Genomic DNA, 72,089 nt, shown 5'->3' with positions numbered 1-72,089 from the left:
GGGCCACAAGATGGCTGACCTAAAACAACAAAAATCGATCATTTCACAGTTCTGGAGGTCAGAAGCCCGAAATCAAGATGTCAACAGGACCGTGCTCTCTGAAACACTCTAGGGGAGGGTGTGTTCCACATCTTTCTCTTAGCTTCTGGTGTTGCCAGCCATCCTTGGCATTCTTTGTGCCAATACCATACTGTTATAACTGTTGTAGCTTTATAACGCACCACTGACTTCTGGCCGTGTAAGGCCTCCAGCTGTGTTCCTGCTCAAGATCGTCGCGGCCTTTAGCATTAGAACCACCTTGTTCATTTCCACACACAGACGCAAAACCCCTGCTAGGGTGTTGAATGGACTGTTGACTCTTCAGCTCAGTCTGGAGAGACTATACATACTTAATCTATTATATCGAGCCTTTAAATCCATGAGCATGGACTTTCTGTTTTATTATATAGACTGTCTAATTTCTCTCAATAATGTTTTACAATTTTCTGGGTAGCTTTTTACATCTTTTATTTCGTTCATCCCCAGGTGTTGGATATATTTTGGTGGGGTTGTTACCATGTTTAATATTTAATCTTTTCTTTTTTTATCGCTAATGAATAGAAATACAATGTAATTTTGCATGCTGAATTTGTATCTAGTGACCCTGCTACGTCCACTTACTGACTCTAATGACATAGTAGAGAAATGGTGAGCGTGAACATCACTGTTTTGGTGCTGATACAGGGGAAAAGCTTTAAATATTTTGTTATTAAGTGTTGTGTTCGATGTAGATTCTTCTGCGGATACCTTGGGCAGACTTAAGAAAATCACCTCTGTTCCCAGTTTTCTACGTTTTATCATGACTGGGTATTGAGACTTATTACATGCTTTTATTGTATCTCTTCAGATGATCAAATGATCTTTGTAAATTCTGTTGATTGGATTTTGAAATGTTAAACCCACTCTGTGTTCCTGGAGCGAGCCCAACTTTACTGCGATTTTACTATATATTGCTGAATTTGACTTGCTACCCTTTGTTGAGAACTTTTGCAATTTTGCACATGAGAGTTTTTGGCCTATACTGTCCTTATTTGTAATTTCCTTGCCAAGTTTTGGTAATAAGATTATATTGGCCTCATAAAATCAGTTGGGAAGTGTGCCCTTTTCTTTTTCCTAGTCCCTAGAAGTTGTGTTTAGAATTGTTGTTTCTTCCTTACACATTCAGTGGAACTTGACAGTGAAGCTCTCTGAGATCAGAGTTTTCTTTGTGGAGAGGTTTTAAGTTATGAATTCAGTTTCTTTAAAGATATAAGATTATTTAGATTATGCCAGTTTATAAATTGTGTTTTTCTACGAATGTGTCTTGTTGCCTGCAATTTCAATTGCATTTGCATAAAGTTGTTCAAATATATACTTTTCCTGTTTCTTGATTATCTGTAGGATCTGTAGTAAAACCTCCCTCTTGAGGTCCATTATTGGAATTTGTACCTTCTCTCTTCTTGAGCAGTTGTATTTGTTGTATTACTTTTGTCAGTCGTTTTAGTCTTTAAGGAACAACTTTTGACTTTGATTTGTATTACATGTGCTTTCTATTTCATCAGTTTTTCTCTTCTAGTCATCAGTTTTTCTATTTTCTTGGGTTTAATATGCTTTTTATCCCTATGCTCTTGAGATGGAGACTTACATCGCTGGTTTTAGCCTTTTTCTCTCTTAATACATGTATTTAAAGCTACAATTCCCCTGCAAGTATTCCTTTAGTAGTAGTGTAAAGTTTGGATATGCGATGTTTTCACAATCATCTGTTAGATGTTTTATAATTTCCATTCTTATTCCTTCTTTGACCCGTTAGTTATTAGTGTTGCCTAATTTCGAAGTGTTTGTAGATACTTTGTATCTTGTAAATTGATTTCTAGTGTAGTTTCTCTGAATGCAGAGAATGTATTCTGCATGCCTTCAGATTGTTGGAATTTATTGAAACTTTATAAGCTAGTATATAGCATGTGGGTTAACTTTATAATGCTCCATGTGAACTTGAAATATGTATTCTGCAGTATTTTTTTAATCAGGTCGTTTGTTCAAATTTTCTGTATTTTACCTGACATTCTGTCTGCCTGTTTTATCAGTTACTGAAAGAAATGTATTTAAATCTCCCATTTGATTGTGGATTTATTTTTCTTTTCTTGATTTCTGTGGTATATCAGCATTTTTAATTTTTTCATTTTTTTCTCCTTGACCAATTGTTATGTATTTTCTTACTCTTTAGTGTTTTCTTTTAGTGACAAAAGTGTACTTCCTTGACTTATATAAGTGTATAGAGAAATTGGCACCGTTATTTTCTTCACAAGGTTCCTCCCCTTTTTGTGTTACTTTTATGTTTTTGTTTTTGTTTTTTGTTTTTTTTTTTTGTGGTACGCAGGCCTCTCACTGTTGTGGCCTCTCCCGTTGCGGAGCACAGGCTCCGGACGCACAGGCTCAGCGGCCATGGCTCACGGGCCCAGCAGCTCCGCGGCATGTGGGATCTTCCCGGACCGGGGCACGAACCCGTGTCCCCTGCATCGGCAGGCGGACTCTCAACCACTGCGCCACCAGGGAAGCCCAATGACAGATTATTTTAATACTCATCTCACCTTTGTTTTTTGGTTAAGGAATAGTTTCCCAAGGTGCTCAGCTGGGTTGACAATTACTGTCTTTGAGCATTTAAAGGATATTTGTTGGGAAAGGCGGTCTTGTGAACGCATTTTTCTAGCCCCCATTCAGCTACATAAGAATGGACCTTGGGTTTGAAACACTTCCTTACCAGGCGATAGAGCCCACACAGCACATGCTGGACTTACCACCTTGGATGGGAATACTTTTCTGTTTCATGCTCAATGGGGGCTCTTTTGGCTTTGCTTAAAGTATGTCTGTCATATGGCACCTGACCAACCCCACTGTTTATCTGTCCTCCCCAGGGAGGGGACAGGGCTCCTTCCACTGTGGCATGAGAGGTATACACGTAGGCACATTGCCCTGTGTCACCTGCTGGGAGAGACCTGCTAGCCGTAGGGGGTCGATGCCCACTATTGAAGCTGACCTTGCTCTGTCCTCTGTGTAAGAAAAGTGCTGTTTCATCCAGTGCTTGTGTTAGTTTCTCCTTGGAGTCTCTGATACGAAGCAGCAGTGGGCAGAAGTGCTTGGAGTCTTCTCTTGGGATTGGCATTTGGTGCTCTGTTCCCTTGGGATTGATAACTGGACCACGTAACACGCACCACAGTAGTCTGCTCCAAAGTCGTCCATTGTCTTCTGACTTCTATCTTTTCTGTTAAAGTCATTTGTAAGTCTTATTGAATCCGTAGAAGGAAAGATTATCTCTTCCCTCTGTTGTTGGTTTGTAGCAGTTCGGCCACGATAGGCCAAGGTATGACTTTGTTTGTTATAATTCTACTTGGCCATGATAGTGTTTCTTGAATCTGTGGCTTGAGATATCTCTTTAGTTCGAAAATTTTTCTTTTACTAACTTTCTCAATAAAATTTCAGCTCCATTTTTTCTTTCTTTCTGGGATTTCAACTACATATGTGCAGTTTCTACCGTGACCCAAGTGTCTCTCAGACTCTTCTCTGCACTTTTTCTTGTTGTGTTTCATTGTGGAAGCACAGCTGTGTCCTTTCTTCAGTGGTGTTTAACCTTTTGTTAAACCCACTGAATGGGTTATTAACTTCAGGTGTTGACTTTCTTAATTCTAGATTTCACATCTGATTCTTTCTCACAGATTTCAGTTTTCAACTGAAATTCTCCATCTTTTGTGTATTTTACCGAACATACTCATGTTATTTTAGAAGTAATAGCTGGTAATTCCAATATCATAGGTGAATCTGTTTCTATTGTCTTTTTTCCTCTTCTTTCTATTATCTTTTTTCCCTCTTGGTTTTTGGTCCTATGTCCTTGTATGCCTGATACTTTTTGACTGATTGCTGGACATGGTGTATGAAAAATCATATAGGATCTTAGCCCTTTTCCTCAGCCAATTAGCGCCTTAGCTTCTCAGCCCTGTGATGCTTTGAAAGTAGCAAATGCCTTGTGTCTCTCCACTCTCTCTGATCTTGCCTCATTTCCTGGCTACCTTGGTAGTGCTTAGATTCCTTTAAACAGAATGCTTATTTTTTTAAACCTAACTATTCTAGTTTTGTTAGCAGTGGAAGATACAAGCTAACTTTTCATAGCCAGAAGCATAAAATATTTCTAAAAGTTTTCATCCTTGAGTTATCAAACCCTTTTGTTCCGACTGTTTTAGGCTCCCAGAACCACGAGTGCAATTAACCCATGTCCTTGTGTTAGAAGACTCCGGAGTTACATGTGACAGACAAGAGCTCACTTACTCTTCTTTCTTATTCAGTGCACTGGTCATCTTTCAGGGGGTGAGAGAAATAATTTTTAAAAAGACTCCTGCTGGAAGATTCTCTCAGCATTGAATTCTTAAAGGGATGTGTTTCAGTCTTCCACAACAGTAGAAGTCACATTTACCGGATTTCTCTGTAGCAAAATTAGAGATGTGGCTCTGGTGGTTTCTATTAGTGGAGACAAGTGACGGCTTTCTCAATATTCCATGAAGTGAGACATAACAGGTTGAGGGAGAAGCGCTATCACACAGATTTATGTAGAACTGTGAGAACAGAGAACGTGTTTGAAACTGGGCCTTGCACTCTGTCATGTCCTGTTTGGGTTTGATTTTTTTGGAACTGAAGTATAGTTGATTTAGATGTTATGTTAGTTTCAGGTGTACAGCAAAGTGATACAGTTATATATTCTTTTTCATATTCTTAATATTCTTTTCCATCATAGGTTATTACAAGATATTGAGTATAGTTCCCTGTGCTCTACAGTAAGCCCTTGCTGTTTATCTACTTTATATATAATGACGTGTTATCTATTAACCCCAAACTCCTCTAATTTATCACTCCCCCCCTTTCCCCTTTGGTAACTGTAAGATTGTTTTCTAGAAGTCTGTGAGTCTGTTTCTGTTTTGTAAATAAGTTCATTTTTGTATCGTTTTTTAGATTCCACACCATCAGTGATATCATCTTTGTCTTTCTCTGACTTACTTCACTTAGTATGACAATCTCTAGGTCCGTCCATGTTGCGGCAAAGGGCATTATTTCATTCTTTTTTTACGGCTGAGTAATAGTCCATCATATATATGAAAATATATATATATACACACACACATACCACGTCGTCTTTATCCATTCATCTGCCGATGGACATTTAGGTTGCTTCCATGTCTTGGGTATTGTGAATAGTGCTGCCATGAACATTGGGATCCGTGTATCTTTTCGAATTAGAGTTTTGTCCGGATATATGCCCAGGCGTGGGATTGCAGCATCATGTGGCAGCTCTATTTTTAGTTTTTTGAGGAACCTCCATACTTTTCCCCATAGTGGCTGCACCAATTTACATTCCCACCAGCAGTGTAGGAGCGTTCCTTTTTTCAAGTTTGAGTTTGATTTTGAGTTTGGTTTGTTTGCGGGTCTGTATTGGATTCCACGTCCTTTACATGTGTCTGTGCATGAAAATGGATTCTCTTTGTATAGGATCGTAATCATTAGTTGACAAGTTTAGAAGTTAAAGATAACGTTTCTGGTGACAGTTCAGAGCTAGGTCTATGCACGCCTTCCCATCCTGGTGTCTGAAAGGAGCCTGCCGTTTTTATGCAGAAAGAGGATGAAGATTGCATTTCCCTAAACAGTGATTGACTTTAGATTTTTAGTTCAAAATTGTAAGAGCATTGCTTCCCACAGTATTTTCGTAGGCGCTCTCGGTATGGTTAACATGCTTAATATATTTAATAGCAAGGCTTTGGGGTGTGGGGTAACAAGGAAGGGAAGGGTTCCTGGCTGAAACAACAAGGTTAAACAACCAAGTTCAGTTACCGGGTTACTTCTCAGATGTGTGTGTGTCTTTATAGTATACACTGTGGTTCTCCAAGATAAGAGTGAATATAAAAAGGCAGAATTTCTCAAGTAAATCCGAACACTGCCTACCCCTAATTTTCTTCTTAGTTCAAAGGAAATTCACACTTAAAAAAAAACAAAACCACAGGTTTGCTGCTGCTTGGGAGAAGCGGGGGGTGGTGGACACGTGTTGGACAAGACAGCCTCAGATGAGATGAGAAATTCCTTTTCTTTCCACTCATGGTATTTTCACTCTTGTCATGTTAAGAAATACTTGTTTGTGTGGGTCTTTTTGTTTGTTTTGGTACTGACATCAAGCCTTTGGAGGGAAAGTTTCTATAGAAACTAATCAACCAGCCAGGCAGAATGCTCACAGCTCATGTGTTCCCTTGGGAGTTAAGTGTAGGTGATGGAAAGAAGGCAGCATTGGCCGTGACGCCCGTGGAGCAGTCCCTTTGCCTGAGAGTAGACACCCACTGATTTCGAATTCACCTGTTAGCTTGGTTTCCCAGTGGTGACTGGTGTGTGGGGCTTGGAATGATCCTGAGAAAAACCCCAAGTCCAGACAAACCTCTCCTCTGAGGATAAATTCCAAGGACAAATCATACCAGATCATGTCTGTTCCCTTATTCAAGAGCAGCCATAAGAGGAAAAAGAAGTTACAGTGAGTCAGCCTGGGGGCAACGGAGATAGTGATTATTTACTTATGTAATCAATCAGTGTCTTTTAAAACACTATTTGAAGTCTTCTCTTATGAGATCACAACATCTATGAGTTACTAAATGTTTATCACGGTTGTGTGTGTGTGTGTGTGTGTGTGTGTGTGTGTGTAGGCTGGGGGGTGGGGAGTTTAACCCCCTATTTAACTCCCTAGGGTCTTGCACAGAATAACAGCTCCTTGTGGCTGTCTGAGGTGATGGGGAAGGTCAGAGGGCATCAGGCGTCCAATCTGGCATCGATGACGTAGCCACCTATTTAAGATATATTGGAATAAAGGGGAAAAACTTGGAGTATTGGGGCGAGAAATCTCAGACAATAACAGACAGCAAATCCCATCGCACCAAAGCTCACCAGAGCCCCAGGGCCAGCCGTCCTGTCATTCTGAGCAGAGCTACTCCAGTGAACTTGGGTGGCAGTGGAGGCGGGGGGGCAGGGGGCAGGCTGTTATTTTCCTTGACTTTTCCAGAGAAATTTCATAAATAGTTTGCATGGTGTGTCAATCTGTGCATCTGGGAAGCATTCCGCGTTCTTGGCACTGCTCTCTGTGACGTTCATCCGTCACCTCTTGCCGAAGGAGAAGGGCTTGAGTCTCTCTATTTAGAGTATTGGATATTTCGGAGTTGTGATTGGGATCTCTCTTCACGCCGAGATTATTTTTGTCCACAAATAACCAAAGCCAGGTTCCCTACGGGAGGTGGCGGGGTGGTGACTGGAGCGCTTACGTAGAACCAGTTGCTCTCGTGCAGATCTCATCCCCACGTTAGTAAAGGGGCAGGGGGTCTGGATGTTGGAAATTATTCCGGAGGAGTTTGGCCTGATGGTTTTGATCGTGTATAGGGCAATGCTGGGAATGCAAGCACACTTTCTCTGGGATACAGAGCATAAAACTATGGTTCCTTTGACGATGTTTTGGCTTGACTTTTGGAAAGGGAGATGACAGATTAGGCCTTGAGGTAAGTTACAGTAAGTTTTTAATCCTAGCACTAAACCTGGTTTCTATCCGACCTCAAGTGGTGGTGTGATCTTTGGCAAGACTTTAACCTGCTTTACGATAGAGTTGCTTTTTTCTTTCCTGACAAGCCCAGTTAGGAGAGGACCAACTGCAAAAGTTTTGAAGATAAACCTTGAAAAGTAAAAGACTCCAAGATACTGAGTTTCTGCTTTTTCCTCTTCCATCTGCTGCTTTCCATCACCATCATCGTAACGATCATCGTCATCACCACCACTTCCTAAACTGTCTTATTGACACTTGTGTTAATTCTTATACCTTTGCTCTGTCATTCATGCGATACGCCACTACCGTCAATCTTTCTGAAACAAATAATTCGATTATCGTATCATTCTAATGAAAAATTTTTAATTGGATGATCAGTATCTTTGCAGCCCTGTGTCCGAGGTCTTTTCAAAAGGGGTCCAATTCCTCCGTGGCTTCAGCACACTGTGCTGCTGAGACACTGAACTCTCGTACGTCCTCAGGAATTCCTTACATCTGTACCGTTGTTCTCAGGGCCCCCCCCCCCGCCACTTCACAGAAATACTTTTCCTTGCTCTCCTTACATATAAATGCTACTCAGCCTTCACAATGCAGCCGAGATGCTACTCGCCTCACCCAGAAGCATCATCTTTCTCTTCTCTCTTCCTCCAGCACTTAATCTGTTCCTTCATCATGTCACATCACATTTTTCTTAGAGTATAGTTGAAAATATGTATTCCGTCTTCTTTACTGAGTTAGAGCCTCCCTGAGAACCAGGGTCACAGGCTGCGTCTAGTCCAGTGCGGTGTCAAGTGCTGCTTTACGTCTTAACTTTATTCCAGTCATTTATCAGAGATCATTTTGTGAATTCTCAGTGTTTCACTTTACTAATTTGTAAAGGACATTATGTGGCTCTGCATTGTCCTTATAAAAATATTCCGATGGGGTAAATTTTTCTGCACGTAGAGGGTGGGGATGGGATAGGCCTGGTACAGGAGGCACCATTTGAGTCCCCTTGATACGGAGCGATAGGAAACCATCCCATTGCCATGCCAACAGCCCCCATCCCTCTCCCGCCAGTCTTTGCCCCTGTCCTGGGTTCTCCAACATGCTGCCAGTCTTTTTTATCTCATTAACCCCTCTCCATTAGGAAGGTAGCATAGGCCAAATAATCAGCCCAAATAGGCTGGACAGTGAGGAAAAGTCACAGAAGAGCTTAAATGATTTGTGTGGAGTTGCATAGCTTGATGCTGGTAAGTCAGGGAAGGATCTAAAAATGTCTTCATTCTCATTCCATAAATTTCTGCTAGACCAGATGGTGATTTCCAAACTGTAGTCATTCATGATCTACTTCCACAATTTTTAAAAAAACTCTGTGTATACTCATGCTTTGGTTTATTGAGTATTTTTGTTTAAAAATATTTTTGTTTTAAACTTAAAAATGTTGATTTCCAAGGAAACTTTAATTTATTGCCATAAATGGAAGGCTAGTGTTACCGCTTGCCATAAATAGGTCACCTTAAAAAGAAGTATCATGGCTATAAAACTATGTTATTAAATTCTGAGCCATGAAACAGCAAGGGCCGATAAGGAGCAGAAACGATGGGGAATGAGGAACCCCGAGTAAGTGAAAACCATGATGAATTGCGAGAACATGGTGAGGTAGTTGGTATATAACATTGGGCGTGGAAGAAGCAGAATTTGATAGGAACTGAGTCACCTCAGTGGCAGGGCATATCCGGTGTGTGACCAGTCACTAAATCTCTCTGGGTCTGGAAGCCCCTTCCAAAGCCCAGTTGACCTTTAAATTGCCATGAAGTCTGACATGAGTGCTATCTGGATTCCAGAGAAATTTTTGTTTGTATCCTTACACTTGCTAGGCTATTGCTTCAGGCAATTTTAATGAGTCTCTATTCTTTGAAAGTAAATGAACCTAAGAGAATTGTAAAGATGTTTATTCCTCCTAGATTAATTGCTAGAGTTAACACAATTCTAGTTAAAACAGGAAGGATTTATTATTTTTTTTAACCTGACAAAGTGGTTTTAAAGTTTGACAGGGGTAATAAAAGGCAAGCCTGACCATGGAAATCCAGCAAAAAAAGAATGATGGGGCATATACATTGCCAAACTTTAAAATGGTTTTATGGGGATACAATAAAAATAGTATGAAACTGGTACAAGAATGGACCGACTGGAAGCAGAGTGAGACCAGAGTTGAGAATACGGTAATGGTGGCATTTTACATCTGTAGGAAGAGATGTCAGAACACTTACCAAGCCACTACAGAAAAAACCAAATTAGTCTACCCCTCAAACCACATACCAGACCAGCTCCAGACTGATGAAAGTATTAATGTAAAATGAAAGCACAGAAGACTTGCAAAATTCAAGAGAATCTGATCTAGGGGTGGTGGAATTGCCTGCCTTCTTCATGGGCATCAGACCTGGACCATCCTCCACTTACCTGGGTCTCCCTGTGTCTTCGCATCATCTTCCCTCTGTGCGTGTCTGTTTCCAAAAACCAAATTTCCCCTTATAAAGGACAGCAGTCCTATTGGATTAGGGCCCACCCTCATGACCTTACTTTAGCTCAATGACCTCTGTAGAGACCCCCATGTCCATAAGGTCACATTCGGGGGCCCTGGGAGTGAGAGGGACAGAATTCAGCTCGTGACAGGGCTCAGTGTGGGTTCTCCCTCTGTGATGGGTTCGACCCTGCAGTCATCTTCCCCTCAATCTGAGTTCCTTCTCACATGTGTAGAATCATCAGCAAAAGGTTTCACATTTCATATGGATGGGTTCTCTAGTTGTTTTTCCTCCTGAGGTTCCAGCTTTTCTAAAACTCTCTCCTTCATCCAACTGCTTTTCTGCTGGTAAAGCTGAGCCTTCTCGTTGCCCAGCTTCCCCTTACTCTGAGGGCCGTGGAAAGAGCCAGAATCCTTTCCCCTTGCATTCAGCTCGTAGGATAATATCAGTGACTATAAAAGTGACAGCTTATCTTTGTGCCGTATCTGATAGTTGATGCAATTCCTTCATTTGCATAATCTTATTGTCCAAATAGATAAGGCAGACCTTTTACAAGCAGATCTTTACAAAGGAACTGAGAGAAGGGGAAGAGCTGTGACACCTTGGATCAAACTCGTGATGGGCTGGAGGGCAGATTTCTTCTGTGGGACGACAGAGGCGCAGCCTCAGAGATGCTCGGCTGGCACAGGCGGCCGGACCTGCCCTGGGACCCCCATCGACCCTCCCAGGAGAGCGGCACCCTCAAGGGTGCTTTGCAGTCTGCTTTATACAGGTTCTTGGCAAGCCCTCCCAGGGACGGTGGATGCAAGACGCAGGCTGTGTGTCCCCAGCCCATCACTGCCCCTGACCATGTGCTGACCTGCAGACCTCCCCGCACCAGAGCTCATCCAAGCCTTGAGGAGCTCAGCAGATGAAACGATGGCAAGATGCAGGGGTTTTTTTGTAAATTGATGTTAGTTTAGTATTTTTAAATAAATTTATTTTTATTTTTAAATTTATTTTTGGCTGTGTTGGGGCTTCGTTGCTGCGCACGGGCTTTCTCTAGTTGCGGCGAGCGGGGGCTACTCTTCGTTGTGGTGCACCAGCTTCCCATTGCGGTGGCTTCTCTTGCGGAGCGTGGGCTCTAGGTGCGCAGGCTTCAGTAGTTGTGGCCCGTGGGCTCAGTAGTTGTGGCTTGTGGGCTTCAGTAGTTGTGACACGTGGGCTCAGTAGTTGTGGCTTGCGGGCTCTAGAGCGCAGGCTCAGTAGTTGTGGCGCACGGGCTCTAGAGTGCAGGCTCAGTAGTTGTGGCATGTGGGCTCAGTAGTGGCTCGCGGGCTCTAGGCATGCAGACTTCAGTAGTTGTGGCATGTGGGCTCAGTAGTTGTGGCTTGCAGGCTCAGTAGTGGTGCACGGGCTTAGTTGCTCTGTGGCATGTGGGATCTTCCCAGACCAGGGCTTGAGCCCGTGTGCCCTGCATTGGCAGGTGGATTCTTAACTGCTGCACCACGAGGGAAACCCAGGTTCGTTCTTTAGGGAACACATTTGACTGGAAATGAAGGGCCAGGGAGGGAAAGATGTTATCTATCTTCCCAGCAGCTTCAGAGTGCCACATGAGCTCTCTGAGGCCAAACAGTCATGACGGTGATGGGGATGTGATTGCGAGACGGGAATGGATGTTCCGGGCCTTCCATCCACATGAGGAGGTATGGTAGCACACGGCCTGACAAAAGAGAAGATTATGTAAACTCAGTCAGTCCACAGGGGCCCGGAAGGCGTGTGTGTTGCCAAGACCCTCTGTCTCACCTCAGGCCCATTCATCATCACAGGAGCCAGTCTCACCCTCAGTGCTTCCGGGTTGCTGGCTTGGCTGACTTCTGGCTGGGGTCACACAGTGAGCACCCTTCCCCCCACCCCGCCGGGAGATGAAGGGCGGGGGTAGGAGGGACAGGCTGGGTATGTGTCCCCTCTCACTGTTTCTGAAGGTTTCTCCAGCAGCCCCTGCATCTCCTCCGTGGCCCCAGTTGCCATCTGACAAGCCCCCGTGCTTCCAGCTTCTGTGGGTGACCCCGGCTCCTGGGCCCCCATCAGTCTGCCCACCCCGCCGCGTGACCCTCAGCTTGTGGCAGCAGGAATTTCTCGCTTTTGCTGATTCTGGAGTTACCATCCCCTCCGCTCATCTGTCACCTGGGAAACCGGTTTCCTGCCTGAAAGCCCCTCTGTGTTAAACGTGCAAGTGGGGTTTTGTTTCCTGGGTAGATCCCGATGGATAAACCTTCCTGATAAGAAAGAGCCACAGCTTTCAGCCGTGGTTTTGGGAGATACCTTGGCGATGCTCCTCTGCCCAAAGCCCAGTGCCCTTCAGGGAGCCACAGGCCTGCAGCTGCTGTAAGCCTTTCCTTGGATCGAAGGGTTGGAAAATTGGGCTCTGTGATCTGTTGGACACATGTTTACATGGAGGGCCGGCACAGTCCTACAGATTTCACGGCTCCAAGACGTTAACTGACTTCCAAGTTTTATATGTTGGAATGTTTAAAAAATAAATTTGGCTCAAAGATGAAAGGGCTGGAAATAATTTCCATGTCCTCATTTGTGTGCTTCAGATATTACTAGTGACATCTGTAAATAGTTTAAACCTTTCTTCACCTTCTATATGTCAAGATAAAAAAAAAAGGACGTTTTAGATAAGAGCTAGGGAGGTGGGTGGAGCCTCTTTCTGGATTGGGGACTGATGACGCTCTGATGATAGTCAGTGATGGTCACTGGACATGTTTCCAAAGCGCATAACAGAGTCTCGTGTGAATGTTTGTTCGGTGGTCATAGGATTTTTTCACAACAAAGCCGTCCTGTGCTTTGTCCGCCCTTCCCTGCTGCCTCCAGTCCTGTGATTTACACCCACTCTCCCTCCCTCCCTCTCTGGGGGTACTTCTCTGCTCCTGTTATGTCTTGTGGAAGCATTTTTAACCTCTTTTGGATAATAGGTCCCTTTGAAAAATCTCATAAAATTGTGGACCCTCTGGAGGGGGACCTACACTAACTATATGCAACTTTTTAGCAGGTTAATACTTCTGAAGCCCCTACGTGGATCACAGTTGGAGACCCTGCTATGTATGCTGGACCTCTTGGACCAGAGCTGCTTCTTAGCCCCTAACCTTAACTGAATTGCTTTTTCTTTGAGGCACACACCACTCCCCATAGAGTCCTCCTTTATGGGAACCCTGAGTTGAATTGAGTTCCATTTCAATCCATTCCTAATTTATTTCCATTGTGGTCAGAAAACATAATACTTATAAGATTTCAGTCTTTTCAAATGTATTGAGGTTTGTTTTATGGTCTATCCTGGGAGATGTTCCATGTGCCCTGGAGAATATTATATATACTGCTGCTGATGTGTGGGGTGTTTCATAGATGTCTGTCAGGTCTAGTTCATTTATAGTGTTCAGTTTGTTTATATCCTTCTTGATCTCTTGTCTAGTTCTGTCCATTATTGTAAAGGGAATATTGACATCTCCAACTATTGTTGAGTTGTATATTTCTCCCTACAGTTCTGTCAGTTTTTGCTTCATGTATTTTTAGGTTCTGTTGTGCAATGCATATATGCTTATAATTGTTGTATTTTACAAATGGATTCACTCTTTTATCATTACAAAATATCCCTCTTTAGTAACATTTTAAAATTTTAAACTCTATTTTGTCTTATATCAGTATAGCCATTCTGGCTCTCCTAGAGTTGTTATTTTCTAATGTAACTTTCTAACTTCCTTAATGCATTTTTAACTATATATTTTGAGTTATTTTCTTAATGGTTACTCTAGGGTTCACAAGATACATCTTAAGTCATCAGAATCTACTTCAGATTTACACTAACTTAATTTCAGTGAGATACAGAAACTTGGTTACTGTGTTTCTCCGTTTCCTCTCCCCTCCTTTTTACTGTCATTATTGATCATGTCTGTGTTACAAACCGAGCAATATATCATTACAGTTGTTACTTTATAAAATTTTATGTCTTTTAAAGAAATGGAGAGGAAAAAAAGAGCAAGAATGCATTTATAGAGTTTGTTACATTAACTTTACTTACAGTTTCTGGTTCTCTTCATTTTTCTTGTGAATTCCAGTTACTCATTCTATTCCATTCCATTCGATTTATTCCCTTCCTGGGGCAGGAAAAAGAACACAACAAAACTATCTTCTTTTTACTGTTGTGGCCTCTCCTGTTGCGGAGCACAGGCTCCGGACGCGCAGGCTCAGCGGCCATGGCTCACGGGCCCAGCCGCTCCGTGGCATGTGGGATCTTCCCGGACCGGGGCACGAACCCGTGTCCCCTGCATCGGCAGACAGACTCTCAACCACTGCGCCACCAGGGAAGCCCTGTGCCCTGTTTCCTGGTAACTTCTGATAATATGTTGGTCATCGTTCCAGCTGTAGAACTTGTAGGTGTAGGGAAAAAAAAAAAAATGTAGGCACCGTACATGCCTTTTCTGATCGGAACCTCTTCCCCAGAGTTGAAGCCCACTGAGCCTGTTCTTTCTTCTCATGGGAATTACTGCCCTCCTCCCCCAATTTTACCTGATGGCCTTAGTTGAGCCTGTGTGGATTAGCATGCTTTCTTTCCATGGGAAGCCTATGTATAATGCTCTTCCTGCTGGTGCATTGAATTTCTTTCTCTTAATATTTTTCATTTCTACTTTACTAATCCCTAAACTTGAGCCTCTGTAGCTCACTTGCAGCAGCCTCTATAATGGATTATTTGCTGGGTTTTGATGGCCCAGGACTCATCCACTGTAGTTTCATTTGGGAAACTCTCAAGCCAACATACTGTGCAGTGGAGTTGACTCCATCTCAGCTGTAGGGGTGGACATCCCATGTAAACATAACCACACAGAATATCACTGTCCCCTGTCCACAGTGGTTGGTCCAGAGATGGGTACAAGCAAAACAGAGAAAATGAGATGCAGTGAGACCTGTGGTGGGACTGGCAGGAGAGTCCCAGCTCTTTAGAATGGATGCTCTCGTGACTCCTCATGTGGAATCTGCAAAGCCAAGGGGGAGAGAACGATTGAGTCTTAAGTCATTGCTTGAGACTCTTGGTCAACCCACACCTGAAGCTACAGGAGCACCAGGGCATGTCTGTTACAAGATCAGTGAATTCCTTTTTCTGTTCTTTTTGTTTTGAGTAGTTTGAATTGGATTTCTGACTTTTGCCACCAAAAGAATCGTAACTGTTAGGTCTCCCTTCTTCACAACTGGACATTTTAGGATATAACAAAAGCAAGATATCTAGATGAATGAAAAGTCTTTTGATTCTCCTAGTAATCTCAAGTCAGACAGCCTCTCTCCCCATCATATGCCAGTAGAGAGATGGGCAAAGGACATGATGAAACAATTCACATAAGAAGTGGTGTAGAAAACTAGTGTACAAGAAAGAAAAATTAACCTCATTGTTAATTGAGAAGTGCAAATTAAACCAAAAGATACTGTTTTCTAGCAATGAAATTGACAGTCTTGACCAAAAATAATAATTTTCAGTGTCATTGCCTGAAAACATATATTCTTAACCATTGTTAATGGTGCTATATATTACTGCAACTTCCCTGGAGGCAATTTGGCAATATAAATGTAAAGCCTGGGTATTACGAATATCCTTTGGTCCAGGTATTTCACTTGTAGGAATAATTGAGGTGGTTCACAAACATAGAGCTGCATGGTTATTCTTTGCGGCACTGTATACAAAAGCAAAAACCTTAGAACAAAAATATCGAAATTACAGGAGGTTTGCCTAGTAATTAGGAAGTGACTTTGTGCTAGCATTTAAGTTGGTTGAGAATTGCTGACTTTTAATGGACTAAATAGTTCCCTAGGGCCAAGTTTTTGAACATTATTTCAGTTTCATTGAATAAACATTTTTTTGCATGCCCACTCTAAGAAAATGAACTTGACCATGGCTGAGAGCCACAGAATACAATTCCTATCCTCAAGAAACTCCCAATCCAGTGTAGGGAAACAAGCAACCACTGACGACATATGTGAAAATGTTAACTGCTGTAAACCTAAATGAGTGGTAGAAAGTCACAGGGGAGGAAGAGATTCACTTCAACAGGTAGAATTCAAGAAAGCTTCATGGGAGAAATATTTGAATTTAGCCTTGTGGAACAGCAGGACCCTAGGAGACCGTACGGCTGGCGGTCTGTCCCCGCCTGCTTATATCTTATAGTAAAAGAACAGCGTGATGGGAAGCTCCTAACCCTGGCTGATGCCACCCTTTGGGCCTGGCGATCCGCCCACTCCCCGGGAGCCCCCTTCTCACCAGGGAGCATTGGCCCAAACAGCTCGCCTGTGGCCCTAAACGCAGTTGGCTCTGTGCTGTCATTCCTGGGAGCTCAGCTTGTGGCCTGCGTGTGCTTTCCATTAGATTTATCTTTGCAGAGAGGCAAGGACGAGGGAGATAGAAAACTGGGAAAATTCGCCTTGAGTTCCTTCAAGTGAGAGCCCGATGGATGAGATCTCCGAAGAGTGTATATGTAAAAATCTTGGCTTTGTCTCTGGGCCCCACACGTGTGCCATGGTCCTTCTGGTGCGGTAGGAAAGGCTGATCACGGCCACGTGGAAAAAAATGGTGTCAGAGCCTTGCTCCTCTTGCACTGCCGTGCTGCCTTTTTGGATTAAGAACTGTGGCCCTGAGATCACTGGACCATGTGAAATACAAGACCGATCTTGGGCTTGCGATGGCCCGGTTGAGAGAATGGAGACTCGGCACAACCTGGATGAGAACAACAAAAAAGATGCGACTCACCAGTTCCCATCCAGGGGGTGCTCAAGAGACCCAGAGGAGTCTGTAGGCATCAGTGCAGCACAGAGCACGTCTGCATCCCTGATCCTAACAGTTTTAGTGCAATAACATTACAGCAGAAGACCAAATAGAGGCCAGGGCGAGATGTTGGCAGTCTAGCAAACGGCCCCACAAAGTTGGATTTACCTAAGTGAATAACACATCATGCTCTAGAATCTGGCCTCCGTATCCTTGTTTCATCAGACTTAATGATATTTCTTAGGGGCTGATTCACAGTAATAGAACTTTTTGAGATCAATAGATAAAAGTACACTGACGTCTGTAGAGTTCAGTGGGAGACAGTGTACCAAGATCACCCTCACTTTGCTGCGTGCAGTTATGTCTGCCTGATGCGCTTCCCTGTTTCCCCTCTTGCCCGGCAGTCTTTGCACAGATGATTCCTTTCCGTTATTTAGGTCTCGGCTTCACGGTTCAAGACGCTACTTCCATGTGGATAATTTTGTAGGAAATAAACCAAAACAATGTATAGTGGCTGAAAGCACACTAGAAGTTCGTTTTTTGCTCGTATCACAAATGAGGGGCAGGCAGAGGTCAGGGAGGAGACTCTGCTCCAGAGCCATTCAGTGATCCAGGACAACAGTGGCTCTTCTAATTGCAGCGGTGGTTTTTCAAGGTCTCCTGAAAGCTGTCTCATCCAGCCAACGAGAAAGGGAGCAAATATGAAGGAGGACACGTAGGAGGTTTATATGAGTAAAGCCTGAAAGTACAGCACCTGCACCCTCGTTAGTTAGAGCTCATACCTCATTGCAAAGGAGGCTTGGAAATGTATGTGCCAACGAAGGTTAAACACTTGGATTTTGGTCAGCAGTCCCTGCTATTGTAGTTGTGTTCCAAGGGGTAGTATTTTTATATAAACTGTGTTATAAATGATGCCCCCAGAGTCGTGTAATATGTACTGTATTCCTGGTGCGTACGACAGTGAGTGGTGATAGTAGGTATTGGGAGGTGATCACTGTAACAAGGGCTAGAACATCTCAGGTTGACGTGGTTAGCATATGCTTTCTTCATGTGCGGAATTTCAGGGGCAGCCAGACCGTAGCCAGTGGTTTCTCTGGGTGTGGGCAGTAACTTGAGAATTTGATGAAAGCAAGATAAGGCGCTATGATGCTTCCATTCCTACGCTAGGTAAATTCTTGTCCCCGAATCTGGATACGTTGAGTCCCTAAGTCAGGGCCCCCTTTCAAGCAGGTAAGTTTGGGGTGGGGACTGCCCAGATTTGCCACTTCCATCCTTATTTTCTACTCAACAACTCAATGAGGCCATGAGAGCTGTGGTCTGGGAGACTGTGCAAAGCTCTGAGTGAATTATCTGGTTTGATCCATTAAGTTGTTCGTTTTTAAAATTTGGAGTATAGTTGTTTTACAATGTTGTATTAGTTTCTGCTGTACAGCAGAATGAATCAGCTATACGTATACGTATATTCCCTCTTTTTTGGATTTCCTTCCCATTTAGGTCACCCCAGAGCATTGAGTACAGTTCCCGGTGTTACACAGAAGGTTCTCATTTGTTATCTATTTTATACACAGTGGTGTGTATATGTCAATCCCAATTTCCCAATTCATCATCCATTAGTTTTTAGCTGAACTCTCAGACTGCTCTAAGGAGGTCTTGCCCAACCCACGCTTGTGAGCAGTTATTAGGTACTTTACCATTTACAGTGCATATGCTCTTAAAATATACCATTTGGGCTTCCCTGGTGGCGCAGTGGTTAAGAATCCGCCTGCCAATGCAGGAGATACAGGTTCGAGCCCTGGTCCGGGAAGATCCCACTTGCCGCGGAGCAGCTAAGCCCGTGTGCCACAACTACTGAGCCTGTGCTCTAGAGCCCACAAGCCACAACTACTGAGCCCACGCACCTAGAGCCCGCGCTCCACGACAAGAGAAGCCACTGCAGTGAGAAACCTGCGCACCGCAACAAAGAGTAGCCCCTGCTCGCTGCAACTAGAGAAAGCCCACACCCAGCAACAAAGACCCCCAATGCAGCCAAAAATAAGTAAATAAATAAATTTATTTAAAAAATATACTGTTTGATTCTCACAGCAACGCTGGGAGGAAGATGACAGCTCCCTGGCTCCCACTTTTCTTTTAAATTAATTTATTTTTGGCTGTGTTGGGTCTTCGTGGCGGCACACGGGCTTTCTCTAGTTGCAGCGAGCGGGGGCTACTCTTCGTTGCGGCGCGCAGGCTTCTCATTGTGGTGGCTTCTCTTGTTGCGGAGCACGGGCTCTAGGCGTGCAGGCTTCAGTAGTTGTGGCACGCAGGCTCAGTAGTTGTGACTGGTGGGCTCTAGAGCGCAGGCTGAGTAGCTGTGGCGCACGGGCTTAGTTGCTCCGCGGCATGTGGGATCTTCCCAGATCAGGGTTCGAACCTGTGTCCCCTGCATTGGCAGGCAGATTCTTAACCACTGCACCACCAGGGAAGTCCCTAGCCTGGCTCCCACTTTACAGATCAGCTCAGAGAGAGTGTGACCTTCTCCAGTTCACACAGGAAATGGACACCACTGAGATCCCCAGTTCTCACCTGTGCTCCCAACCATTCCATCTCTACTTGCTCTTAACCACCATGTAAAGATAGGCTTATGTCACCCTTATCCTATTAAAAAAATAATAACCTCACCCCTTGATACTGCACCCTCGTGACTTTGTAATCACGGGATTTCTCTTGATGTCCGAGTTTCTCTGATGTGACGTCCTGTATCTCCTGATTGCTCCCCAACCCAAGGTGACCTGGCTACTGCTGCCATCACTCACTGCCACCTCTTTGTCCCCAGCCCGTGAAATGACTTGAGCATCTTTCGCTTGACTGGTACCACTGCCTTCTTCCGCAAGCCTTAACACACACACAGAATTCGGATAAACTACGCTTTGTACTGTTCCCTGAAATAAGTTGAGAATATGCATGGTGCATTATCAGACAGATTTCGGAAAGGAGAGGGCTTCAGCTGGGACCAGGTATTCAAGATAAGTGAGTCCTCTCACAATTTTGCACATAGGAAGGTTGGCAGAAATTTTGTGCAGGCATTTCAAATCTTATTTTTCTTCACTACTCACGTACTTCCGGTTTCAAGCATTGTAGGACACATATACTGTGATGTGACCTCTGGCCTCCCACTTTGATTTCACAATGCTGGCTGAGTCAGCACGGTAGATAGTAGGAGTAGTCCTAAAAGCTGCTCCTATGCCAGAATGGCAAGCAGTACTTCAGCTCTTTATGGAAGTGACTGCGGACCCCATAAATATATCCCACTAGAGAAGAATGAAACGCATCCCTAGCTAAACAACTTCTAGTCTACTTTAAAAGATGCCTCCCCAGGGTGACCCAACACCAGGGTAAGTGTAACAGCGGGGGAGTCAGAGTGAAAAGACAGTAGTCGTGGCTGATTGAGTTTCCTGTTTTGTTTTTTTTTTACCAAACAGAAACTGTGTATACACATGGCTAAGTCTCCTGCTAGGATGTGGAAGGCAGCTATATGTGGGTGACGGTCCCCGAACTTGAGCTTCCTGGAGCATCTATTCTGACTTGGTACAATGCCATCTAGACCCAGTGGGAAAGAGCAAAGGTGACTTAACCGCAAGATTGACTTAAAAGCCCAGTGGACCGAAAACTGATTTAGTATGTAGTGAATGCTGTCCTTAAGTTTTGAAAGCCAGAAGCACAAAGCAGTCTGCTCTCGCTGAGGCCCCATGCCAGTGCGCGGTCTGTCTGCCCTTGGATCCCTTCCTGGTCCTTGGCCCGCTTGCTCCCCCCACAGAGGGGCTGACCTCCGGGGCTGCACCTTCTCAGCTCCAGGCTCTGGCTCCCTGGACAGGCAGGTCCTCCATGGTCATCAGGTGCCCCTGTGCCCCACGTCAGCACCACATCCTTGGCGTCTCCAGCCAAGGCTGGCCCCGGCCTCCTGCTGTGGCTCATCTCCCAGTTAACTCACCTCCGTCACCTTGCGGTCCGTTCCCTCTGCTAATATACTTGAAGTGGGCTTTGTTTTTCTGCTTAAACTTACCGGCCGAGAAGAGCCTCTTTCCTAAGATATTTGGGAACTGTTGACTCCGGGATAGAGGCAAGTTGCTCTGAGCCAAACAGTTAGAGCAGAGGCCATTACTGAAATGCCATAAAGAGTGTTACCATGGTGCACGTGCTCTCTGGAAACCAGAAAATTCTATAAAGTGAGAAGCTCTTTGCTATTAAGAGCGACACCCCTAGGAAAAAGTCAAGGGTGGTGTAAGTATAATATAATAACATATATCTTGTTTTATAAAAATTAAGAATATATATTTGATATACAATATAAGTAAATATGTATATGCATACATATATACAAATTTAAGAGAGAATACTAAACCATTTATTCCATTTAAAAATTATGAACAGGGCTTCCCTGGTGGCGCAGTGGTTGAGAGTCCGCCTGCCGATGCAGGGGACACGGGTTCGTGCCCCGGTCCGGGAAGATCCCACATGCCGCGGAGCGGCTGGGCCCGTGAGCCATGGCCGCTGAGCCTGCGTGTCCGGAGCCTGTGCTCCGCAACGGGAGAGGCCACAACAGTGAGAGGCCCGCGTACCGCAAAAAAAAAAAAAAATTATGAACAGTGTGATATTGTGATTTATAGTAAGAAACATGTATTTTGGGGGTCTTTGTCCCATTGCTGGCACAAAGCACCGAAAACCTTTGGAATTTCCTAACTGGTGGGAGCTTTAAAGGTGTTTTTGTTAATAAAGTGACTTTTGGATGGCACCTGAGGATGGGGGCTGGTGGCCAGGAAAATTGGCCAGTGATTGGAGTTTGGAAGTGTCAGCCGCACCCCCTGACCTCTGGGGAGGGGAGAGGGGCTGGAGGTTGAATCCATGGCCAGTGGCCAATGATCTAATCAACTGTGCCTATGTAACAAAGCCCCGTTAAAACCCCAAAAGGATGGGGTTCTGAGAGCTTTGGGGTTGGTGAATATTCCGTGAAGATTCCCTGGAGATTCTAGAAGAGAGTGGTACTCTCAGAGAGAATATGGACGGGCCATGCCCTTTCCCCATACCTTGCCCTGTGCATCTCTCCCATCCGGCTGTTGCTGAGTTTTATCCTTTTAAAATCAGCTGGTAGTCTAGTGAGTAAACGGGTTTCTCTGAGTTCTCTGAGCCACTCTAGCAAATTAATCAAACTCAAGGAGGGGGGTATGGGAACCTGTGATTTAAGCTGGTCATTCAGAAGTACAGGGGACAGCCTGGACTTGTGATTGGCTTCTGAAGCAGGGGACCGTCTTGTGGGACTGAGCCCTTCACCGTGGAATGTGACGTTATTACCAGGTAAATAGTGGCAGAGTCTAGTTGACTTGTAGGACACCCAGCTGGTGTCAGAGAATTGCTTGATGGTATGGGGATCCCACCACACCCCGACCCGCATATTAGAACTGATGACCAGGATCCAGTTTAAAGAGGAAACATAATAGTGCTTGGTAAACGTAAGCAGTGTATGGTCAGCTAGGGAAAAATGAGAGAGCTCGAGGAGTAGCATGGGAAGGGAAGGAACAGAGCAGTAAGAGAAGGGGAAGAGAGAAAGGACAGCATACACAGCATTATGATGATGGAGAGTAAACCACAGATGGAGGAAACAAATACATTATGCTTATAATCAAACTGTTTAAAAATGTAGGTTGTCCAGATTTGAAGATGAGAATCTACCCCTATATCAATTCATGTTGAGGCTGGAGGTAACTGGACTAAAGGCATTAGTGAAATTTTACAGACGGTCAGAGATCTGAACCACAGTGGCATTTGGGTAAGTTCTTTCAAGTATTCTACAAGTAAAAAAACTTCCATGTGAATGCAGTGGTTTTAAAGCTTAGGACAATGGCCATCTTCCCTATCCCCAGATCCTAACACCAAAGTTTGAAAACAAGCACAACCGTAACCAATGCCCTATCCCATTGATCAAGCGTATTTTAAAAACCAAAATCAAGCAAGTATGGTAAAAATATTAAAGAAAAAAAAAGAAAAGGGAGAAAGACAGTGAGAAGATGTTTAAATATTAGAAAGGAAGAGTCAAAATTGCCACTGCTTTGCAGGTAATTTACAGGAAACCCAACCAAATCCGTGAAAAACAGCTACATTTATGAAAAGAGTTCGGTAAGATGGTCAGTTATAAAATAACTGTAAAAAAAAAATCAGTAACTTTTCTCTGTCAGCAGGAAACTGTAGGCAATAATCTCATTCTCAATGGCTATATATATATATATATATATATATATATAAAACATTCTAGGATTAAATTTAAGGAGGAAATGTCCAGGATACACAAAAATATGACCAGACATTAGTAAGTGACACGATTTCACTGCACTGAGAGACATCACACTTCTGGATGGGAGAGTGTAGTATCGACAGTCTACCTCAAGTTAATTGGATGTTCCGTGAAATTCCAAGAGAAATTCGAACGTCTTATAGAGGTTGCCGAAACAGTCAAGAATATTGTGAGGAAAAGAAAAGAATGAACCTTTGCTATCAGAAACGAACATATGTTAGCGATCTACAGTAAGTAAAACTGAATGGAAATGGCTTGAGGTTAGTTGGAAGAGAATAAGAGCTTAGTGTGTGATTGTGTCATAAACTTGCTAGATTATCTAATAACGGTGTTGGAGCAAGTACTAACGAATTGATTACTATTTCATATTTCAGAACAAGGTAAACTTCTTGAGGCCTTAAAGTTTCAGCATAAAGAATTTCAAGGATTTATCTTAAGAGATCAGAAATGTGGACTCAAATTTATTGGCAGGGATGACCCATGGAGCGTTTTTAGATCTGTGAAAAGTTAGCAACAGCTCCAGCCTCAGGATGTGGATTCAGAAATCATAGAAAGTCCATAGAACGGGCTAACACACAGCCATTAAACAATGTTGTGTTTATTTATATGGGGAATTTTTACTTTTACTATACAAAGCAAAAAAAACAATGTAAACACAATATTCACCTGTTGCCTTTTAAGAGTATGTTTGAAAAAAAACACTAAAAAGACATACACCACCATGCTTACAATATTTCCTTTCCTCCCACTCTTCTCCCCACAAGATTAGTTTCTGTTCCCTGCATCCCCCAGCAGTGGTCCAGAGTGACCTCAAGTTCATGCAGACAACAGAAAGATGGGAAATCAGTGATTCCTCCAGCCTTTAAGTAGACACTTTGCACTTTTCAATGGAAGTAATCTTAAGGCACAGATGCAGGATCTAAGGTACTTAGAGGGAGGCTGGTTAGGTTCTGTGCATCCACAAAAGAGCTGAACTTCAGTAAAGTCAGTCAAGCTATGTAGAGAGTGGGCCTTGATATATATATATTTTAATTCAGATTAAAGACACTAGACAGGAAATGATTTAAACGGCAGAATTAGACCACCAGATCTTTGTGATACTTGGACCGGTGCCTCTCACGCTAGAAGGTACACACAAATCAACGCGCGGATTTTGTTAAAATGCAGGTTCTGATTCAGGAGGCCTGGGCACGGCCTGAGAGTCTGTATTTCTGACTAGCTCCCCATGCGATGCCAGCCCACTTTGAGTAGCGAGGGTTTTAGATGGTTCTGATACCTCTTTTCAGCTTGGCTTTAAGTGATGGTCATTTTCACCATGATCCTCTGAAAAGCGACAATCCTTTTGTGTTCGTGTCCTTTCTGCGGGGATCTGACCTGATTGCTTTGCCCTCCTAGGAATGAACGTTCTACCTGGGGCTTGAGTCGAGTGTGGGGTTAATGCCTCACGAACGCTGAGAGCAAATAGGGAATAAAAAAAAATGCATGGAAAAAAAATATTTTTTATCCTAGGCAAATACTTCAGTCAGATAAAACAGAAAATATCTTTATGAAACTATTAATAAATCCCCAAGACATCTCAAATTAAACAATGGCAAGAAATGTTATGTTTGTAGAAATACATAAAATTCATTTGAGGTCAAGACATTTTATGGTGTCAGCCAATAAAGCAGATGAGAGATTCCACTCATTTGAATGCGCCTGGGATAAAGCTGTCTGTCCCTGGACCCAGGAGCTGGGAGTTCTGTTCTGGCTCAGGTAACTGAGGGGCAGCTGTGGCGGTCATCCTTTGGGGTCGGTCTGATCAGTAGGCTCTTGGGTCCAGGACGTACTGTGGAATGGCTGAAATGCTGTTACATGAGAGGCCCAGGGAGCGATGAATTACTTAAAGTGACTCAGAGTGGAGCTTTGCAGACCCATGGAGTTGTATGAGGGTAATACTAGCTGCTGTAACCCATAGACCCCACATTGCTTCCATGGCTCATAGGCAGTGCAGGTTTCTCTCTCCCTCACCTGACAGTTCAAGGTGGCTGCTCTTCTCCAGCTGGTGATTCAGGGCTCCAGGTTCATTCCGTCCTGCATCTCCCTGTAGCCCACCCTAAGGGAAGGAGAACAGGGGAGGCATACCTATTTCAGTTTCTTTGTCCCTTATGCAGTCACATGGTCATCAGACCCTTGGCATTGGTGAGAACCCAGTCTCAGGGCCACATTGATGGTGGGAAGGCTGCTGGGCAGTGAGCACTGTGGCTGTGAGCCAGGAGAAACGGGCTTGGTCAGCCTCTTCGTCACAGTTGATACTTACCGGGCGTGAGCAGGTCAGGGCCTGAGCCCCCAACCCCAGAACCCAGGCTTGAAATAGAAAGGATGGCTTAGAAAGTCACAAGCAGGAACAGCCTCAGGTTCTTCTTGGTAAGAATGTTATGGACAGCAAATGGGGTGCTGGAGGGGACGTTTAAAATAATCCTGGGGCAATTACATTTTTAGCTTTAGTTTCAGGAGAGTTCATTTCCTCTGAGATGCTTGGCCTGCAGTTAGGAGAAACCCTCATTATGTGGTGATGGGGCTTCAGGCCCCAGGATACCGTGATTCAGATCCTTAAAGAACAACCACTATAGACATGAAAAGCAGAGAAACGGAAGCGCACGGTGGTGGTCCCCAAAGAGGGGACAGAGTCCCGGCCAGGCTGTCAGTCTCCTTAGCTCTTGGAGTGACAGGTGGGGTCCAGTGTGGCTGCAGCTCGGGGGGCGAGTTGCCTTTGCATGAGCCACGTGCCGTCTGGCCCGCGTGGCGGTGCTATCTGTGTGTGCCTTGGCGTGGAAACATTTGGGAAGCATTTCTCTATGTAAAGATACGCGCATAGTGTTTTCTAAAAACCTCACACGTTGCTAATCTCACGATAAGATAACAATTCTCCATGTCCTAGCATCAGTCCGGGCTTAATATACCACCACTTATTTTATTCTCAAGCTTCAATCTCTCCTTCACTCCACAAGCATTCGTTGAGCACCTACTGTGTACCAGACGCTATTTTAGGCACTGACTTGTAAGCCTTGACCTTCAAGGTCATGTTGGCGTCAAAAGATCTTACACTGGTTGGATTTTATCCTTAGAGCTGCCTCTACCTTTTTCTCTCTCTCCCTTAACTGTGGGTACACTTTCCCATGACACTGATAAAAATAAGTGAGAGCAGATGTTAATTGGCCCTTAATTACCCTCCTGTGTCCCCTGAGGAATCCTGAGCATTTTCTCTAAGGTATACAAATAGGACACCTAATACTTAAAGAGATGTATCTCTATACTGGAAGAAAAAAAAATGAACCTCAGTGACAGTGTTTTTCCAATCAAAAGAGAGGAATTTTCCAACCAAAACAAAGGGAAAACCTCCATCCCTCGACAGGTAGATTACTAAGTAAAATGAACACACAGCTGCCAGGTTTTTACATTAAACACTTAGTTTCTGTTTAATGTCCTCTTTATCAAGATTCTCATACTTCATCAGACACACTTGGCCTCGGGGAGTTCCTTAGAACTGAGGAACTCAGAGCTCGCCTCTCTTCCAGAACCAAAGATGTTTAAACAACATTTAAACAAAACAAAACAAAACCGAAAACTTAACAAGGATTTTGAAACAGAGATTGATGGTGGTTTCAACCCAGGCTCATTCCTGCGGGACTCGGCCCCGGGTGGCCGGCCCGAGCTGCCAAGGCCTGCAGTGTGGCCGGCTCTCGGGCCTGGCCCTCCTCTGGCCGGCAGCCAGTCATCTGAGGATGCTCCGGCACATGCTGCTCCCAGCAGCCCACAGTCCTCTCTGGTACCGAGGCCGTCGCTGAAGATGCCAGAACAATGCTGAGAGCGTTAATAGCCGTGCAGGGAGACAGCTGCTGCACAGATACCTCCAGGAGGAAAGGGCTTCAGGGAAACCCCCAGTGGCAGCATCTTAAGTCCTGCCATCTAAGGATCTTCTCCAAAGATAGTGAGGTTTGCCGGGTAGGAGGCCAAAAATACCGTCTTAGAGTTGGAGGAAGTCTAGGAGATACAAACGAACCTCACACTGCTGTTCCTCGATCCCACTGAGGGTGGCTTAGGGTATTAGCGTGGGTCTCAAATGTTCCAGCCTTCAGTCAGCCTCAGACTAATGAGCTCACTTCCTCTCGTGCTGGGCCCTGGATGGCGTACTTCGTTCTTTCTGGACCACAGATCGGCCCCCCTCTTCCAGGTCTCATCTGTCTCTCTGGGGTAGTCTAAATATTGATTTAAGGCTTCTCTCCCTCTTGACTCGCCCTTCTTTATCAAGCTTCTCTCTCCAGGCCCTGGCTAACAAGCTGGGCAAACTTTCCTCGGTGTCTGATCCATTTCTCAAGTGTTTTCGAGCTGACCTTTGAGCAGTCGGGGGTGTCGCGTCTCAGCATCCCGCTGAGACCTGAGTTGCCGGACATCTCACGGCCACGTTTTCCTTGATTTACTGTCAAGTTCTCTAATTCTTTCTCCTCGCCCCTCGCTATCTGAAATAGACACTAGGAGAAGGGTTTCCTCTCAGCAGAAGGGTTTCCTCTCAGCCCTTGACAAATACCGTCTCCAGCTTCTCTTTTTTGCTGCTTTTCTTGCAGGGGGAAGGGAGGACATTATAATTTGGCTACTTCTCTGACTCCAAAAACAAGGAGCTAAATGTAGTTACACAGATTCGAAGCAGGTTTAACAAAGGGTCTAGCTGAGTAACTTGTTTTGGATAAGCTGTGTGCAAGATTTGGAAAACCAGAGAGTTAAAGGCTGTTCAAGTTTCATTTCTTTCTGTTTACAAAATACCTATTCGATGATGCCTTGAGGGATTTATGCACGGGTCTAGTCCTGAAATGAATTAGAAGGCTGACACCCGGGCTCCGGGCTCCTTCTTAACACTGAGATATTTGGAAAATGTGTTCTTTGCTCTCCCTGCCTTGAAAGAGCTGATAAGCTGAGCTGGAAAGATGGGCACGAATAGCCCAAGGAACAGTGCAGGGTGGTGGGATGCTTCAGCCTGTGTTGGGCAAGCTGGGATGACTTCCTGAGAAGGTTGGGACTTGAGCTGGACTCCAAGGAGTTTTAGGTAGAGTGGAGAGAGCCACTGTGGACCAAGCCCTGGAGGTGTAAGATTTGTTAGGGACACGGGTACAACCTGGTTTGGGTCGGGGAGCTAGGGGTTTGGGGACAAGTGGACAGACAGGTAAGACATGGCCCTTGTTAGCAGGAAGCACTTTTTGTTTGGGTGTCTGGAATTCTTAACAATTTGAGGATACACCCTGACTGCAGGCTGAGCAGCTAAGGGGAGAAAAATTCCGCTTCCAAGCACTTTTTCTCAGTGAGGTGTCAACAAGGTGTCATCACCTTGATCAGTATTTTATCTAGCCCTTCAAGGTGTTCCTATATTTTGTTTCTTTTTCTGCTGAGATTTTCCTTGGCCTGTGTTTTTGGAAGTGTTTCTCCTAACCTCCACTCTTCATGTCAGGAAGTAACAGTTGGGTTTAGGTTTGTGTGAACAGTTTTGTTTAGGTTATCTCAACCAAAAGCAATATTGTTTCCATGGAAAATCCTATTCAGTGGTGGCACTGAAGTCCCATTGCTTGGGGGAGCTCTTGAGATGTTTCTTCAGTTAAGAAAATTCACATAAGAATTCGTGTAAGGAGAATTCGTGTAAGGAGAATTCGCGTAAGGAGAATTCGCGTAAGGAGTCTTCCTTGCAAATATATTCTCCCTCTGAACCTGAGGTTCTTTCACGTCCTGACTTGGGGAATATTGAGGATACAGAGTACTGGGTCCCGGGCCTCAGGACACTTTGGGTGTATTTCTTAAGCTCTCCCTTTTCACCTGTAAAATGAGAATAAGTTAATTGGTCATTTTGTCTTTAATGCTCAAGCTCTGTGGTCTGATGTTTTGTAAAAACCCAAATCTAATTGCTTCCATCTCAGCCCTTTTTAAAAACCAAGCACCCTTTCTATCAGGCTTGGATGCCCAGTGACAGAGTTTGAATAGGTGGGCCGTGAGAGGCTGTTAGAGGTTGTCTCGCAGGGTTGTGTCTAAAACTGGCTTCCCCAACGCCCCTACTTCCACTGCTTTGTGTAGAGAACGAGCAGGGGAATCTTTTTAAGACGGAACTTGCAGCGTGCCATGTAACACTCCTCTATCAGAGAGTCTCTGGTGTCTTTTGCACCTTTTATAAGATCAAACTCCTCAAGTTCATGTCCACATCTTCTCCATCTTTCAGGATCCAGTCAGATCCATCTTTCTCTAACCTGCTTCTCTCCAATCACCCCATCTTACTTCACTGTATCTTACCTGGTCAGTCTGACTGGGGTGTGTGTCATCTTTTTCCATTTCTTGAAGGTTAATTTCCACCCCCAACTTCCCCTTTCCCAACTAAATAGATGGGTATCGGTCCTCTAGTTGTGGGGGGGGGGCTGTGCTTTTTAGTATTCCCTAGAGCGCGAGCAAAACACTAGGTACCACTTAGCCTCTCAGTAAATATGCACTGGTTAATTGATTAAGCTCTACAGTATTGGGGGCAAGAAATGCCTAAAGATGGACCAAGAGACATTTTAAATTCCAGTTACCCTCCGTCTGCTGGGTCAGGACATCTGTCCTTGTGGGCGATTTTATTTCCGTCAACAGTCATTTCAACAGTCACACCAAGACAAGGAAATGCTCTGAAATAGAGATGGTGCCAAAGCCTGGACTCTGCGGACCACCCACCGAGGCTCCGAGGGAAAGGAGAGAAGGCACTGGGGAGTGATGAAACGGTTCCGAGGGTGCAGAGTCTGGACAGATGGATGGAGGACCACAAGGTGACCCAACCAGGGCAAGAAGGAAGAGAAGAGGCTGCTGTAGGTCTGAGGCCTCAAGGAGTTTACATGGATCCGTTTATACGATTGGATTAATACTGTTTGGCTGAAAAAAATAGTGTAAATAAGATGAATGTAAGCCATCTGGTTGGTATATTGGTGCAAAATGGTCGAACAGTAAGTAATGGAGAGACAGGTCGAAAACAGTAAGAGATGCATTTTAGCTTTTGAAGACTTAATACAGCTTTGTTGTTTAAAATTTGGGGAAATTGACTAGCTTCATGCCATAGCGATAATCCCGCAAGGAGCAATGAACTGCGCTAAAGCGTGGGGCCCCATCTTGTCATTGTGGTCAGCATTCTCTGAAGTGTCTCAAAGTTGGGAGCAGACAGTAGTGTTTCACGGCCGGCCAACGTGCGATGCCTGAGCCCCGCCAGCAATTTTCTGTTGCAGTTAATTAAAATTTACAACAGTTAATCTGGCAACAGCCGTGAATTTAACAATATGGATAATTGTTTTGCCAGGGAAGTTTTTCCATATGAATGGCGACCAGATCCCATAAATGCCTGTACTTTGTGTTTCTTTACACAGTGAAGCTTTACATTATTGTCTCTGCTTTGTTAGGGGTCCAGTGACGCAGAAACAGAGCCAGTGTTAACAATTCTCTGCACACACATGCACACGCACACGCATGTACCTTAAAAGACAGATGTTCTGGTTTGAGTCCTTGACAACGGATTCTCCTTTCCCTGAGCAACGCTGGCCACATCTCCTCAGTGCGGCCCCTCCCGTAAGAGAAGCCCTCTCTCCATTGCTGGATGTCTCTTATCCCATCAAGGACCGCGAGGGAGCCTGAACTTTGAGCCGCACCTGGCTGTTGGGTGAGAACACAGGACCCACTCACGGGGGGCTGAGGAGGCTGGAGCCCTGAACTTGGGAGAGGGTCCTGGTCTGGCAGGGCAGACCTGCCGGTGAGCGGAAGGGTCCCCTGCCTCTGGGGCCCTTGGGGAAGAGAAGAGCCAGAGATGAAGCAGTAACTCTTCAGAATACCTTGTGTTGCCCTTCATTTTTTCCCCTCAGTAGTATAAATACATAGTTTTTGGAAAAATTGAAAAAATCACATGATGCGAAAAGAAGAAAATAAACGAGACATGCTTTTGTAGTTCCAAGCAAAAACCACTTTTACCTGTCCCGTGTCTCTGCCTGTGTGTGCACCCGCAGAGTTCCCCCCGAATGGGATCGTACTGTCTTGTAATCTGCGTTTTCTCTGACTAGATCACAGACATCACAACTTGTTTCCAATACATTCGAGGCGTGACCTTAATCATTGCATAACCGTAAATGTTGACTGTATCGCGTGCTTGCTATGGGTTGGAGGGCTCGCAGGAAATTGCTTTTTAGGAATTCAGTAATTCAGCCTCCCAGAGGATGGAAGGTGGGGTTCCAGGGATAGGGATTCTCAACCCACGTGTTGGAAATGGCTTCAGGCTCTAGGTGGGTGAGTGGTTGATCTACTTAACATTTGCCCAGCACTGTATACCTTCAGAGCACACGTGCACCCTCGTTTGAGATGGGTAGGAGAGGTGTCTTAGGCAGTCCCGGTCGCCGTTGAGGAGACTGTCAAGAGCTTGCACATCTTGACCCAGGTGGAGGAAGCCCCACTCAGAGCCTCGACGCATAGACTGGATGGTCCTCAAGCTCAGGTCTTTTGACTCTAAGTCTCCATCCTTTTACATTCTTTTTTAAAAAAAACTAATTCTTTTTGATGAAGGTTTTGGGGTCATTGTGTTACTGGAAGGGGAACCTCTTCCAGAGCCCGAGAGCGGACTCTTGTTTAACACTTGGAAATGGATTGTCCGAGGAGACACGTGTACCGACAAAGCAAGAGACTTTGTTGGGGAGGGGCGCCCGGCAGAGAGCAGCAGGGTCAGGGAACCCAGGAGAACTGCTCTGCCACGTGGCTCACAGTCTCAGGTGTTATGGTGATGGGCTTAGCTTTCCGGGTTGTCTCTGGCCAATCATCTTGCATGTGCCCATATTTGGTCTGACTCGGGTCCTTCCTGGTGGTGTGTGCATCTCTCAGCCAAGATGGATTCCAGTGCAAGCGTTTCTGGGAGGTTGGCAGAACATATTATGGGCTGGTGTCTCCTCCCTCCTTTTGGCCCCTCCCGAATTCTCCTGGTTAGTTTTCAGTGGCAACACCGTGTCCCTTATCAGGACCTCCTGTTGTGAGACAACTCATGCAAGCAGTTTCGGTTTCTGTCAGTGGAGCCCTAAGAACTGGATGAAAGATTAAGCCAGGAAGCCCTGTTCTGCCTTTCCAAACTCTCCAGTCCTGGACCTGTGTGCAAATAAGTACAAGCACTCTTCCTCACGTGCAAGCAGCGGAGTTCCCTGCTCGGTGTGGGGGGCTGAGCACCGTCACCTGCATGGTTGACCATGGTGAACTCTGCCCTTTCCACCTGGGGGCACTCGAGAGCAGCCTGTGAGGGCCACCATATGTGAAGGGCTCTGGTGGTGGGAGGGGAGATTCTTGCCACTTACTCACGAGCAGACTCACTAGGAAAAATCTTCGGGGACTGCCTGACCCCAGGACTGCAGCCCACTCGGCTTCTGTTGTGCCTACCAGGGCATAGTGACACTGTCCGAAATGATTGTGTGTCTGTGGCATGCTCTGCCACCCATCCCTTTGGCAGGCTCCGCGGGCTTCCTCTCACTGGTCTGGCATCAGGGGACTGGGAAGGTGCAGGGTTGGTACCCATGTGTGCATCCAGCGTCTGAGCCAACGTTTCAAGGAAGTCAGATGGTGGTTATTTACAAGGCACTGATGTAAGCTGCTCCCTACAAATCATGTATTGAACTGAAAGCGATGAGCTCATGTCTGAAAAAAAAAAAAAAAGGCCTTAATGAAATGATGGACCTTTGGCTTCTCCTGGAGCCAGTTTGTTCTGGAGGGAGGAGGGAGGGAGGGAGGAAAGGAGGGGAGCCTCTCACTCCCCTTCCAACAAATCTACCATAATCTTATAAAATAGGGTTTTTTAGCTACATTTTCCAGTAAGCTCAGTGACTTCACTTACATGGGAAAGATTTATGACACAAGTTCACTACCATAGATGTCTCTGACACTGAGTCCTTTGACCCTGCAAGTATTCTCCCTCTGGTGGAAATTTTTTTCTAAGTCTGAACTCTGGAGTTTGAAAGAATAGTCCTATTTAAGGAGGAATCCTGTCTAAGGAGTTGGGGATGATGTGAAGTGAGTTTCATGTGGCCCAAGCTCAAACGGTCATGGTTCCTTACAAGGATCTGAAACCCAGAAATAATTCTGACATCTTTTAAATCAAGAAAATGACCTGTCTCAGTTTTCCTGATTGAACTCCCCAAATGACGTAACCTGCTTGTGGATTAAAAAAAAAAAAAAAATCGAACTCTGAGATGTTCAATGTGGCATCATTCTGAATTGAGTTTTCCTGAAACACACACACTCAAAATATGTTGCCCAGAAGAAAGAAGCCCACGTAGTTTTTAAATTAAAACAAAACAATGACAACAAAGAACAAATTCGTTAAGATTTTCACATTTAGCTGGGGAATCAAGAGCTTTTAAACATGAATATAATAGGTAGCACATCCCTGATTCAGTATGATGAACAAATAAGAGACATAAGGTCAGTCAGGACAACATTGGCAACTAGAAATTTCTGGAAAGGAATAGTGGACAGTGGAGAAGAGACATTCAGGGAGGAAGTAGACAAGGTTCAGAGAAAGTGTGATGCAAAGACCCATTCAGCCCCTGCATCCCCCTTGACTGTTCTTAATGCCTGTTCTACTCAAAGGCTTGTGAAACCTCTATCCCAGTAAACTGGATTCTCTGAAAACTTTCACAGCCAGGCCTTTGCTTCTGACCACTTAAGTTGGAATATTTATTTCAGCTTTATTTAAATACAAATCACATTCCATACAATTGACTCACTTAAAGCGTATAATTCAGTGGCTTTAACGATATTCCCAGAATTGTGCAACCATCACCACCTTCAATTCTAGAACATGTCCATCACCCCCAAAAGCAGGCTTACTTGATGGGCCAAGGAAAAAAAGCCGCCCCCAAAACACCCCTTTCTTTTGGCTCTGGAGTCTTTTACAATGTACTTTTCAAATTATTTTTGGCATGTCTGTTCTACTGATAATATATTAATAGAAAAATCTAATTTAAATCAAGAAAATGCCCTGCTTCTAAGAAAACAAAACAAAACACTCTTCTCCACACACCATGGAGAAACGCACATGTTTTTCAGGTAGAATTTGTTCTCTGAGAGGCTGTGTATATCTGTAAGAAATCACCTAGGGACCCTTTTCTGTTCACATTTCCATTTCCATCTGTAAAACATCTTTTTCGTTTAGTCTTTCTTTCAGTGGTTAATTCAAGCTCTTGGCATTTTTGGTGTTTATTTCACATCTGTAGAGATGACAGCAGCCTCCAAATTTCCCTGTCTTCATAACATGAATGACTTTTAACACAACCATCCCTTTTTTTCCTTACCCAAACCCCATAGCTGACTATGGTTCCTCTCCTTGAACTTGAATAACCTTTGCGAAGGATCTTTTTGGGAATACCCTATAAAAGTAAGGTGCTGAATTATTGCGAGGTTATCTACACTTCAGAATGTCAATTCCCTGAGAAAACCCCCCCTTTTTTTAAACTCTGAAGATATTTCCACTTTTAATGTTCAAATTTGTATTTCCTTTACACACCTGTAGGCAAAAATTAGTTTTAGTGGAGGGCAAGGAATCCCTAAGGGTTAATTTTCTCATCTAGAATGTGACAAGATTCCTAGAATTAAGCTGAAAGCTGAGGTCAGTCTAAAGGCTGGAGGCTTTTTATACCTAATTTAAATTGCCCTGAAAATTGTTTATAAAAGCTTCTAGAAGTGGAAAAACCAACAACAACAAAGGGGTAGACAGAAAGAGAGCCACATTTTGTTTTTCTAAGCCAGTTATATATATTTCCAAGGGTTTAGCCCTAGAAAAATCTGAGGAAAGTATGTGTAATCCAGTCACCAAGAGCCAAGCGGCTTTTATTTACCTAAAAAAGGGTCTTACTTGAGAACGTAGTTTCCAATAGAGTTCCTATTCTTGTGGTTCAGCATTTTTTAACGTTCTAAAATTAGCGAGGCAAACCTGATCACTTGATCCCAAGAAGCATTTTATTACCTTCTCGGTGCTTGGAGCATAAATGGACTTGGAGTGATTGAAATCAAGCTACAGGTTAAAAAATCTTCAAAAATCAGGTAACCCCCTTGAGAAAGCACAGGATCTCAGAAGGTGAAGGTGGATGTCGCGTAGCCCTCGGTTTCCCTCGCCTCCCGGGCTCCCCAGTCCACGAGGAGGCCTCCTTCTGCCCCGGCCTCCACCCTGCTTGGCTAATCCCGTGTTACAGTTACGCAGGGCTGACACAGCTTCTCTTCATTCATTCGCTCCCTGCTCTACTAGACAGAACCGCTGCAAGGGAAGGAGAATTGAAATTGCTGTTTCCATTGTCTAGAACTGTGCTTTGGAGCACGTTAGGAGCTCAGTAAGTATGTGCTGAGTGTGACTGTGTGTGTGTGAGTGAGAGAGAGAAACAAAGAGAATGAAGCAAAGAAAATATTATATTTTCAGTTAAAAATGGTGCAAGCTTGGTTTGAAGAACAGATTTGAAGGGACTGGAGTAGATGTGGAAAAGCACTTGGGAAGTTATCCAGGCAGCCCTGGCGAGAATGTCTAGGTGGAGAAGGGTGTAAGAGATGGTAGCAAAGAGACATGGACCACAGTGATCTGAGAGAGATTTCAGGTGTAAAATCAGGAAGGTGGGTGATGGATGGGCTCTGAGAACTGGGGGAGGGGCATGTCTGACCTGACCTCAGGGAGGGGTGACAGTGGGGCTGCAGCGTCCGCAGAGCAGGACCCACTCAGTTCTCTCCCCCACTCCTCCCCTCCCCCGGTCCCCATTCCCCCTGTCCCCTCCCCACCCCCTCATCATCCTACTCCTTCAGACCTTGGGCCTCGACCTGAACTGTTACGTACAGACTCTTAATTGCTCATCTTGCTGCAGGTTTTGGGTTTTGAGTCCATTCTCCTTTCAGACGTACATCCCTAAAATGTGATGAAGCACATCTCACCCCCTCACAGAGGTACCCGCAGGAGAAAGAACTGTCTCCTAGCTGATCCTTCATCCTGCTACTCTGAATCCTGTGCTCCTAATATTCCGCTCCTTTTGCCTCTGTAAATGTCTTTTTTAAAAAATAAATTTATTTATTTTGGGCCGCGTCGGGTCTGCGTTGCCGAGCACGGGCTTTCTCTAGTTGCGGTGAGCGGGGCTACTCTTCGTTGCAGTGCGCGGGCTGCTCATTGCGGTGGCTTCTCATTGTGGAGCACGGGCTCTAGGTGCACGGGCTTCAGTAGTTGTGGCACGCGGGCTTCAGTAGCTGTGGCACGTGGGCTCAGTCGTTGTGGTTCATGGGCTCTAGAGCTCAGGCTCAGTAGCTGTGGCACACGGGCTTAGTTGCTCCGCGGCATGTGGGATCTTCCCGGACCAGGGCTTGAATCCGTGTCCCCTGCATTGGCAGGCGGATTCTCCACCACTGCGCCACCAGGGTAGCCCCTGTAAATGTCTTAAGTCTGACCACGCCCCCACCCCTGAGCAGTGTAGACTCTTGCGAGCATTTCTCCTCTGGAACCCTATCCTGTTTACTGCCAGACCGTTCATCTGTCCGTAGCGTTCAGTTCCTTGAGCGGACATTTATTGGGTACCCACCCCACTTGCAGAGAATTCTACTAAATACCGTACGGGCAGGAATCCTTACAAAGTATTTTGGCAGTTTGTCACATGAAGGAAGGATCCTTTCTTTTTTCCAGTTCTTATTAGTTATGGATGTTAATTTTAACAATGGTCTCACCATTGCTGAAAAGAAAAGTACGTGATGCATTTAATTGTTAGACTTCTTTTTAAATTACTTTGCATCCTTTAGTTAAATCAGACCTCCCTGAGGAAGGGTATTCTTTTAATATTCTGAAGAATTTTTGAGTTTTTTATTGAATTTTTGTTTCATTTGTGATTGTGTCTTATGTATTATATTGACCTATAATTTTTCTTTTCTGCTAACAGTATTTCTTTTTTCCCCAACCAATGGATCAGGACCTTGAAGAGTTTATATATTCTTGTAAGTTTTTGGTCCTTGATACATTGGCTCTTACCTTGGCACATTTTCAGCCCCAGGCCTTGTTAGGTGGTAAATTCTTTGAAACTTATTCAGTCTTTTCAGGTTTAGAGTTTGGGGGCAGCGGGTCCTTTAGTAATTGTACTTTTTCCATATGATCGTAAATTTCATCAGATTTAGAAATCTGATTGATTGATTGGAATGTGGTATTTACTTATCATTGGTATTTATTGCTGTTACATATTTTTATTCTAACTTCACTTTCTTTAGTCTTACTTCATTTTTCCTGGTTAGACTTGTTGGAAATTTGCCCGTTTTATTGTTTATATTCCTTCAAGATTAAACTTGTTGATTTATTATTTTTCTTCTATTTCTATTTTTAAATAAATAAATTCTAATTTTTATCTGCAGTAATAAAAGCATTTAGGGCTATTAATTTTCCTTGGAGCATAGCTTCCACTGCTATACGTATTTTGGTATGATCCGTTCTTTTCTCTTTTCTCTAACTGACTTGCACTTTCAATTTTGGTTTCCTATTTCTTTGGTCCCAGAGTTATTTAGGAGAACGTTTCTTCCTAGTACTGACGGTTTTTCAGTCATATTTTTTATTTCTAATTTTACTGGATTATGATCAGAGAATATAGCCTAAAAACTTCCTCCTTCTTTGAATTTGTTGTGCTTTCTCTGTGGCCAAGTATGTAACTGATTTCTGTAAAGGGTCCACGGATGTGAGGGAAAAAAATCTATATATCTTCATGTATTATTCAATTGTGTCCAAAAACAACAACAACAACTTATTTTCTGTACCCCAGAACTGTCTGATTTTGAAAGAGAGACATTAAAAATTTCCAGGACAGGGCTTCCCTGGTGGCGCAGTGGTTGAGAGTCCGCCTGCGGATGCAGGGGACACGGGTTCGTGCCCCGGTCCGGGAAGATCCCACATGCCGTGGAGTGGCTGGGCCCGTGAGCCATGGCCGCTGAGCCTGCGCGTCCGGAGGCTGTGCTCTGCAACGGGAGAGGCCACAACAGTGAGAGGCCCGTGTACCGCCAAAAAAAAAAAAAAAAAAAAATTTCCAAAAAATTGTTTTTTCTTTTAATCAACGTTTCTTGGACTCCCTAATCATTAATATCATATACTTTGGTGCTATGTTTTTATCGAACATACAGGTTTATGATCATTGTTTCTTCTTCATAACTTTTATTACTACACAGTGTTCCTCCTCGTTTTGGGCTTTTAGCCTTAAGTTCCACCCCGTCTGATATTAATATTGTCATCTCTGCTTTCTTTTTGTTTGCATTTGCTTGACATCTCTTTGCTCATCCCTTGATTTTCAGCGTTTCTTTTCCATTTAAAAAAAATGATCCTTATTAACGACATATATCTGGGTTTTGTTTTTTAACTCAGTGTGACAATCTCTGCGATTTAAGGGGATAATTCATCCTGCTTACATTTGGTTTAACACATGGTGCTTAATCTCATTATGCTCCTCCTGATGATTTGTTTTACTTTGTGATTCTCCTTTTTTTTTTTTTTAGCTGATTTTATTTACTTTCTGGTTTTTTTCTTATCCATTTAAAAGTTCTACCGTATTTTTCCATTCTGCTAGGGATGAACATTTTTTGACCCTCATACTGAAGCATACATTTTCCACTATTTATGGAAGTAAGAGTTTCCTACTTATGAAAATGTGCAATGGAGTGAATAGGCCCATCCAAATTTTATATGTTGAAATCCTAACCCCTGATGTGATAGTATTAGGAGTTAAGGCCTTAGGAAAGTAATTAGGTCATGAGGCTGGAGCCCTCCTGAATGGGATTAGTGCCCCAACAAAAGGGACCCCAGAGAGCTCTCTTGCCTTCTTTTCTGCCATGCGAGGATGAAATGAGAAGTCACCTGTGTATGAACCAAGAGGTACGCTCTCAGCAAACACCAAATATGCCGGTGCCTTGATCTTGGATTTACCAGCCTCCAAAACTGTGAGAAATAAGTGTCTAAGCAACCTAGTCTGTGGTCCTTTGAAATAGCAGCCTGAACTAAGAAAATTGGTACTGAGGGGATGGCATGCGTTCTAAAAGTGTGGAAGTGGTTTGGGACTGGGTCGTGGGTAGAGGCTAGAAGAGTTTTGAGGCACCTGCTAGAAATAGCGTACATTGCAGTGAATGGAGCATTAGAGGCAATTCTGGTGTGAGCTCAGAAAGAAAAGAGGGGAGATGCAAAGAAAACGTCCATCTTCTCAGAATATGAATAATCATGAACAGAATGTTGGTAGAAATGAGGATGGGGAAGGCCATTCCGATTTGGTCTCAGATGGAAATGAGGAACAAGCTATTAAATGATGGAGAAAAGACCCTCCTTGTTATACGTGGTACAGGATATGACTGAATTCTGTTCATGTTTAGTGTTTCGTGGAAGATAGAACCTCTGAGCATGGAGTCAGGTATTTAGCAAAGAGATTTCTAAGTGTTGAAGGTACAGTTTGGCTCCTCCTGACTCTGTAGAGCAAAACGTGAAAAGAGAGAAATGGCTTGAAGGCAGAATTGTTCAGTGGAAAGCAAGCAGAACTTAAAGGTTTAGGAAATTCTCAGTCTGTCCGTATTCCAGAAAAATGAGAAAGTGTGTTTGGAGGCGACCACTCATGATGTGGCCGACTGACCATTTGACAAAGAGATGAATGTGGGTGGGAACCATTGACTTAAGCGGCCATCTCCGTTCCGCAGCCCAGAACGGAGGTGGAATTATACCAGCAGAAACATTGCCAGCTGTGACTAAAGGAAACCGAGATAACAGAACCAAATGGAGGAAGACCATGGGACTTCTTAGATCCCACAAGAGTGGACCGTAGAATGGTGGGGCTGTGAATGTGTGCTGTTCTTCAAGATGCGGGAAGAAGGGACCCCAAAGGTTCAAAAATTCAGAGATCCTCAGGGCTGTTACTCCAGCAGAGGCTCAGAATGTATGGACCCCGGGGACAGAGCTGCCTGCAGCACCATGACCCTCATGAGCCCTGGGGGGCAAGGCAGCCCAGTGGAGCTAGCAGAGACCTCAGCATGGACAGGGCCCCCATTGAGAGCCTTGGCATGGGGGGAGGCACACTTCAGAGAGCTACAGTGGGGGGAGCCCGCAGCCAAGCAGTGGGAGTGAGGTTGCAACGCCAGTGGGTCTGGAAGATGGGGTTGCTGCCCCCGTGTGTCTGGGTCTGGAAGGCAGAGTATCAAGCCAAAGAGGTTTATTCTTGAGCTCTCAGATCTCATGGAGCTTGCCTGGCTAGATTTTGGACTCACTTTGGACCCGTCACCCCTTCCTTCTTTCTTCTTTCTCCATTTTGGAAGGTGGAAGTCTGTCCTGTGCCTGTCCCATTATATTTTGGAAGCACATAACTTTTTTTTTTAAGTTATTTATTTACTTATTTATGGCTGTGTTGGGTCTTGCTGCACGCAGGCTTTCTCTAGTTGCGGCGAGTGGGGGCTACTCTTCATTGCGGTGCGTGGGCTTATTCTTGCGGTGGCCTCTCTTGTTGCGGTGGCTTCTCTTGTTGCAGAGCACAGGCTCTAGGCATGCAGGCTTCAGTAGCTGTGGCATGCAGGCTCAGTAGTTGTGGCTCGTGGGCTCTAGAGTGCAGGCTCAGTAGTTGTGGCACATGGGTTTGTTGCTCTGCAGCATGTGAGATCTTCCCGGGCCAGGGCTCGAACCCGTGTCCCCTGCATTGGCAGGCGGATTCTTAACCATTGAGCCACCAGGGAAGCCCGGAAGCACATAACTTTTTGGTTTCACAGGTTCACAGCTGGAGAGGAGTTTTGCCTCTGGGTGAAATGCACCTTAAATCTCACTGATGTCTGGTATAGATGGTGTTTAGATGAGACTTTGGACTTGAGAGTTGACGTTGGGATCAGTGAAGACTTTGGGGGCTGTTGGGATGAAATAGCTTTGGTTTGCATGTGAGAAGGACATGAATCTTGTGGGGCCAAGGGTAGAATACAAAGGATTGAATGTTTATGTCCCCCCTTCCCTCCACATTTGTATGTCGAACTCCTCACCCCCAATGGGATTGTTCTAAGAGTTGGAATCTTTGGGAAGTAATTAGGTCATGAGGGTGGAGCCCTCCTGAATGGGATTAGTGCCCTAATAAAAGAGACCCCAGAGGGGTCTCTCACCCCTTCTGCCATGTGAGGATACAAAAAGAAATTGGCCATATATGAATTGGGAAGTGGGCTCTCACCAGACCTGAATCCGCTGGCTCCTTGATCTTGGACTTCTCAGTCGCCAGAATTGTGAGGACTAAGTGTTGTTGAAGCCACCCAGTCTTTGGTACTTTGTCATAGCAGCCTGAATGGACCAAAACAAGATGTTCTATTACTGAACTTCTCCAACACTGATTAGAGAATATTTTTACTCTCGTCCTTCCCCAGGATCTCCAACTCCTGTGTTCTAAGAGAGATTTCAGAACTTTAATTTCACGTCAGTATTAGATTTTCTCTTACTGCCGGTCTCTTTTTCAAGAATCATTCTATAGGTGTCTCTGGAATTACTACAATATATGTTAATAGGACCAATCCTCCTGCTGGAAACTAAAAACTCTGGAGAAATATTCATTAAAAATTATGCTTAACAGCATCAAAGAAATGACAAGATAATTGAGGGATTAGGAGGTCAGATTCTAAAGGACCCGAAGGAGGTAAGCAGAGCTGTGAAGTGACTTTGGCCTTGAAGGCATTTGACAAATAGGTAAACTTGCTTTGCTTGTAGTGGCAGAGTGCCCCAAATAGAAAACAACAACAGACAAGCAATCCCAGGAGGTTTCTCAAAATGATCGTTGAAAAGAAGGTGCTTCTATCGTAAATTGATATTCTCAGAGTCAAACCCTTAGGAGAAAGTGAATCAGATGTGAACTTTCCACTCTGCCCCCACTCCCAGGGGACAGCAGGGAGAGGTTTGGTTGTTGTTCGTTTGTTTGGCACTGAGCAGAAGAAGGTGGGGGAAGAGTGGGTATCTCTAAGGAGTTGTAGTCACCACCTTGCCCTGGGCAGATTTGCCAACGTAGGGTAGCAGAAAAGGCCAGCCCTAAACATGCCACTTTAGCGTCAGGATTATTTTGAGTTGTAAAAAACTGAGAAGACACAGATACAGTTAAAGCTCTCTGCCCTCTCCCTGTTTGCCTAAAAGCGGGGCATAGCTTTATAAAAGGGCCCCCCACCCACTTTCTTCTGTTAATTAGAAAGTACAAAAGTAAATCGTCAGAGACAAGTTTAGATCCTATCAACCCAGTGGACTCTACATAACAGACTTTACTAACTGGCCCTTACGGGTTTCGTTACTTCCCTTCCTTTCGTTATTTGCCTTCCGAAAACTTGCCACCCTAGAAACACAGAGTCCTTTGCTTTACATCGTCACATCTCGAAAAATGTATTGTTCCTTTGCCAAGAGGCCATGTAAGCCCAATTCTAGCCACCCTTTCATTTACTCATATCTGGGTGCTCCCGCCTGTGTGTGTGTATATGTGTGTGTGATGCATATGTTAATAAACTTCTGTTTGTTTTTCTCTTGTTAATTTGTCTTTTGTCAGTCTAGTTTGCAGGGCCCAGCTGGAGAATTTAGGAGGGTAGTAGGAAAAATAATTTCTTCCTCTTCTACATCACGTGTCCAATACACCTGATGGAGGTCAAAAACGTGATCTGCTAATTCAGCTTAAAATTGCCTAGAACCAGTAATGTCCCCAGGCACCCGACAGAGGCAAAAGTAAATTATCTCTTCATCCCTGCTTCAAAGAAGTTCCACAGATGATTTTCTAAGGAAAATAGAGTGTTTACAGTAATACAAAGCACACAAGAAAATGAGACACCATGAGCAAGAAGCTGCAGAGACAGCCAGCAGTGTAGACTCATAAGCATTTAGATGATGGAGTTACCAGACAGGCAATAAAACAATTGTTTCTATATTTAAAAAGGCAAGGTTAGACATTCCCTCTAAGAATGAGAATCTCTAAAATCCTGACCTAGCATTTTCAAAAAAGAACCAAGTGGAATTTCCAGCAATAAAGATATAAAATAATTGAAATTAGAAATTATATCAATGTGTTTAATAGCAGATTAGACACGGCTTAAAGAGTTTGTGAACTAGCTTGTAATCAGATCTTGGAATAGTGCAGCACAGTGACACTTCCAAACGAACAGGAGAGAACTGGAGAAGGTGGGGAAGGAGAGGGGAGAGGGAGAAAAGGAAAGAAAAATCCAATTTTCTCCCAGTTTGGAGGGGATAAACTACAGCGGATGCCCCCCCAATTCACCGAGAAGCCCCAAATTCAGTGGCTTAAACACAGAAACATTCTCTTTCTGCAGAGAGAGCCATTCTCACTAGATACTGCTGGTCAGTTGATAGCTCTTCTCCATGTGGTAATTCAGGCTGCTTCTCTCTTAGGGCTTGGCATCTTCTGGGGTCTTATCACTATGTGTGTCCAGTGGCTGGAAAGGAAAAGACTGTAGTGGAGACATACCTGTTTAGCTTGTTCAGAGCCTCGGCCCAGAAGTGGCACAGATCCCTTTGGCTACTGGTGAAAACCAGCCATGGTCAGTAGAAGCTGCAAGGGAGGCTGGAGAAACGTAGTTGCGAGTGACTGGCACTTCTCAGCTTTATCTGTGGACCGTAGAAAGGGAACACAGGTTTGATTGACAGCTAGTTGTCTTTGTTTCTCCAGGAGATAGAAACACACAGGAAACCTAATCTGAAAAAGTGCCCTCAGGCATAGTAGAAACTAATACTGATATGACTGATGTTTTTGATTGTTTTTTAATAAACATTTAAATTATAATGTACTATACCTTCAGAAAAATATACAGATTCTTGGTGTGCAGCTTAATAAATTATCACAAAGTGAAAACCCCCACCCAAATGCCTCCCAGACCAAGAAATAGAATATTGCCAGCACCTGAGAAGCCCTACTTGGGACATCCTGAACCCTCTCTTGAAAGATAACCACTGTCCTGACCTAAAACACCTCAGATTAGTTTTGACTGGTTTTGAACTCTATGTAAATGTCATACTATATGGATTCTCTCCTGTCTAGCTTCTTTTGCTCAGAGATTGTGAAATTTACTCATAGTTACATATGGTAGTTGTTCATTCACTTTCACTGCAGTATGACATTCTGTTGTGGAAGTATTCTGTAATTCATTCATCCACTCTATCTTTGATAGACGTTTGAGTTGCTTTTAGGTTTTGGCTATTATACATAGTATCCTTTACATTTGTGTGCCTGCGTGTGTGGGTGCGTGTGTGTTTACCAGTGTACACATGATTTAATTGAATTAGGTAAGTACCTTAACAAGTGAAATCGACAAAACGCATTTGGAAACAAACTGTTGACTCTTGAAGTACCTAATTCAGTTGGTGGGAATGGAAATGCACAGGTGTACTGCTTGCTAGCTATGAATTTGGTCAGATGTGAAGAAAGACTCGGTATTTTCTTTTCCATGTTGCTATCCATTTGACTCAGCACCACTGTCACAAATCAAGCGTCTCTATTGATGTGGATCTCTTTTGGGACCCCCATTTTGTCATTCTAATTTCCTATCTTTTTTTAGCATCTTTATTGGAGTATAATTGCTTTACAATGGTGTGTTATTTTCTGCTTTATAACAAAGTGAATCAGCTATACATATACATATACATATATTCCCTATCCTTTTCTTACTGTCTTATCACTGTAGCTCTATAATGAGCCTGACACCTGGTAGCATTCATCTTCCAACTTCGTTGTTCTTTGTAGTTGTCTTGGCTATACTTGGGCTTTTATATCCCCGTACGAAATTTAGAATATTTGTTAATTTCTGCAAAAACTTGCTGGGATTTTGGAGTGAGCAATAAATCTGTACATCACTTTGGGGAGAATTGAAATCTCTTTATACTCTTGAGTGTTCTAATCCATGAACATGGTATATCCCTCTTTTCCTTAAGTTTATTTAAGGCTCAATGTTTTGTAGCTTTTTTTGTGTAGAGGTCTTGCCCAGCTTTTTGTAAAATGTATTCCTATGTATTTAATTCCTTGTTTGTTTTTGTTGCTGTTTTGGATTTTATTTCAAATAGTTTCCTAATTTTTTCTTAAGAATACAGAATGCATTTGGTTTTTGTATGGTAACCTTGTATCCAGCAGTTTTGCTGAAATCAGTTTAATTCTGGTGGTATACTGTAGATTCCTTGGGATTGTATAAGAACAAAATCATGTTGTCTGTGAGTAGTATCTTCCTTCTTTCTAGTCTGTATACGTTTTGTTTTCTTATGGAGCTGGATGAGCTCCATCACAATATTGCCAGGCAAGCTTGTCTTGTTTTGGATTTCTGGATGAAGGTTTTCACTATTTTACCATTAAGTATGATGTTTGCTGTGGGCTTTGATAGATACCCTCTGTTAGATTAAGAAGGTTCCCTTCTGTGCCTAGTTTGCCAAGTGTTGGTGATTTTTTAATCATGAAAGTGTTCACTTTTATCCAAGTTTGTTCCGCTTCCCTTGAGATGATCACATAATTTTCTCCTTTATTATGCTAATGATGTGATTTACAAGGGTGGATTTTTTTTTTGATTTTTGAATGTTAAACAAACTTTGCATTTCTGAAATAATCTCAGTGTGGCCATAATGTATTATTCTTTTTCTGTATCATTGTTTATTTATGTTTTCCTAATATCTAGGATATTGTACTTTTGTTGATGAGAGATACTGACCTGTAATTTTCCTTTCTGAACTTGTCCTTATCAGCATCAAGGTTGTGCTGGTCTTGTAACAGGATTTTTGAAGTTTCATATGTTACAAATTATCTGGAAGAATTTGTGAGATCTATTTCATTTCTGTGTATTTGAAAACATGAAATGCTGAAGCTATCTGGACTTGCAGGTTTCTGTGCTAGAAGATTTTTAGATTTTCTTTAGGAGACATATAACCATTTGTATTTTTAATATATTTTATGACTCTTTGAAAAGTTTTGGTTTGACTAGGAATTTCTCACCTTTATCTAAATTTTCATATGTATTGGCATAAAGTTTCCATATAATTTTTGTATCGTACTTTTTTTTTGTGGTACGCGGGCCTCTCACTGCTGTGGCCTCTCCCGTTGCGGAGCACAGGCTCCGGACACGCAGGCTCAGTGGGCACGGCTCACGGGCCCAGCCGCTCTGCGGCATGTGGGATCTTCCCGGACCGGGGCACGAACCCGTGTCCCCTGCATCGGCAGGCGGACTCTCAACCACTGCGCCACCAGGGAAGCCCTGTATTGTACTTTTAACCTCTTTATCTTCTCCTGCCTTTACCTAAACTACTTCCAGTCTTCCACTTTCTGTGAATTTATTCTTTTTCTAGCCTTTTGTGATGGATTCCTAATTTGTTTTTGGCCTTTATTCTTTCCTGATATATATATTTATGGCTGTAGATGTCTATCTTGAGGTATGTGGACTGGTGCTGGGAAGACGTTCAGGAGTTCCAGGGAATGTTCTGCAGAGTTGATATCCCTTTAAGTGGTTGTATCTGTCCTGGGTTTTGTTTTATTCAGATTTGTTTGGTTGGTCTTTCCCAGCCATGACGAAACCAAAAAAAGAAACAATGACTACTAGGTCAAGAATTTTATCGTCACCAAATTGTTGTCTTTGGATTGCTGGCTATCAGACAGACAGACAGCCCTCAGGGGCTTACCATTTTTACAACTTGTAGGGCTTTCTACTTGGACTGCTGCTTACTGGGACAGTGGCGGCATTGGGAAACAGAAAAAAAGATCCACTGAGTTGAGGAACATTGAAGGCGGAGTTGGCAGAATTTGGTTCAACAGCTACTGAAAGAGATTTAAGAAGAGGTTAACAGAGTATTTTATTTGCTCAATAAATATTTACTAAGTGACTAATATGTGCAGTGAATAGTGGGCGGGAAGTTGTTGGCAGCGGGAACAAGAGGCAGTATGTGTCCTGGTCAGGGTCACAATGGGGAGGAGGAAGGAGGGTTGACATACATTCCTGGCTCTGATTGTTCAGAAATACTAAGGAATGTCCTTAGCTACACTATTCTAAAAGGTGCCAGCCATTCGGGAAGGGCTGTCTCTTTCTTTGTCTCTGTCATTTCACATTTTAGCTGGGTGACTGAAGGAAAATTATTTAATGTCTTTGTTGTTTAACATGCCCCAGTTTCATCATCTGTAAAATCCTTTTTTCTCGCCTTAAAACGAGAAAATCTCTGTTAATGTGCTTACCATTGGGCCTTGTACAACCCACATCAGATATTACTGTTACCTTTTAGTGTTTCTTGTGCTTCTGCATCCTACACCTGCCCCTTCCATCTCTCCATTTCTTTTTTCCTTCCATGTAGCTGACTATAATAAAGAACACGAGAATTATCATCAGCATTTTAAGAAAATTTACTGAAGTGGAATGTTTCCTGTTCTTGATTTTAAAATTATAGGTATGACTTTTTTTTTTAAGATTCCACATATAAGTGACATCGTGCAGTATTTACCTTTCTCTGTCTTACTTCACTGAGCGTAATGCCCTCAAGGTCCATCCATGTTGTTGCAAATGGCAGAATTTCTTTTTCTCGTGGCTGAATAATATTCCATTGTGATTCCCACACACACACACACACACCTTTTTTATCTAATGTATAATATGCTGAGTGTAGTTGATAACACCATATTGTATTGCTAAGACAGAAGAACTCAAATGTTTTCACCACACAAACGAAGGTGAATATGTGAGGTGATGGATGTGTTAATTAACTCAGTGGAGGCGGGGGGAATCTTTTCACACTGTATACATATATCAAATCATCACAGTGTATATACTTTAAATAGCATATAATTTTGTCAGTTATACCTCAGTAAAGCTTATATATATATATATAAAAATATAATATGCACGAGTTGTCATATTTTTTTAATCTAATATAGAAAAGTTAAAAAAGAAAATCTCATGGTGGAAATCAAGTTTAACACACATTTCCCAGCTCTTCAATTATTTTTGTACCACTTCTCAGCACATGCTTCCTTCTTTCTGCTTTTGTATACTGATTTTTTTTAATAAAACTTTTTTCTTCCAGTTTTATTGAGATATCGTTGACATACAGCACTGTATAAGTTTAAGGTATACAGCATAATGATTTGATTTCCACACATCATGAAGTGATTGTTACAGTAAGTTTAGTGAACATCCATCATCTCCTATAGGTCCAAAATTAAATAGAAAAAAAAAATTTTCTTGTGATAACTCTTAACAACTTTCATATATAACATACAGCAGTATTAATTATATTTATCATGTTGTACATTACATCCCTAGTACTTACTTATCTTACAACCAGAAGTTTGTACCTTTTGGCCCCCTTTATCCAATTCCCCCCTCCCACCTCTGATAACCACAAATCCAATCTTTTAATGAGTTTTTGAAGTATAATTGACCTACAACACTGTTAGTTCATGTTACACAACATAGTGATTTGATATTTCTATCCATTTCAAACTAATCACCATAGAAGTCTAGTTCCCATCTGTCACCATGCAAGGACATTACATAGCTATTGACAGTAGTCCCCACACTGTACATTTCCTACTGGTGACTCATTGATTTTGCAACTGGAAGTTTGTACCTCTTAATCTCCCTCACTAGTTTCTTTCCTCCCCTCACCCCCTCCCCTTCTGGCAACAACCTGTTTGTATCGATGACTCTTTCTGTTTTGTTGGGTTTTTCATTTGTTCTGTTTTTTCAAATTCCAGATATACGAGAAATCATACTTCTCTGTCTGACTTATTTCACTTAGCATAATACCCTCTTGATCCACATTGTCACAGATAGCAGGATTTCATTCTTTTTTATAGCTGAAAAATATTCCTCTGTGTGTGTGTGTGTGTGTGTGTGTGTATCACATCTTCTTTATCCGTTCTGTTGATGAGCAGAGCACGTAAGTTGCTTCCCTATCTTGGTTATTTTAAATAATGCCACAATGAACCATAAGGGTGCATATATTTTTTTCTAATTAGTGTTTTGTTTTCTTTGGATAAATACCCGAGTGGAATTGCTGATTATATGGTAGTTCTATTTTTAATTTTTTGAGGGCTCTCCATACTGTTTTTCATAGTGGCTGCACCAATTCCCACAAACAGTGCAGGAGGGTTCCCTTTGCTCCACATCCTGGAGGATACTTGTTATTTGTTGTCTTTTTTTTTTTTGCAGTACACGGGCCTCTCACTGTTGTGGCCTCTCCCGTTGCGGAGCACAGGCTGCAGACGCGCAGGCTCAGCGGCCATGGCTCACGGGCCCAGCCGCTCCGCGGCATGTGGGATCTTCCCGGACCGGGGCACGAACCCGTGTCCCCTGCATCGGCAGGCGGACTCTCAACCACTGCGCCACCAGGGAAGCCCTATTTGTTGTCTTTTTGATAATAGCCATTCTGACAGGTGTGAGGCGATAGCTCATTGTGGTTTTGATTTGCATTTCCCTGATGGTTAGTGATGTTGAGCATCTTTTCATGTGCCTGTTGACCATTTGGATGTCTTGTTTGGAAAAATGTCTATTCAGTTCCTCTGCCCATTTTTTAATTGGGTTGTTTGTTTCTTTGCCATTGAACTGTATGAGTTCTTTGTATATTTTGGATAATGACCCCTATCATTTAACCTTTTTGAGGGCAGATGTGGGTCTTACAAATCTTGGTATCTTTTTCCACTACTAATATAATGTAATAAATGTTTTGAATGAAAAGCATGGAAGAAAACTTTCAGTGTTTTAGCCATATCAATTTATCAAGGGAATAGAGTATGTCTGGTCAGAGCGGGAGCACTGAGGAAATGTAACATTTGTTACCTTCCTGCCTTACCCTCCTGTGTATATGGTGGGTAACATTTCTTTAGTTCTTCTGTCTCTGTGTGAAGTGTATGTGTATGTAAACCCCACATATACATTTCTTCTCTTTACTTCTCATAGGTACATACATATATTTGTGTACTTGGAGGTGATGAAAAATCGGATTTTTCAGATGTCAGAAACAGAGTTGCTTTGACATGGAATTATGAGCAGCAGGGTTGAGTTCATGGTGAAATCTATTCCCCATGTATCCAGAGAGCTCCTTAGACAGTCACATACATAACTCCGTACTCCCACGGAGGGACACTGACAGAGGTGGGGAAACCCTGAAGCCAACGGTCATCAGTCACGATGTTGCTTCCTAGCTGTAACAGACTGTGCAGACATCCAACCAGAAGGATTCAGAACCTCCGGTAATAGATATTTTCACGTATTCCAACTTTTCCCTGTGAATTGCCCAAAGTTAACAACAGGAACAAAAACCTTGAAATATCTCAGTAGAACTGCAATGTGGGGGGAAAATCAGGTTTTAAAAAAAAATGTAATGTGGCCAGTTTGTGGTCTTTTTTATTACCCAAAGATTGATCACATTCACTGTGTAATTAAATCTCTACATCTGTGGGGCACAAATGTTTTACGTTTCCCACATTTATGGTTTGACATCGGAAACATCTGTGCAGGCCCAGGAGGCAACATCTGGAAGACATTTCTGGGCTTTTATGACATGCAGAGTGATCTTTGTTTTGGAACAAGTGTGTGGTTTTTGCCAGTAGCTCTTCCTTCTGGTAATGTCCTTCTAATTGGCATTTCGCTGGGGGATTGAAAGAAGCCTGGCTTCCTGACCTCCGCTGGGCGTCAGGAGATGTTTCAGAAGAATCTTCACATCGTCAGGATTCTCAGAAGGAGAAGATGCTGAGTCATGGGTTTAACTCACTTCAACCACGATTCGTTGATCCCAGGAGCAGGTGGAGAGAAGGAAAGGGAACCTGGTTATTGGGCCAGAACTTTCCTAGGTGCTTTCTTCAGATGAAGATGTTTATGGCAAAACAAACATCATTGCATCATTGAGACAAACCTGTCTCAGAGAGGTTAATTTTGCTTAAAGTCACCCAGCTGATCAGTGATATTTATTTATTTTTTAAATTATTATTTTTTTAAATTAATTTTTATTGGAGTATAGTTGATTTACAATGTTGTTAGTTTCTTCTGTACAGCATAGTGAATCAGTTATACATATACATATACCCACTCTTTTTTAGATTATTTTCCCGTATAGATCATTACGGTGTATTGAGTAGAGTTCCCTGTGCTATACAGTAGTCCTTATTAGTTATCTATTTTACGTATAGTAGTGTGTATATGTCCATCCCAATCTCCCAATTTATCCCTCCCCCACCTTTCTCCCCCTGGTAACCATAAGTTTGTTTTCTATATCTGTGACTCTACTTCTGTTTTGTAAATAAGTTCATTTGTACCTTTTTTTTAGATTCCACATATAAGCGATATCATATGATATTTGTCTTTCTCTGTCTGACTTTACTCAGTATGATAATCTCTAGGTCCATCCATATTGCTGCAAATGGCATTGTTTCATTCTTTTTTTATGGCTGGGTAATACAGACATGCAGATGACCAAGAGGCACATGAAAAGATGCTCAACATCACTAATTATCAGAGAAATGCAAATCAAAACTACAATGAGGTATCACCTCACACTGGTCAGAATGGCCATCATCAAAAAATCTAGAAACAATAAATGCTGGAGAGGGTGTGGAGAAAAGGGAACCCTCTTGCACTGTTGGTGGGAATGTAAGTTGGTGCAGCCACTATGGAGAACAGTATGGAAGTTCCTTGAAAAACTACAAATAGAGCTACCATATGATCCAGCAATCCCACTCCTGGGCATATATCTGGAGAAAAACATAATTTGAAAAGATATATGCACTCCAGTGTTTATTGCAGTGCTGTTTACAATAGCCAGGACATGGAAGCAACCTAAGTGTCCATCAACAGATGAACGGGTAAATAAGATGTGGTACATATATACAATGGAATATTACTCAGCCATAAAAAACCAAAATGATCAGTGATAGATCTGAGATTTTTAAATTGACGTTTGTCTGACGTTGTGTTAGAAGATGTTCTTAAAGAGAGGGCAAGACATCTTATTAGGCAACAAATTTGGAGGACCTACTATGTGCCAGGAGGTAATCTAGGTGCTGAGGATAGATCAACGGGCAAAGACAAAATTCTCTGTCTTCACAGAGCTTATATTCTAGTGCAGTAGAATGACAGTAAACAATAAATAAGGTGCATGGTAGGTAGGAAGTGGACGAGTGCTATGGGAAAAAAGAAATAGAGCTAGGTATGGGATTCAGGAATGTTGTGGAAGGATTTATTTTAGTTTGGGGTTCCCCCCCAGCAGAGTCTGAGGCAAGGACTGGGAAGTGGGTAGTTTATTTGGGAGGTGATCCCAGGAAGCAAAATGAGGGAGTGGGGAAAGTGACCCGCGGTGAGAAAAAAGGCCAAGAAAGGACTCATTAACAAACGGATTACCCAAACTGGTTCTCTCAACTAAGAAGTAAAGAAGCCACGTAGAACATGCCCGGACTTGTCCTGTGGCAAAATGGGGAACGTGGGGCTTTTATCCCTCATTGGTTAAGAGATGCTCCTGGGGAAATTTAACTCCGCCGACCTTCCAGAGCGTGCCCGCGGAGGAGAGGTCTTCTGTGGCCCCAAGGCAGCGGCACGGAAGGGTGCCGGCGCACGCACTCGGCGTGGGCGCCGGACGTGTTTCCAAAGTACGCCGAGTTCCAGTGGGCTGCAGGCGTTGGCGTGGCGATCCTAAGTGACGGCTGCGGGGCTGAAATTTAAAGTGGGGGGGACCTGCGGGCCTCACTATGTAAGTGATATTTAAGCAAGGACTTTGAAGGAAGTTGAGGGTGAGCCAGGTGGCTATCGAGATAGAAAGAGCACCCAAGGTCCCAGTGGGAGAGGATGCTGGGCACAGGCAAAGGTTGTGGAGGAGGTCTGGAAGGGAGGGGAGCAATAAAAGCTGAGGTCTAGGGTAGCAGGAGACCAGATCCCACAGGGCTCGTGGATGACCGTAAGGGTTTTTGCTTTTGCCATGAGAGAAAGGGTGAACCATCGGAGGGCTTTAAGCAGAGGACTGATGTCACTTGACTTACTTTTAAACACATCACTCTGTACAGTGTAGTGATTCATAATTTTTTACAGGTTATACTCTGTTTGTAGTTATTATAGAATATTGGCTATATTCCCTGTGTTGTATAATACAGCCTTGTAGCTTATTATATTTATTTTTAATTTTTAAATTTTTATTTTATATTGGAGCATAGTTGAGCAATTTTGTTAGTTTCAGGTATACAGCCAATATTGTACACCTGTAACTTATATAATATTGTACGTCAATAAAAATAAAATGATAAGGATATTAAAAAAACATCGCTCTAGCTGCTGAGATGACAGTCAGCATTAAGAGGGTTGATGGGGATGGCTGGGACCAGAGTGGTTGCAGCAGAGGTGGTAAGAAGTAGGTAGACTCAGGACATGCTTTGAAGGTAGAGCCCACGGGATTTCCGGGTAGATTGGATGTGTGAGTTAGTTACACACATGTGTGAGTTACAAAAGTACGAGATGGTGGAGCATCGTGAGTGTTTTGACCTCAGCAACTAGAATAAAAGAGCTGCTGTTAAGTGAGGTGTGAGGGCAGTAGAAGGAACACATTTTGGACACTTAAAATTTGAAGTGAATGTTAGTCATAAAATAAGAGATGCCACCTAGGAAGTTGGACCTAAACCTGGAGTTTAGGGGTATAATTGTGGGCATTTTTGGCATGCGGATTTGCTTCAGAGCTACACCCAATGAGATCACTAGAGGAGGGGTGCACTCCAGGGGCTGAGCCCTGGGGTTTTCCTACATTTATAAGTCAGGGAGAAGAGGGGGCCAACAGGCGGGACAGAGAAAATATAGCCAGGGGAGGAGGAAAGCCAGGAGAAAGCTGTGTCTGCAAAGTCAGATTGGATCAGTTGTAGAGGGAATCGGAGGGGAGGAATTGGAGACAAGCAGTAGGAACAACTTTGAGTCATTTTGCTGCAGAGAAGAGTTGACAAATGGAGTAATGGACAGGAAGTGGAGTCAATAAGGGGGTCTTTTTTCTCTCCTTGTGAGAAATAATAGTGATGTGAATAATCCAATATAGAGGAAAAAATGGAAGATATAGAAGAGAGAGGAGCTTTGCTACATCAGTCAGTATCCTACCTACTGTGGTCAAGAAGTAATGAGTATTAATCTCCAGGGACATTTCAGCCTCAGATAAGAACAAATCCTGCTCATCATTTTAACCAAAAGGACATAGGTTATATATTCTGGTGGATGTGGAGATGTTTTGGTGGGAGTTTGGGGAAGGTTTTCCTGACTGCTTTAATTTTCTCAGCGCAGTAGGACATAAGGTCATGGCATTGGATGTTGAGAAGAGAGAGGTGTAAACTATTTATCTAAGAGAGTGAGGGAGAGGACATAGAACTCATGAAATATGGTATGATTGCCTGGAAACAGCATTAAGTGTCCATTTCAGGTTCATAGTCATATATTTACTTTAGCAAGATAAGACCCACAAATCAACCATTGAAGAATAACAGAGAAGCGTGAGGGCAATGTTGCGGGTAGGTTAAGGTTCCCTGCCACATGCTCCCAGGGCATATTCCTCTCTGATCACTCATCACATTTTACAGTGGAGCAGGGCATTCTCATACGTGCTAATGGCAATGAGAATTGGTAACGCCTTCTGAGTGAGCAGCCTGAAAACACCAACAATTTAAAATACCTGCATCTCTAAAGCCCTTCATATTGTGGTGCGCTGCTCAAGGCCCCTTCCCCAGGAATCAGGCACTCTCTCCCCAGCTGCTGGGGTGCCGAGTTGTTCTTTGGGCCTTGCGCTCAGCCCGAGAGCCATCCCAGTAGGGAACAGCCTGCATCCACTGACTGGTCCATGTGGGGTGGGTGTAAAGACCTGCCCTCCTTGCCTCAAGGTGGGATGATTCTGAAGGGCCATTAGAGGTCCAGGGCCCCACGTGAGGTCTGCTGAGGCCTTTGCGGTTGCATCACAGCTCAACAACCCCTTCTTTCCAGTTCTGTTTCCTTCTCAACCCAAGAGGCATTGAACTTTAGGGCATCCTGACCATCTCTCTACACTCAATCACACCCTTAGCCAGTTTCCCAGGGAACCCAACCTAAGAGCCCTTTGGTTCAGAAATTATACAATTAGGGATGTATCAAGAGGAAATGAGGATACAAAGATGTTGTTGATTATTTATTATAATAGTACTGTAATATTATTTATTATAGTGTAAAAGTGAAACGACATCAACAGGAAACATTGCTTAAATGCCGTGTGGTCTCTCCATAGGTTAGAGGCGTCAATCTGCTATAGATGCAATTTCAGGCCATGGAAATATTTTCACAATGTTTTGCTGAGTGAAAAATGCCAGTTACAAAGCAGTGGGTCCAGGAGGATCATTAAAATCATCTATATGGATACCTGTGAATGAAATGTGTCATAAGAGATCATAACGATAATCACTGAGACCTTTAACGTGGTTAACTGGGGATGAGAATTATAGGTGGTGTACATTTTTTTCTTTTTGTTCACATTGGGTATCTAATTTTTCTGTACTGGCCATAATTTGCTTTTGTAGTGGGATAAAGCAGACAGTTCTTTTAATTTGAAGAGAAATGTATTAAAACGCCTTTAATCTTCAAGAGGAACGGGAAACTCCCATGGGTAGGTGGGTAGAATGGGTCAGTGTAGCTTTGCTACATACACAACTCACAGGAGCTTGGATTCCAGCCCGCAGCAGCCAACATTTCAGGACATCAATGGACGTGTCTACATTTCCAAAACTCAGGGCACAGGGTCTTTTAAGGATGTATGTTCTGTTTGGCCTGTCTGTCTCAGAACTGTAGTGTAGATGCTGAAATGTGTAAATTGCCAGGACACTTCAGTGATGTATGGGGATAATACACACAATATTTGAAATCAAGACATTTGAAAAAATGTGACCTATATAATCACCATAAATGTAGGTGTTTCCACTTACTAAGGCTCAAGGCCACTTGAGAGATCCCAAGATTATGTGGCAACATTTTTTTTTATAAATTTATTTATTTATTAATTTATTTTTGGCTGCGTTGGGTCTTCGTTGCTGCGTGCGGGCTTTCTCTAGCTGCGGTGAGCGGTGGCTACTCTTCGTTGTGGTGTGCAGGCCTCCCACTGCGGTGGCCTCTCGTTGCGGAGCACGGGCTCTAGAGCGCAGGCTCAGTAGTTGCGGTGCACGGGCTCAGCTGCTGTGCGGCACGTGGGATCTTCCCGGACCAGGGCTTGAACCCATGTCCCCTGCCTTGGCAGATGGATTCTCGACCACTGCGCCACCAGGGAAGCCCTATGCTGCAACTTTTGACAAAATTATTACATCCATAGAACTTTAGGCATTGGTGTACCACCTTTGTGATTTTTTTACGTCTGTGCCATCTGTAAGACGAGTTACTCAATTTTTTTCCCTTAAATAGACTCTTTGTAGAAAGGTAAGAACTTTCTTGTCTTGATTCTAAATGATAATGTGGAAGAGAAAATTAGTTTACTAGTTATCATTTTTAGATGCATATTAAAATAAGTACATAAGCATCAAAATGGAAAACGTTTGTCCTCTGGAAAATGGTCTCCTGCGTTTGTCCCGTGCGTTGGGAACACGCCGCACTAGGTTGTCAGAATCTGAAAGAACAGACGTTTCTGGGACTTGAGGCCATTCTGATGAGCCGGAAGGAGGGAAGGAAGGTTCTCTGAGATGTCTGGCCCGACCTCTTCTCAGGACCAGCACCCCGACTGCTGCCAAACATTTAATTGGAAGTCCATCTTGTGAGGCATTAACATATAACGTTAAATGAGCTTTTATGGACACATGGAAGAAGGCAGGTGCCCCGTAGAACAGTGTACATTTTTATGGACTTTTCTCCCTGAGGCCGATGGATGCCATCACAGACATGACGGATGTGTTTACTTTGGCCAAGGATGATTTACCAGTGCCTGACACCGAGTTGGTGGTCACAAACGTTTCGTGAATTTAATTGGCTGAGACCTTTGAAGACTTTTCCTTTAGCATCTTGGGAATTTCAGAAGGAGAATGTTTTGAAATGGAAAGGGATTCAGAAGCCACATTAGGATGAGGGACTAAAAGCAAGAGAGGAAGCCGATTTGCTCGGGCTGTCCTGTGGGATGCAGGAAGGGCTGTTGAGGGGACGTCTCATCTCTGTTGGGGAACTGTCGCCTCAGCCCAAAGAATAGGTTGTGGCAATTCACGTGGTACCCAGACTATACCAAGGAATGGAATTCTTGACTTGAGATGCGGGGCCCAATGTCTGGCACACCTCGCATGGCTTCTCATCCCTTGGTCCGACCGCATCAATTCAGAAATGCCCAGGGTGGGAGAGACGTCTTTTCATCTTCATTGTCTAAGCCAGCTCTGGTTGGCCTTCTTTCTTATTATAACTTGAAGAACACAAACAAAAGAAGCTAATTTATTGCAGTACACCAACTCCAACACACTTTTCCATTTATAATCTAGGAAAGTAAGAATAATGATAGTTTGTGTTAATATTACATATATACATATGTACGTATATACATATGTGTGTGTGTGTGTGTGTGTGTGTGTGTGTGTGTGTGTGTATATATATATATATACACACACACACACTTTTATACTTGCTTGAACATGTTCTCCTCAAAATGCCTGGGGAAAGCCAGGACAAATTTTTTTTTTTTGCGGTACGCGGGCCTCTCACTGTGTGGCCTCTCCCGTTGCGGAGCACAGGCTCCGGACGCGCAGGCTCAGTGGCCATGGCTCAGGGGCCCAGCCGCTCCGTGGCATGTGGGATCTTCCCGGACCGGGGCACGAACCCGCGTCCCCTGCATCGGCAGGCGGACTCTCAACCACTGCGCCACCAGGGAAGCCCAGGACAAATATTTTTATCCCCGGACCACAAATCAACTAACTTTATGGGAGTACCACTACAATCCAAAAATGGTGCTTAGCTATTTTCACAGATTTTAAGTCGCCTGTTGATGCCTCTAAGGTAGACATCACCTCATGTACAGAAAAGAAAACTGAAGTCAGGAGAAGTTAAATGACCTTCCCTGCGGAAGTGATGTAGATGCCAAGTTGGAGGTGGAATCTGAAAAATAGATCGTCTGGCTCCAAGTGGAGCGGCTCTGTCTGATGTCTGTTATGGATACTCAGATGCCGTCCGTAATTCTGACTTGGAAGAAATTGTTTGGGGGTCTTATCTGGACTCCATTAATCTAGTGTAAGTAATTATCAAGTTGGAGGGGATTGGATCCTGTCATCCAAAGGCATGTTCCTCAGAGCTTCACCAAGAGAATATTGATCGATTTATTTTCAAGGTTTGGGCATGCTTATCTGGTCTACCCTGAAGGAACTGAGATCTCGAGCTCTGTCATATGGAAACGATCTTGCAGAGTTATGGCGAGGACCGGCAGTGATGTACAAAAGGCGGACATAATCATGTTTGGTGGGTGTGGATACTCAATGGCTGATACATTAAGAGATGTCAGAAGCACGAGCATCACAGTCAGAGGAACCAGGGCTCCCATCTGGGTGCCGCTAATCACTAGCTCTGTGCCTTTGAGCAGTGGGGTTAACCCCTTAAGTCATAAAGTGAAGGCGACTCTCAAACAGCAGTAGCCCACATTGTTATCTTCTTTCAAGGGTCTTCTGGCTGCCTGTATACACCCTTGTCTGTGAATATGTCTGTAGCAGACCTACTGTATGCCTAGTGTGTTGAGCCTTTATTGTGGTTTTCAACCTGGAAGATGCCGAATCAGTGTGAGCTAGAGCTGTTGGTAACAGCCTAACTCCCAGCAGAAGAGAAACACTCTACATCCTGCTTCTCCTTTTTGATCAAGCACATTTGGGAGGCCCACACCATGCAAGTCTATATATGCTGAAGCTACGTAGAGGAAAAGATGAAGCTGCCGTCTTGGGGCTTCATGTGTTATCTGCTGTCAGTATTTTAGGAGGAGTACAGAAGTGACCTGTGACTTAGAGGTGATGGGGAGGGTCTCTTGGAGGTTTAGGAGGAAGGACGGGATTATGAAAGGGGGTTCCAGCCGCGGAGGAGTGTGTGTGCGGAGGGCGCACACAGACGTGTGCATGGCCTGCCGGAGAAAACACGAGTCCAGCTGTGGCAGAAGGAGTAACATGTAAGGGAGAGTGACATGAAGGAACGTGGAAGACATTGCAGGCAGGTGCCTTCAAAGATGAGTCAAGTCAGTTGAAAGACGGTCATTAATAGCCTTTCTCCTCACTATGTTTGTGTGTGCACCTAGTAGGAGAACTTGGGGGGATTTGGATTTACTAAGATCATCATTTTTGTAAGCTGTTAAAATGCTGTGCAGAGAGAAGGAATCATGATTATTATAGATCTGCTCCATCGGCCACTTCCTCTTCCCTCCGTCAGTTATTTCTTCCTGCATTCTCTATTTCTACCACTTACCTCTCTGCAGTGTTGAATTCTGAGCGTGGTAGCATGTTGCTTTGGCAGCTCCCCATGAACTGTGCTCCTGGCCTTCACGTTCTACTGTATCCCCACCCACTGAATCTGGGCTTCCTCGTGACCTGTTTTATTCAGTAGCACATGGCAGAAGTGACACTGATCCAGTTCTTTACCTGTATCTTCAGAAGGCCTAGAAGCTGCTGCTTTTGCATCTGGGGAAGCCATCCACCGTGTAAGAAGTCTTAATACCCCAAGACCTTAACGCTGTGAGAAGCCCAAGCCAGCCATGCTGAGAGTTTATGTAGAGGAGAACCGAGGTTCCCATCCATCAGACGCAGCTGTTCCACAGCTGGTACCCAGTACCGCCGACTCAGCCATGGGAGTAGCGCCATCTTGGAGCTGGATTCTCTTGCCCCACTCAAGCCTCCTCAGTTGATGCCACGTGAAATGCAGACGAACTGTGTGTTCGTTTCCTAGAGTAGCTAGAACAGAGAACCACAAACGAAGTGACTAAAGAACAACATGAGTTTCTTCTCTTACAGTTCTGGAGGCTGGAAGTCTGAAATCAAGGAGTTGGCAGGGCGCTGCTCCCTCTGAGGGCTCTGGGGGAGGATCCTTCCTGCGTCTTCCAACTGCTGGTAGCCCTGAGTATTCCTCAGCTTTTTGGCAGCCTCACTCCAATCTTCAGTCTGCAGGGAGCTGTCTCGCCTCTGCATCTGTGCCCAAAGTTCTGTCTTCTTATAAGGAAACCAGTCGTTGGAGTCGAGCCCACCCTAACGAGCTCATCCTAACTTCATTACATCTGCAAAGACCCAATTTCCAAAGGAAGTTGCATTACTCGGTCCTGGGGGTTAGGACTTAAGCCTGTCTTCGGGAGGGGCACAATGTAATCCATTACCAACTGTCCCCATTGAGCTCTGCCCCCGTTGCAGAATCATGAGCAAAGATAGACTGATTGTAGTTTTTAGCCACTGAGTTGGGATTACCTTGTCGTGCGGCAGTAGATAATGGGACCCCGGGGTGCACCCACTTGACGCCCTCACTTCAGAGACACCTCCGTCCCCTGCCATGGATGGTACTTCTTTCTTTCCGCCACCGTTTCCTCTCCAGACAGTTCCTGCCGTGGGGGACGTTGATGCCCACAATCCCAATTCTCTTATTTGTATAATCCCTGCTCATCTTCCTGGTCCCGTGCAAGTTTGCATTAGGGGGTCACGTCATTTTTTTCCTTTCCCAGTGCGATTATTCCAATAGTTTCAAAGTCTTCTACATTTCTCACTTTTCTAGATCTCTGCTAGATGTCTGGCCTTACAGTAGCCGCAGACTCCTGGCAGGTCCCTTCTTCCTTTCCTGGGTCTGTACTCTCTCTCCTCGCTGTAAGGGTCGGGCTCCACGTCTTGTCACTGGCTTGTGCGGAGGATCTGGCAGGTGTGACCTGGACCACATCATAAGTGCAATAAACTTGGAGGTAGTGAGCTCAGAATTGAAGGTGGAGCTGGGTACTTGATGTGGTTTCAGGGTGGGACGCGATGAAACGCTAGAGCGGGAATGAACCTGTGGGATAATTCTGGCTGTTTCATCTTTTATTCCAGCCTAACTTCCCTGTCACTCATAAGCATCCCAAATCCTTGCTTGTATGGTCGCTAGTTTGGAAACTTATCTCCCGCTCATTTTTATATTAATCCACATCATCTTCTCTTTCAAGACTCCAGTCCAAAGCTCACCTCTCTTTCTCCCTTCTCTTCCATCACGTTGAATCTCTGGAAGTCCAGCCGTCTTTCTCCGTGCATTATTAATACCCTTATGTTACCTCCAATTCACACAGAGATAGACTCTGGGTCCTCCACGGCTTTGTCTGACTTGATGAGCCAAAGTGCTACAGATGAAGACATAAGAGTTGAGATGGGGAGAGAGGTCCAAGATGGTTCCCTTAAGTCTCAGGACCAGTGGACATCAGAGAAGCAGGGGGTATGGAGCAAGCACTGGAAGGCAGGCATCTCCAACGCACATTATTCTACAGCTTCCTGTGGATCCAGTACTTTGCAGAAGGTGTTATGTTTCATGAGTTCAGAATGGATAATTCTCTCATGCAGATCAATAGACAATTAGATAGACCCTGCAGTACCTGACCAATGAACCAAAAGCAAGAACAAGGGGAGAGAGAGAGGCTTAATTTCCAAGAAAATTGCATCTAATCATGCACAGCTTGTAAAAAAAAAAAAAAAAAAAAAAAAACTTGCCCTCAATTATATATGTGTTATCACGTATGCCAGTGATCCTAATAGAGGAATTTTATTACAAGGTGACACTGAGATTGTTTTAAGGGAAAAGTATTGGACTGGCCAAAAAGTTTGTTTGAGTTTTTCGTAATGTTATGGAAAACCTGAATGAACTTTCTGGCCAGCCCAGTATCCTTTCATTTGTTGCTTCATGCAGAAAATATATACTAAGCAACTGTTTGGTATTCGGCACTGGATGTCTTGCGTTTGGTTCCCCGGAAGACCTGAGTGAAGGATTCTGTGCGAGTCTTTCATTAAGAGCATGTTCCCAGGATAAATTGAACAGGGAGGGGGGAGATTCTGGGATTCTCTGAGCCCAGAAGTTTCCTGTGTGCTGTGAAGAGGCAGAGAGAGAAGCTGACAGAGTCAAGAGCCTTCTGTCCAAGCTCTGGTCCTGGCTTTATCTAGTGGTGGCCTTAGATGAGTTCCTTCAAAAGCGTTCCTGAAAGCATTTGGCACCGTTAAATAGTGTAACCTGTCAATTTAACAAATGCCCAGCGAGAGCCTTCCAGGCTAAGAACAAGGAGATAAAGTTGCAGAACTGGAGGATCCTTCTCCTGGGAGATTCCCAGCTGTGATAAGGAGCTGGAGTCTTGAGCCAGCAGAGCAGCCACACCCACCCAGAGGGCGCCAGCCAACCCTGGCGTGAAGTGGAGACAGGGTTGCTGGTTAATTTAGGGTTGCACGTGTGATTCTGTCCATCATGGAAACGTGCCCCTCTTGGGCTGAAGACAGCGGTCTAGAATAGAAATAAAAATTCACTTCTCTCTGGTCCAGCCCCTACCTCTGCTAAAATAAGTGTTAGCGAAATAACTCAAGATTCCAGTTAGAAAGCATGGCATCTTTTTATTCTTTTTTCTTGTTTTCGGTTTTATTGAGGTATAATTGATGAATAGGACTTGTATATATTTAAGGTGTACCACTCAATGTTTTGATATACATATACATTGTGAAATGATCACCACAGTGAAGCTAATTAATACATCCATCGTTTAAATTACCATTTCCTTCCTCCCTTCCTTCATTCCCTGTCATTTCTCTTCCTTCTTCTCTCTCTCTCCACTTAAGATCCACCTTCTTAGTAAATTTCACGTGTCCAATACAGTATTGTTAACTACCATCATATGCTGTACAGTAGCTCTCCAGAACTTACTCTTCTTGTATAACTTCGGAGAATTCCTCCCCATTTTCCACTCTGGTAACCACCGTTCTACTCTCTGTGAAGGTGTGCATCTCATTGCCTGGCTATAACACCAAATAGTTGGCTTGTCCAAAGCACCTCCATGTTCGAATGACCCCGTGTGAGACCCCTCAGCCATGGAATAGCAGAAATGGGCTCAAATCCATAACAGTGAGGTATCCCACGGTGTTATAAAAAGTTGGATTGTTGGGGGAAAACATCATATCTCCTTTGTTCATTCAACAAATATTTATGAAGCCCCTGCTAGATACCAGGCATTGTTCTAAGCCATGGGATGCAGCAGTGAGTAGAACAAACATAGTCTCTACCCTCATAGAACTTACATTCTAGTGGAAGACAGATATAAGAACAATGAATGAGTAAACATAATAGTGTTTCAGGTGGTGATAGTGTGTTGGAGAAAAATAAGCCAGGGTGAGAAGTGAGACTGCTCTGTTGTATGGGGTGGTCCAGAAACGTTTCACAGATAAGATGGCATTGGAGGAGAGCTCTGAAGGAGGTGAGCCATGCATCCCTGGCAAAGTGTGTGCAGTAGGTGTGTGTGTGTTTCGAGTGTTCAAAAAACGCCTGCTGTGCTGCAGGGAATCCACTGAGAAGCAGAGTGGGAGGTCATAGTGGTGGGAGGGGCCAGTTATGTAGGGCAGTTGTTCTCAAACTTTCCTGTACGTGAAAACCACCCGAGACCTTTTTAAAATCTCAGTGTCCAGCCCGTGCTCCTGATCGGACTCTGTGGGGTTGAGACGCCAGTGGTCAGTGGTTCCCAAAGTCCTCCTGGTGATTCCATTGTGTAGCCATGGCTGAGAACCAGCAGTGAGGGGCCTGTGGGCCATTGTTGGGAGACATGATGGTTCATTATGTCTGTCAACCCGGCTGGACCACAGTGCCCAGACAGCTGGTCACACATTATTCTGGATGTTTCTGTGAGGGTTTTCTTGGATGAGGTTTATATTGAAGTTGGTGGGCTTTGAGTAAAGCAGATTGCTCTCCATAATGTGGGTGGGCCTCATCCAATCAGTTGAAGGCCTGAATAGAACAAAAGCCTGATCTCTCTCTGGAGCAAGAGGGGATTCTGCCAGCAGATGACTTTTGCACTTGAACTGCACCCCTGGCTCTCCTTGATTCTGCAGGCTGCTGGCCCACCCTGCAGATTTTGGTCTTGTCAGCCTCCAAACACATGAGCCAATCCCTTACATCTCTCTCTATATATACATCCTGTTGGTTCTGTTTCTCAGACAAACCCTGATACAGGAGGATCATAAGCAGAGAAGGGATTAAAGCCTGATTAACTCTTTAACTAAATCTCTGGTTGCTGTCCTAAACTTAGACCATAGAGGAGTCAAGGGCAAATGCAAGAAGACTGCTTAGGAAGACACAGTAATAACCCAAGCAAGAGGTGTAGCAGGGGCCTGGACCCCACTGGTAGCAGGGAGCTGATGCACAGTTGTAGGATTCTGCATGATCTCTGAAGGTAGGGCCATCAGTATTTGCTGTTGGATTCATGACAGTTTTGTCACAGTCTATTTTGGAGATCTAGGGCTTCATCAAGCCAGAGGTTAGATTAGTCACTCATTTTTATTCGATTCAGATCGCCCGAGGCCAAGCAGGAAGGGACCATAAGTGTTAACAGAGACATGAAGCAAAGTGAAAGCCGGATCCTTAGAGAATTCCGGCCTCAACCAAACAACTCAAACCTTTTCAAACATGTTGGAATAAGGAAGAAACAAGACACGCTTCGACAGATCATTTATTCCCAAACTATATGTATCTTAAGCATAAGTGAATCCAGCTGTTTCTCCTCTTCTGCCTCCATCTCCCATCTTTCTGATGAGGCACTGACAGCCTCAGAACACGTCGAGTGCAATGTTCGCACAGCGGGACAAACATTGCATCACTCTGACCTCAGGAGGCTGAGTCGTCTCCCATAAATCATCGCCCGGATATTCAGGTGTCGCTGCCGTTGGCAGAGCCTCCACTCAACCCAGGTCTGGCGCGCGCCAGGCAAAGCCTTGGTCAAGGTGGACGAGGAAGCTCTTTCTGTCCCCTGTGCTCTGTCTCCTGTTTCAGCCCTACCCTCACTTCTCGGGTCCAGGAACCTGCCTGCTGTCTTGTACTTCAGGGTCTCCGTGCAGGTGTCCCCTCTATCTGGTGGCCGTTTCTCCCACCTGCTTCACCTGGCCTGAGATCTCAGTCTTTCCCACGGAGCCTCTGCCTGAGGTGGGACAGACTATGTCTCCTTCAACCTCTCCTTCAAGGCTTCTTCCACGCTGGAGCCTTCCTTGCGCCCGCATGCACTCTAGGTCACCTCCCCATTATTGGCCTCTATAGCAACCTCGAAGATCCATTGTTTTAAAAACAGCCAGCCCTCCATATGCATCCTTAGGTCTGCTCCTATACTCTAGCCTCTGAAGTTCCATGAGGACGTCCCCAAGCCTTCCTGGTTGACTTCTCCACACCCAGCCAGTAGCAGAGGACCGTGTGCCCTTGACCTTCAGTTGATAATTCTTGAAAAGTTGCTGTGTGCCTGGCACTGTGCTAGTCCCTGAGTATACACTGGTGCTCCAGTAAAGATTTGTTGATGGACGGAGTCATGTAATCCAAATTTAAGTGCATCTAAATTCTTGATCATTTTCCCGAAACTTAGGTCCAATTCCCAAATTTCTAGCATCAGTAAAAGGCATCACAGTGCTCTCTCTCAGTCTCTGAGCTGGAAATGCTGCTTTCTTGATTTCTTGTGTGAAGTACCATCAGGTCCTATAAGTTCGTCCTTTCAAATAATCTGTATATTCACCACTTCTTTATTCCTGCTGGTACTGGTCTTTGTCATGCCTGAATTACTAAAATAGCTATGGTCATCCTTCCTTCCTCCTCAGAGGAACATTATCCGGAATTTGGTGCATATCCAGTCCACAATTCTGTACTCTTACACACACACACACACACACACACACACACACACACACACACACACACACACTCTCTCTCTCACGCACGTTATGTGTATAATATGTGTATATATGCACAGTTGACCCTTGAACAATGCAGGGGTTAGGGGCACCGACCCTCTGTGAAGTTGAGAATCTGAGTTTAACTTACTATTTTTATGGAAGTATAATTGGTGTATAATATTATCTAATTTACAGGTGTACAGTGAAAATCTGAATATAACTTTCAGTCAGCTGTCTGTACGTGCGGTTCTTCCGTATCTATGGATTTTTTTCTTTTTTTTTTGCTGTAAGCCTTCCAGCACTCTGACTTTTCAAATGATTGGGATAGAATATTTTGTTTAAAACTCTAAAAATAAAGGAGATGGTAAAATAAATGATGCAAATACAAGCCAAGTGAAAGCACTGTGATGTTAATACAAAAGTAGAATGCGAGGCAAAAAATATTACATAGGACAAATATTTTTTTTAATGGAAGCTTGTGTCCACAAGGAAAATATAAAATCGTGGGTATTTGTGCTTCCCAAACACCATTAAGCCGTAGGAACAATTGCCAGGAACACAGCAGCTTTCGGCGTTTCAGCTCTTTAGTCATTGTTAAGTAAAAGAAACAGGAGAGAAAGGATAGAGAATTTAAATAATACAGTTAATAAGGTGGTTTTAATAGGCATCCTGTCTATTAAACAGAAGTTGTATTGACTAGGCATTCCAATTATGAATCTATAAAACTAGAAATAAATAACCAAAACGTAATAAAATAATCCCAATCATCTGGAAATTTTAATGCACTGTCCTAAGTAACCCTTGCAAGAAAGGGAAACATTGATCTTCAATTAAAGTATATTTAGAAAGCAATGATAATGCGAACACTACAAACTAAAATTTATGGGAAATGGCAAACAGAGAATTGTTCAAAGAAAAATTCATAATCATAAATACTTTAATTCCCAAAATGAAATGAAAATGAAATATACTAACTCAAGAAATTGGGGAAAGAAAAATGAACAAGAAACTAACACAAGAAAAAACAAACCGCAGAATATAGGAGAAATGAAACAGGAAAAATTATATAACATAAAAGCAAAAATCAATGAATTAGAATTTATAAACAGTACAAGTCAATGGTAAAGTTTACTTTGTCTAATAAAAAAGGAGACACACTCCAAAATGTAACTTTAGGCACTAATAAATATGTATAATCACAGGTATCAAGTAGATAAAATACTATGAAAATAATTAAGGTCCAAAGCTAAAAAATGTGAAAACTTTAGAAAGATATAAATTAGAAAAGTTTACTGAAGCAGAAAATCTGAAATACTTAAGAGAAAAATGGAAAAAAAGATATTACCACCAATAAATGTGTCAATTCTAGACACTTTTATAGGTGAATTCTGTCAAACTTTCACGGGACAGATAACCCCCATCATGTAAAAACTCTTCTACATTCTATCACTTTCTAATTGTATATTGGAAAAACAATCTCTTTGAACCTCAGTTTCTTAACTAATGAAGTTAAAGTAATAATAATAAATATACCTGACTCTAAAAATGTAGGGAATCATAGACACACTTAAAGGAAACTAGACTTGATAAGAAACTAGTCATGTGGTCAATTATAAAATAAATATATAAAATCTTAACACCAGTATGATAGAACAGTTGTCTTTGTAAGATATAATTAATCCTATTCACACGAGTCATCAGAAGACAAAACGCCAAGGGGAATGGTACAGGGTGCACCAACGTACTGAGGGACACAAAAGAAAATACGAAGTATGTGGGCAGTGTGATACTAAACTTCTAATTTTTCTGTGGCATTTGCTTTTGCGCTTTGATTTCTATGAAAGTGTTGGTCAAAATATTTTCTGTTACTCTCAACAAAGGGGAATATCTCCTCTCATACATTTCTCTAGTTTGTAATAAATTAGTTTTCTGCTGAACACTGATGAACAAATACGTTTCCTGTGTTTAACTTGTATTGTGAGTGGGTTGGCTTCTGTATGTTGGAGGAGAGATTGCCTCTTTTGCCCAAATGGTGACTCATGTAAATTAAGAACATGAGGATTCTCATGATTAGGTCACCAAGGGGGCATGAGGGGACCTCCCAAGAGGCCAGAGCAAACAACATCTCCACCACTGGTCTGGCATTTGGGGCAGCAGCAGAAGGACATGCGATTAGACATAACACATCTCCGAGAAAGCCTAGGGTGGATGTCAATTCCCAGAGATCTGTGCTCCTAAAAAAACCCCATGACAGCAGCCAGTGCCAGACTGCAGCTGCTTCCTAAGAGTACCCATAGAGCTGCTGCTTCATCATCTAGTGGGAACTGGAAAGAGTCTTCTACCCCAGAACTTTGTCCTGTAACAGGGGTTCCAGAGTAAGTTAGTACAGCAAGGATGTTGGGACTTTTAATAGCAATCTCCTCAGGCTGGAATGGTACCCTGCCATCCATGGGGGTGTGGGCACAGAGGTGGCCGACTGTTCAGAATTTCACACACATATCCACCACTGGTGTGTTGTCTTATCCCATCTTGATTCATCGCCCTCTTATCTTTCAGAGGTAGATTTTTTTCACTGTCTCTTCTCAGTTCATGTGATCCCCTCGTTGGTAGTTCTAGCTATTGGTCTCCAGATCCTCTGATGATGCTTTCTTTGCCCCCAGAAGATAGTGATTGAGCGCCATCCATGTTCAGGGAACACAACTGGGAGTTAAAGGGGCCAAACCCTAAAACGCGGATCTTGTTACTGAGGGGTTTACAGTCTTTGTTGTGTAATCCTGATTCACAAACAACGTCCCAGCAAAGCAGGCCGGCCAAGGGCTGAGTGAGTGAGTGGTGAAGGGCCTGGATGGGAAGGGGGTTCTGGGGGTGGAGAGAATGATCATTGAGGCCAATGGAAGCGAAATGGAGCAGGGGGGGCACAGATGGAGGTGCCGGAGGGTCAAGGTTGGCTCAGGCACCCGGCTCCTGGCGATGGGAACTGAGCTGCTGCCTTAGGAGAGGCTGGGAGACACCCCCAAAGCCCAACCCTGCCCCCCACTCCCACCGCTGCAAACATTCACCGAAGCAGAGCTCTCTGCTGGGGAGCGTGGCTTCCTCCCCCTGAATTTAAGAAGGTGGGGCTCCCAGGGCAGGTCCAGCGCAGAGAGGCTGGGGGGCGAGGGGAGAGCGTAAGGTGAAAAGGAGGACAGCCTCGCCAGAGGCGTCAGGGGGCCCTCCCCTGCCCCGCCTGGTCACAGGGGAAGAGGGAAACGGGCCCCAAGGCTGAGGGCTCCCCATCTCGGCAAAGCTCCGCGCCAGCATCCCATGGCCCCCAGTGCCGCGGCTCTGACGGGCCCCTCCCCGCTTCAGGAAGGGTTGGAGGCAGAGGAGGAGACTGCCTGAGAGCGTGTCTTCTCCCTCCACAAGCAGGGTCATATGACCTGGGCTCCGGGTCACAAAAGATGGGCTCGCCCTGGGTGCCTGACCAGGATCAACTCAGGAGCCGCATCTCAGGCAGAGAGTCCTCGGCTTTGGCATATACTTGGGGCAGGTGGAGTGTGAGGTGGGGTTGAGGTTCAGGACGTCCGCCCAGCCGCTAATGAAGCAGCAGTCCAGTTCCCCTTTGGCTTGGGGTGCCGGCACCCATGCCTGATGTCAAAGCTCAGCCACCCGCACTTGCCTCTCCCCTCACTGCTCACTGGTCCTCCGTGACCATCCTCGCCGCCCGAGCACTTGAGCATCTGTGTCTGCACGACTCCGCCGGTGGCTCATCGTGCTTTACCACAGAATTGTTCTTAAATCATAGGCCCTTAATATAGATAGGACTCCGGCTCTGCCACGTCACAGTTTCCTCACCTGTTATCCGGGACACGGTACGGGGCAAGTTATAAAACTTCACCCCACTCAACGTCACTCATCACTAGAGACATGGAGATCAAAACCACAGTGAGGCGTCACCTCACGCCTGTTAGAGTGGCCATCATCAGAAAGACAAGCGATACAGTAGCCAAGACATGGAAACAACCTAAGTGTCCACTGACAGATGAATGGCTAAAGGAGTTGTGATGTCTGTACGTACACATGAGAATATTATTGAGCCGTAAAGAATAAGGAGATCTTGCCATTTACAACAGCATGGCTGGATCTCTGGGGTATTAGGTTAGACGAAATAAGTTAGAGGAAGACAAAAACTGTGTGATTTCACTTATATGTGAAATCTATAAACAATCAAACAGACTCATAGAAAGAGATCAGACATGTGGTTATCAGAGGTGGAGGCAGGTGGGGGAATCAGACGAAGGTGGTCAAAAGGTACACACTTCCTGTTATAAAGAAAAAAACCAAAAAGCGAAAAGCTTACCCGGGGTGGGAGCTGGGTCATCGCATGGCAATGAAGCATCTGAGCTAGCACTCCAAGGTTGGCTGGACGTTCTCGAACTCGAATTGGCCAGGAGGAAACTAGCCTAGGAAAGGGGAACGACGTGAGAACTCAACTCACAGAAGGGGAATCCCATGGTTTGCTCAGACGGCATTAAGAAGTCCGTTTTGTTGGAAGGTGTGGACTTTGAGGGGCAGAGCTGTAGGCAGGCAAAGGTTGAGGGGGAGCTGGGGGCTCAGGGAGCCAACACACAGTAACGTATCCAGTCACATCTCCGTCCACGAATGTCCTCCTGTGATTTGCAAATCCAAGTGTGGTCCATGCACCAGTAGCATTGGCATCACCCGGGAGTTTGTTAAAACGCGTTTGTTAAAATGCACAATCTGGGCTTCCCTGGTGGCGCAGTGGTTGAGAGTCCGCCTGCCGATGCAGGGGACACGGGTTCGTGCCCCGGCCCGGGAAGATCCCACATGATGCGGAGCGGCTGGGCCCGTGAGCCATGGCCGCTGAGCCTGCGCGTCCGGAGCCTGTGCTCCGCAACGGGAGAGGCCACAACAGTGAGAGGCCTGCGTACCGCAAAAAAAAAAAAAACAAAAAACGCACAATCTCAGGCCCCACCCCAGACCTTTTGAAACAGAATCTGTATTTCCACAAGATCCCAGGTGACTTATGTGCACATTAACTTTTGACAAGCACTGTTCTATCGCACAGATGATTAAAAGTCCAAGCCTCCCTTGAAGTCTTAAACAAGAACAGATGGCTCTGAAATATGGCTTAACAACTGGGTTTCGAGTCATTGCCTCGAACCTTCCTTTCTCCACCAGCTCCCTGCATCCTCCATGGAGATGGGGCCTCAGATGGTCTGACAGTTGAGCAAAAGCACGGGAGCAGCCAGACAAGGGCAGGTTCTTGGGCTCCGCCCTCCGCCACTCCCAGGGGATCCAGTGCGTGTTGTCCCAAGACCCAGACTGTGAGAAGCCCTGGGCTGGAAGCACCACTCCTCCTCCTCAAGTACAAGGTTCCGGAAAGATTGGGGAGCTCACAAATATTAATATTTCCTGTGCAGAGAAGGTTTGGATTCATTGCCTTGGTCTTTCACTTGCCCAGCCCTGCTTTAACTGGACATTTATCACAGTTAAAGTATAAATAATACCATTAGATTTCCAAGCAGTGATAAAATTAGCCATGTAAACAAAGCAAGTCAGTGACCTTAGGCAGACCCCTCGCTGACTCTGACCCAACACCTACCAAGATGATTAGTTAGGGCACATTGCAGTGGGGCAGAGGGGCCCCGGGGAAGAGAGATGGGCTGCAGGACACGGGATGCTGCTCTCCCTGGTTACCTCCTGAGAGCCATCCGGTGCCCGGCACTGGGTCCTGAAACGCCTGTGGACGATTAGGACCCTGGATGTCTGGCGCTTCTGCCCAGCTCCGTGCCAGACTCCGTCACAGTTAGTTTTCTCCTGGAGCAGAGGTCCTTCCAGGTTCAGATTTTCTTGCTGGGTGCACTCTGGCTCCCTGAGAAGGGGATGCTCTTGCGCAAAGCTCCAGTGAGGAGACACCAGGCGGAGCGGGAGGCCAGCCACGGCGGCTGCTTCCATTCTTTGTGAAGATGGGGTCCTTTCTGGGTCAGTGGAAACTGCTAGTTTGAGGCAGATTCGGATA

This window comes from Lagenorhynchus albirostris, chromosome 20, assembly GCF_949774975.1.
Source record: "Lagenorhynchus albirostris chromosome 20, mLagAlb1.1, whole genome shotgun sequence".
NCBI classification, from domain to species: domain Eukaryota; kingdom Metazoa; phylum Chordata; class Mammalia; order Artiodactyla; family Delphinidae; genus Lagenorhynchus; species Lagenorhynchus albirostris.
The sequence above is the reverse complement of the archived record's forward strand: the minus strand, read 5'-3'. Positions refer to the sequence as shown.